The sequence below is a fragment of the Vombatus ursinus genome, unplaced genomic scaffold (assembly GCF_900497805.2).
Source record: "Vombatus ursinus unplaced genomic scaffold, bare-nosed wombat genome assembly UNPS02012602.1, whole genome shotgun sequence".
Classification (NCBI taxonomy): Eukaryota; Metazoa; Chordata; class Mammalia; order Diprotodontia; family Vombatidae; genus Vombatus; species Vombatus ursinus.
In genome coordinates, this window is record NW_020952380.1 from 5,432,200 (window position 1) to 5,501,739 (window position 69,540).

Below are 69,540 nucleotides of genomic sequence, written 5' to 3' on the forward strand. Positions count from 1 at the left end.
AGAAAGAAAGAAAGAAAGAAAGAAAGAAAGAAAGAAAGAAAGAAAGAAAGAAAGAAAGAAAGAAAGAAAGAAAGAAAGAAAGAAAGAAAGAAAGAAAGAAAGAAAGAAAGAAAGATACTGAATGTTAACACAGGTTTATTAGAGTTGGGTGAGAATCTAGATTATGTATGTCAGCTTTTCCATATAAATAATATAACATTTTAATTTAATTTCTCAGAAATACATTGGCCTCCCATGATGACAGATGAGTGTAAGAAACTAGCTGAGCTCCTTGTGATGGGTTGCTAACACATACTAAATAATAAAAATTAAAATGTGCAAAGCTCAGAGGCATCAAAATTACATTTTCCCTTGCGTAGAAAGTAATCCAAATTCTCATACTGCTTCCATGCTGGGTGTTTAAGTTTTAGTTCACTGAGGCTTAGTGATTAGATCAGATACATCTTGTAGCATTTTTTTCAATATCTAGCTAACTGTGGTATTGAATTTAGCAACAATTCCCTTTGGAGCCCTGATGTGACATCTGGAGGAACATCTGCTCAGTTTCCCATTCAAGAAATATTCACGTAATGAAATGCTTGTGTTTAAGATTGGTTATGGATTTTACACACCCTGTTTTTATTTAATGAAAGGGTACATTACTTTTAAAAAGCACTACAGATTTTCATGTTTATTTATATTTTCAATTTGCATAACAAGGTTTCCAGAGCTGCTGATGCCACCCAAATCCTATTGCACCTCATGTGCCTGGGAGCCTCTATGGTTGACAACACCTGCAAAGATAACATCTCAGTTCCAGAGCACAGTAGACAGAGACTCAGAATGCAAACAGGCTATACAAACAGGTGCTACTAAGTAAGCCCCACCAACGCTAAGTGAACATAGTGCCCAACAGTAAGCACCAACTCCCTAACTGCCAATCCCTGTACAACCCAATCACCTCCCACGTTAGATGTACACCTTAGGTGTTCAAGGACAGAGTTTCATAGATTTTTCATTAAAGCCATGTACTTGCTGTACTAACATTACAAGGCAAAAAACAAATCAATTATTCCATATGCTATATGCTTTTCATTTAAGCTGAAGAGTTACCTGCAAACCTGCCAAATTTACAGCTTCTGAAACAACTTACTCTTTCAAAATCTTTCATTCTGATGTCCAGAATCAATTGACCTTCCTCAACTCTGATTCTACCTTTAAAAAATACAAAATGATATTGATAGAAAATATTTAATTAAAGGTATTTTTAATTAATCATCATTATTATAAAGCTAGCATTTACATACTTTAAAGTTTGCAACATGTATAAGGTAGATGTTATTATTGTCCCCACTTTACAGAAGGGTAAACTGAAACTCAAAGAGGTTAATTGATTTCCCTAGGATCACATAGCTAGTAAGTGTCAAAGGCAGAATTTGAATGTAGGTCTTTCTAACTCCAAGTCCAAGGCTCTCTCTATCCAGTAATGCATGTGTTATAAAATCATAGTTATAAAGTTGGGAGGGACATAAAAGGCTGTCTAGTCCACCCACCCCCATTTTACAGATGAGTAAACTGAGGCCTAGGGTAGTTAAACAACTTACCCCAGGTCACAAAGGCAGTATTAGAAGCTGGATTTGAGGGGGCAGCTAGGTGGCGCAGTGGATAGAGCACCGGCCCTGAAGTCAGAAGGACCTGAGTTCAAATCTGGCCTCAGATCAAACACCTGACACTTACTAGCTATGTGTCCCTGGGCAAGTCACTTAACCCTAATTGCAAAAACAAAAAAAAAAAAAGATGCTGGATTTGAATCTAAACCAATCCAGAGTCAGTGCTCTTTGCACACACCTTAAAACAAATAGAATGTATCTTTTTTTTTTTCTTTCAGGAAAATCAATATGCTTAAATTTATACTGATATATAATTTTGATATACTGATATACTTAAAATTATACGGACACTATTCACAGAAATATTGGTGCTAACTTTCCCCCCAAAGGCTCAATGCCATCAATGTTAATCACTGGTACTGTAATGGGAGGAGGAGTACTAACCCCAACAATACAAGACAATGGGTCATGGGATATCATCTGCTTGGCTGTATGCTATCTACATATGAGTTAACAACTGACATTCTGGGAATATATGGGTGATAAAGTGAAGTCACAAGGTGAAGACCCATTGTTTTCCCAGCCTTCTCACCCTATGCTTTGAAAAGATGAGTCTTTTGATCACTAAATAGAAGAAGGAAGAGGAGGAGGAGGAGGAGAAGATGGCAATAGGAATGGGAGAGTTGCCACTCTACAGAGAGACACTATTATGAGAAACGTAGGTAGTTGGGGTAGTAACCACAGTCACATTGTATGACAAGGTTTGGGGGCAGTAACAGTCACATTGCATGACAAATGTCAGCTGAAGACTACAAGGTGTGAAGACAGAGTTATTCAGAATACATTGAAGAAATAGTGCCATCACACTCCTTTCACCTAGAACAAAGCCCTGATGATAACATCCTAGTTACCAGTCTAGTAAGAACTAGAGATCTTCAAAGGAATTAGTCGGGAATTTATGGAGGAAATTGGTCATGAGTTGCATTTGAAGATTTGAGTACGTTCAGATAATTCTTAAAATGGTGTCATGAATTTGTATGGTGCTTTATAATTCACAAAATGTTTTCTCTGATATCATCTCATTTGAGCTTCAAAACAACTCTGTGATATAGGCTAGGCAGATATTTGTATTTTCATTTGACAGATAAAGAGATTGAGGTTTGAATAGGTTTGTGATTTGCCCAAAGTAACAGAGTCAATAATGGCAGAGCTAAGACTAGTGAACATGGCTCTTTCGAATGCAATTTGCTTTCTTCTTTAAAAAAAAAAAAACTTTAAAATAACTTATTAAAATTAAATGTTTAACATTAATGTAATAAATTAAGTTTCCTTAATGACTAGATACATTTAACCTAATTAATTTTGATATATAATCTATGAGCATAACTTTTCATTCATTCCCTTTTACATTCCCAAAAGGATTCTCTGTTTGGTCCATTCATTCTCATTAACTTGTTCCCTTATATGGTCGCAGTTGGATTGTACTCTGTTCTTCTGCTTCTGCTTTTTTTCAGTTTGCATTATTTCATAAAGATCTTTTGAGATTTATTCAAATGTCTCATAACTGTCTGGTTTAGATGCCCTATAGCATTTCACCAAATTAATATGCCACAATTTATTAAGCCACTCCACTAGTCAGTCAATCAAGAAACATTCTTTAAGTGCCAAGCACTGTACTAACTCCTGCAGATACAAATACATAATAAAAATAACCCCCATCACCAAGGGCTTACATACAATTGCTGGACATCCTTTTTTTTTTTACACTTACATAGAATGATGCTCAGAAATTCTTTGAACCCATGGCTCTTCTTGGTGGTGGTGGTGGTTGTTTATAACATGTTTAGGTTCTGTCTAGGTTCTGGCCTCCTCTTAAGCTTTGATGTTATCTTGGAACCCATTGACAGTCTAGTGAAGGCTATGTAACCCACCTCAGAATAATTTTTCAAAAAATTCTATAATTGTAGGAAACGCAAAGTTTTAGTTAGAGGTTAGTTAAAAAAAAAGGCATATTCTTTTTTTTCTTTCCAAGTCCACAGATCCCCAGAAATATATGCATGATCCCATTAGGGGGTTAGTGGGCCTCAAGCTACTAACCTTTGTTTTATACTCTCTCTCTCTCTTTCTTAGAAAACTCGTCAGCTCCCATGGATTTAACTATCATTTCTATTCAGATGATTCCCAGATGTGTATATCTTGATCAGGTTTCTCCCCTAAGCTTCAGTCCCATATCACCAGTTGCCTACTGGGAATGTCCCAGAGATATCTCAAACTCAACATATCCAAAGCCAAATTTATTGTCCCTTCCAATACCCAAATACCCACTCCTCTTCCAAACTTCCCTATCTCTGTCAAAAGTACCATTATCCTTCCATTTCAGCATTGTCCTTGATTCCTCTCTATACCTCACCTAATTTGATATCAAATATCATATCTTACCCCATCTACATCTACAGTATATCTCAGATCAGATACTTTCTTCTACTCACATGACTGTCATCTTAGTCAGATCCTCCTCACTTCTTGCCTAGATTATTCCATCAGCTTCGTAATTGGCCTCATTACCTCCTTGTGTTCTCTCACTCCAATCTACGTAGTTTTGCCAAAATAATTTTCATTAAGTGCAGCTTTAATCATGTGACTTCCCCACTAAATCAATTCCAATGGCTTCCTATTGCTTCTTGGATGAAATATAATCAAGGTTTAGCTTTTAAAACCTGGCCCCAAGCTATCTTTTATGCTTCATACTCCAATCCAGACAAACTAGCTTTACATGACACTACATTTCCCTCTCTATCCCTTTGCACTGGCTGTCCACCATGGCTGGGATGCATTCTCTCTTAACCTCAGCTTACTGAGGCTTCCTTTAAGATGTAGCTCAAACAGCTTTTCTTGGTAATTTCCCCGCTTCCCTCATGGCTAGGGCCCATCCCAATTATATCACACCTCATGTTTGTATTTATTCTGTTTATATTGATTCTGTATATACTTACATATGTATTTGTTGGATCCTTCATTAAAATGTAAACTCTTTGGGATTAAGGACTGTCTCATTCTTTGTGCTTGTATCTGTAGTGTCAATATAATGGAAAGTAATTTATAACTTTCACTCAATGCTGCCAGATTCTTTTCCAAAGAGATTCTACAAGTTTATAATTTCATATGCACTAATCATGTGTAATTATTTCTCCACAATCCATCCAGTATTGACTTTTGTTGCTTTTAATTATTTTCACCAAATGATAGGTATATAGTGGTACTTCAAAATTAATGTAATTGATATCTCTGTTTTTAAACTGATTCTTGATACTTTTTTCTCTTCTAAAAATTATTTGTTCATATACTTTGATATTTTATCAACTGTAAATTGAGAGTCACCTGTGTTAATTTTAAGTGATTTTGATAAGTTAAAGTGATATTTAAGCACATAATTTTAATAAACTTAGATCTTGAGTTTTATGTTACATTTGCTATAAATATTTTTCCAACTTGCTTTTTAATTTTTCTGTTGCAGAGATTTAAAAAATTTTTTTTTAAATTCTGTCTCATCCCTAATAATTCTATTTGTTGAACAGAAAAACAATCCATCCTCTCTCTGTGATGGAGATAAACATATTATTCTATTTTCCATCATTCTTTTCTAATTTTTATATTTATCTGTTATGCAGCTAGAATTTACTAAGATGTATGGTATAAGATGTGAGTCTAAATCTATTTTCAACTTAATTGCTAAACAATTTTCCAGAGTACATTTGTTAACTGAAGAATCCTACTCATAGTATTTGTTTTCCTTAGATTTATAAAATACTAATCTCTTGGGTTTTTTTTTTATTTAGAAAGGTGAGAGATTTATTTGAAATAAGAAACCTGAATATTAAACTTATCTTTTGTTTGTGTGTGATTGGACGTAAGTATTTCTACCCTTCTCATTGTTTTTGTTTCTCCTCAGAACCAGAGTTTTGATCATAAACAATTTTTAATATATTTAAAGTCTTACTGAAGACACTTTCCAACACCTTCTGTTGCCTTCTGATGTTAGGATAGGAATAGGGATTTTATACCAGGTCAGGAAAACAGTCAGAGGAAAAAAATCCAGGACCCAACATGAGGCACAATGAGAAGGCCAGTTTGTCTGGATCAAACCGTCTGACCTCACCTCTCAGTTTATTCTTTAGCCTGAACAGGATTGCTTCATCTTTGTTAGCTCTCTCCTTGAATATGTGTGTCTGTTACTTTTACCTTTTTGGGGGAGGGATGGGTTAGAAGTGATGATTCAATGTTTTTTGTTCAAAATCCTCTTCCTATTGTAATAATAATGTTTTTGTTCCAAGTTAGAAGACAGAGACAGAGGCATCCTTTAAACCTTCTTTCTTTCTGACTGAAAAGCAACTAACACACAAGGCCTGGTTCCTGACCTAGCTTCATATGAAAGCTTAAAATAGAATGCAATAGTTTATCCAAAAAGCAGATCACCTGCCACCCCTAGATCTCAGAAGGTTGATTAAATGAAGTTTCCAGGAATACACCAAACACATGCATCAATGCAAATCCCCAAAATTCAGGTTTTTTTTTTTTTAAATCAATATCAGAGATAACTTAGAAAATTTGTTGTCGTTTAGTCGTGTCCAACTCTTCGTGACCCCAGTTGGAGTTTTCTTTGCAAAGATACTGCAGTTGTTTGCCATTTCCTTTTCCAGCTTATTTTACAGATGAGGAAACTGAGGCAAAGAGGGTTAAATAACTTGCCCAGTAAGTATCTGAGGTTGGATTTGAACTCATGAAGAGGAGTCTTCCTGATTCCAAGCCCAGTGCTCTAATCCACTGTGCCACCCAGCTGCTCTATCTTAGAAAATAGTGCAGAAGGAGGAAAGAGGTACTAAGATCACAGGGGAGTTAAACAGACAAGCAGGAGTGGATTACCAGTTCTGAGATGGATATTTTTGTTTACACAGTGGACAGGAAGGTTCATAAGAGGAAACCAGAGAAGTATCAAAGGAAAATTGAAGTAAATACATACAACCACAATGGAAGCTGTGATTTCACTGGGTTTCACAAGCTACTAGTATTGTTCTCTCAGAGGTCACTACTGACTTCCTAATCAGGGAGCTACACATAAAGGGACCGTAATCAGGATGCAACAAAGGGAGAAAGTGATTCCCAGAGCCAGGGGCTTCAAGGTACCCCCCAGCCTTAGTTATTTGCTGCATATATGCCTCACTTTATAGTGCAAGTGTATGCTCACTCTCTGCAGGGACCTTATGTATTTGTTAGATTTGGTGGAATGCTTTGTACCAAATGTTCTTGCTATACCTTCTCAGTAAATCCCTTTTTTGGAATGCTAATGGAGCTGTTGACTATTAATAGGTAGCACATTGACGGGGCTTAGGAACTAAAAGGCTAGTTTTTAGGAACTAAAAACCATCAGGCTTACCTACTCCTAGAACCTTAAGAGCAGTAATAATAAACCACCCTCTTAGGACCCCCAAATTGGGAGTTCAAGTGACCAGTTAAGGGAAAGATCCCAGAGGCAGTGCTATAATGTTAACATGAATTATTCTGATGAGGCAAAAAAGGAGGCGGAGACATTTAAGGAGATGAATCTTTATACATAGGGAGCTCAATGATCAATTTAGAACTCAAGAAAACAAATGTATAGAAGATAGAAGCAAGGACAGAAAGCAGAATGGATAGAGGTGTGGTAAGTCTTTTGTAATAAGATTGTCAGGAATACTAAACCTCAGACTAAGCTAAAGCTACCAATGAGTACTAAAGACACAAAAAAGGACCTTTTTTGTTTTGGCTATATAGGTGACCAAAGAAACATAAAAGAAAGGGCGAGTCCTATTACAGAGAGAATGCAGAATTAATTAAATCTTATTATTTTTTTCTGCCAAGGATAAAGATCTACCACTTAGAAAGGCTAGAATGAAGAGTTTCGACAAAGAGTTGAAACCCTAGATAGGTAAGTCGTTGAACACAACACTTTTGTTAATGCAACTGACAACTGTATTAAATTTTTAAGTTGACATATCCCACTATTGACTCTTATTTGTAGTCCCCCAAAACACTGAAATATTTTGTCTAGCCATGTATCCTCCATCTTGTGCAGTTTGTATTCTGAACTCATTTCTTGAAAGTAATATGGGATGTGATTGGGAAAAAAAATAATTTTTTAAAAGAAATATAGGCATAGGAAATGGACTTGAGATTTTATTGGTATAGGACACTCCCAAGTGAGGAAATACTCTCAACCAATACAGATCACCACCTTCTCCACAACTTACAAAGAGTTACCTTAGAGTTCTGAGAAGCTGTGTAACTTTTGCAAAGGCACAGAGCCAGTATGGGGGGCCTCAAACTGAGAACTTCCTGGCTTCAAGATCAGCTTTCTTCACTACACAATGCTAATTAAAATAGAATTATCTTAAAATAATGTATAATATAAATTTCCTCCTAGTTCAAGTTGGGCTTTATCCAGGTGGTTATTTCATTAGTGACATTTTGCTATGTGACAATAGCACTTTCTGTGAGGCAGAGTAAATAAAGTTCTGGATTTGGAGATAAGAAGTCCTGGTTTCAAATCCTGCCTCACACAGGAGTTGTGTAATCCTGGGCAAGTCACAACTTCTAAGCCTCAGTTTCCTTATCTGCAAAATGGGGGTGTTAATAGCACCCTATCAGATAGGTATGCAAAGTGCTTTGGCAAGCTTAAAATGCTATAGAAATATTTATCATCATCATCATCATCATCATCACTAGTACTGCTACTATTATCCCCTTTAGCCGATCCAGGCAAAAAGAGTCAGAGAGCCTGACAGTAGTAATTATAACAGCTGATATTTAGATATAACTCTTCAGTCTTATAAAATCCCTTACATTTATTATCTCATCTGATCCAATAACCAATACTGTGGGGTAGTGGTATGAGAGCTGCCCTTGAAGTCAGGAGAGAGCTCGGTTCAAATTCTGTTTCTGATCGGTATTAGCTGAATAGCCACGGGTAGGTACACCATGGGTCGATAAATCACTTAACATCTCTGAGCCTCAATTTACAAATGAGGTTAATAATGAATAACAGTAATAACTATTTCATAGCATTATGAAGATCAAATGATATAATGTATATAAAATGCTTTACAAATCCTACAGCCTTATAATATCAATACTAGCTATTATTCACAACACCAGAACCAGGGCCATCAAATTTATGACTATGTATGAACAGGACAGGCTGTGACCAAAAGACACTTTTTTTTAAAATGGACCTCCCTAAAAACACATTTTTGGAAATAAGTATGAACATCAATCTGAATTTTAAAAAAAAAAGAGAAACCAAAATATAATTACATTCTTAGATTTGCTAATATTAGCTGAGATGATAAGAGACCAGGAATCTTCATTCCCTTTCCCCCTCCCCAAACCAGAGAATCAGATGCTTAGCAGCCTGCCTGGCATACAATATTAATACTACATAACGGGTAATAAATGTTAATTAATTGGTGAAGAAACTTGACATTTTTAAGAAATTAGGTTGAGGAGATGTAAGAATACCAGGTGTTTCTAAAAACTAGGGAAGGTCTTGGAGTTACACAGAACTGCTACTCATAGGATTTGACTGTTTATAATCTCACAAAGAAGAAATTAACAGGCAATCATGGGCTATCTTTCAAATATAAAAATATTTATCTGTTCCAAGCGTTCTGCAAGAACAACATAACCAACTTCCTACTTAAAAGAAATTGTCTTTAATAAAGTAAATTTGGGGTTTGGGTTTCTTTTTTTAACCAAATTGCATGGGACCATGGAGTTGTTCCTGAATCTTGCAAAGAAGGTAAGCCAGTTCTTTGATCACAGTCTTCATTGGTGACTCCTTCCCCAGGACTACCATTTTAGGAAGGACTTCAGCCATGGTTGACCTTCCTTAATCAGCCTAGGCTCACTTCTCTTAATTCCTCCTCCTCCAATCCTACTTAGAAGCTCCCCATGTGCTGCCTTCCCTCATTAGAGTATAAATTCCTAAAGGAGAGGGATTTTCTTGTCTGCTTTTGTTTGTATCCTTATCACTTAACACAGTGCCTGTCACATAATAATAAGCATTTAACCAATGCTTTATCTGGCTTGCTAAAGATAAATTTATTTTAATAATATTTGCCAGTTAATGACACAATAAAAAGATGACCACCTCAATTATACCTCAAACTTACTGTTATTCCTTAATTGCATCAACCTTCTGGCTATTCTTAACACCCAACACTTCATTGCTGCCTACCTCCATGGTGATCCCAGTGACTATAATATACCTCTTCCTTCCTTACTTCCCTCTAGGGATCCCTAATTTTCTTCAAGCTCGTCTCAAATACTGCCTCCAGTGTGAGGTCTTGGGGAGTTAGGTGGCACAGCGGATAAAGTCTGGGCTTAGGAGGACTCTAGTTCAAATCCAGTCTCAGACACTTACTTGTGTGACCCTGGGCAAGTCACTTAATCCTAATTGCCTCAATTCCTCATCTGTAAAATGTGCTAGAGAAGGAAATGGCAAAGCAAGCACTCCAGTACGATATCTTTGCCAAAAAAAAAAACCCAAATGGGGTCATGAAGAGTTGGCCTACTAATTGACAACCCCTGACAATATATCTCCCTACCCAAATTATCTTGTATTTATTTTAAAAGTCCTTCAAAGTGTACATGATCTCTCCCCCTATAGATTATAAACTCCTTGAGGGCAGGGAAGCTTTTCTTTATGTCTTTGTATTCCCCAAGTCTAACACAGCACTGGACAACAGGTAAATGCTTAAGAAAAGCTTTGTGATTAATTACTTATCACGTATTGCAGTGGTCAGTGGCTTGTTCATTCCCTAAGTGACTGCTGAACTCATCATATTACCATTCTGATGAGTTAGCTCTGCTTTTCATTTATTTAATAATCCCTTATCCTTTTTTTTTCCTCTGAAATAAGTTCAAAGACACACTTTAAAAAAAATAAAGATCTAAAACAATCTACTTAACAACAGAAGTAAAGGAATTTAAGTGATTAAGCGAACTGCTAATGAAGTAACTATCCCTCAGACTTAGTAGAGATCTAAAGCTCATCAGGCAAGGTCCAAGAAACAGAGAAAGCTGGGGGGGAAACCATTGCCCTGACAAGCAATAAATTAAATGTGTAATATTTCATTGTGGTTCCTCGAACTGGTTTGCTGTGTATAACACAGCATAGTAGGCTCTGTAAATAACTGTACTTCAAAATTCTCTACATAATAAAGAGTTGTCAAAGGCTTAGCCCTGCTCCTAAAATTCCATCCATTTAATAGGTCTATTATTTTGATGGATTGGCCTTTTGTAATAATTTAACGCAAGTATATAGCTTTCAGGAGTTTATCCTCTCTCCCTTACTGGTTGAGGTTACATTGTAGTTTAATATTTTAAAAATACATAGATTTAAATGTATGCACAGATACCACTTTACTCCAGTTTCCAAAGCACATGCAGGCTGACTACTTTCTTTTAAGCTGAAAATTACCTCATGTGTTATTCCATATTGTTGTTCTGTGTTGGGTACTTTTAAACATACAGGTACCACTCAATTCCTCATTCCAAAACCATTCTTGTCCCCTCCAGGATGCCCTCTGCCCCCTGCTAGTCCCAAAAGAAAGATGCCAAGATTTTCAGAGTTAATTCAGTTGCTCATCAAATTTACTTGGAAGAAGATTATGGCACAGGATCAGAAGAGAGTCAATGAACCAGATTTTAGGCCAACAAAGATGTATTTGATGACTGAGCCCATCTAGCTTCCAGCTCAGAAACAAAATGAAAGGAGATCACACAGGAGTTCAGTAACTTGGGTCTAATACTCCAAGGCAAAGCTTTTAATGATTTTCAAAACCATGCTTTAGGCAACTGAATCCATCATCTTAGAATTAAGTTCTTTTTAATGATAGGTTTAAAAATCACAGCTTGACTCACTTTTTTGATGGATGGGGAAAAAAAGGATTGTACCAGGAAATAATTCATTAAAGTAAATTTTAAACATATATTAGGAAATAAAGGACTGCATAATATAAACAAATGGAAGTTATCTTTTCATATGCATCTCATCAAGATTATTATTAATTTAGTAAATGCACAAAATTACTAAATCGCTTTTACCAAGAGCCCACTAAAAAGAGTTAGGACATAAATCCATGGAGAATTTAGTCATTATTTATTAAAATTTACGTGAATAAATTGAGAACTCTATGGAAAATTTTCTGGAGGCAACAATAAAATGTCAGACATTGGGATTAAGCAACCTATTTTTTTGGTTTCTCTGCTGAAAAAAAGAGAAATTTTCTTGGAGAAAAAAAGAGTAAATATCATCAGGTTAGAGCTATGGATAATACAAAATATTCCTGTAAAAAATAATATAAGGAGCTTGTCACCTAGGAGTAGAGATTCCAATAAAGTTTTTCACTAGAGACCCAAGAAGAGTTTCCATGGCAGTTTAAGACTCCTAAAGAAGAAGATGTGAGGTAGCCAACGTTCGGTAGCGCTATCTACGCTTGCCTGAAGAGTTCTGTAGATTTCAAAATGGCTCATTTTAATTGAGTTCTCAGATCCCAGGGCAAACATAAGAGGGGGAAGAAATTGCTCCTCAGTTCCCCTTTCACACTGAGCCACCAGCATCACTAACTGAGGGCAGTTCTCCAAATTTGATTAGATGTATTTGACAATATTTTAACAGTGCAACTGGGCTACCTTTGGACAAAATTAAAGTAAGCAGAAGTCACAGTGATCCTGCGATGAAGATACAAAATCTAAAAGCTCATGTTCAGATTCCTAATTGAAAGTATCCCTGGCTCCAGGGAGCTGTGTGAGTTACAAAGAAATGGCAGCATATCAAACGTAACCAATGCAATGTGTATGCCTACAGAAAAAAATCAGATCAGAGGCAAGATATAAAAAACACCAGTATAGACTTGAATGAGCATAGAAAAAGGCCTAAAAATACTACCAGTTCTCAGAACAGTTATAGGTAGAAATGCCTAAAGCACTTGTCAATTTTCAGAACTTACAATGGCGGGTGACGGAATGAGGCAGGGAAAATAGATGAAGTAATAGCAAGTGGAAAGGGGGTGCCTCAAGCTTCTCTGTAATATTACATGAAATATTCTCCCCACTCCTCTCCACCTATCCAGACCCTATCCATTTTTGAAGGTTCATTTCAGATTCCCCCTAATCTTAGATAAATGCAAGCTACTTTGATCCAGAAATAAATTTAGCAAATATTCACCTACTCTCATCCTAAATGCCGGGGTGTGGGGGGGGTACCAAGTTGAGATTTGACTCAGTTTCCTATCCTATTTAAAGACTAAAAAAGGGACATGTCATATACATGAATAAATGTTTTACACTAAAAATTCATGGACTACTTTGAGGCAAAGTACAGTGTAAGGATCTGGGGGGGGGGGTGCAAACCAACAATGATTTCCCCTCCTTTGCTGATTAGCCACGGACGCAGAATGGGCAGAGGGCTGGACTTGGAGTCAAGAAGAAACAGGTTCAGTTCTTCTCTCTAATATTTAACAAATTGCTGTGTGTCCATGGGCAAGTCCCTCAAGCTCTATGAATCATGGTTTCCTCATTTGCAAAATGGAGACGATAATGCCAGAAGTACCTACCCTTGGGCGCAGCTAGATGGTACAGTGGACAGAGCACTGGCCCTGGAATCAGGAGGACCTGAGTTCAAATACAACCTCAGGCTCTTGACACTTACTAGCTGTGTGACCCTGGGCAAGTCACTTAACCCCATTACCTACCAAAAATAAATAAATATAAAGTACCTACCCCACCTGGTTGTCGTGAGGCTCAAATGAGCTAATGTATGCAAAGAACCTGGAAAGCTTTAAAGCACCATCTAAATGCCAGCTTTTATTATGGCCTGTACCAAAATTTTAGTATTTTGTTATATTTAATTCAGCACAGTAGAGAAAAAAAAGATTGCAAGACATTGCTTTGTTTGCATACATTTTCTTCCAGGATTGTGTGCTGCTTGTTCTATAGCCACCACCAATATCTAACAAAATGCAGAGTATAAGATAGGTACTCAGGTAAATACTTCTTAAGTTAAATTCATTTTTCACAGCCCAAATAAAAGGAATATTCAGAAAAGACAGAAAAAGAAGCAATGTGCTATATAATTGCCTAAATAATCTAAATGAAATTTAATAGAGATAAAGAAGTTTAAAAAATCAACTTTTCAAATATAAACTGGGGAGAATATGCAAGAATTAGGGTGAAATGATCTGCATGTTCTATAAATCAAGCATGAATGTCAAAAAAGTTAATGAGGTTGCACTGAGATGCATAATATCCAGAACAATAACTAATAGTTAAACATTTGTATATAACTTTATGGTTTTCAAGGTACTTTACAAATATCATCTGATTTTATCCTCATAGAACCCTGAAAAGTAGGTGCTATTATCATCCCCATTTTACAGATGATGAAACTGAAGCTGAGGGAGGTCAAATAACTTGCCCAGGGTCACACTCCTAGGAAGTATCTGAGGTCTCTAGCCGCTGGGACACCTACCAGCCTAGGTAAGTGATAGTTCTGCAGTGCTTTATATACTAACTGTATTTAGGCTATACCTGGATTATTGTGTTCAATTCTGTGCACCACATTTTAGGCAGGCTATTGACATACCAAAGCATACCCAAAGGTGAACATCTATATGGCAAGAGCACTCAGAACTATGCTATTCAAGGGTCAGTAGAAGGAAATGAGTTAGCAATGAGGAAATACAGGAAAGACATTATAGCTATCCTCAAGTCTTTCCGTAACTGCTTTATGGAAAATATGTAGCATCAGACACATTCTGCTTGGCCCCAGAGAGCAAAACTGAAGGAATGTGTAGTATTTGTAGAGGCTGATTGAGGTTCCATGCTCCGAAAATTCTTCCAAATAGCTATCTGAATGTGGAATTAGGGCCCTGGGGAAACAGTGAATTTCCTAAAGGGAGGTTTTTGAGAAAACATTAGATGACTTTTTGGAGATTAGAAGGATTGCTATTCAGGTATAGGATGAACTTGAGTACCTTAGGAGTTTCTTCCAACTCTGAGCTTTTCTGTCTCAATGTACAATTCAGTCTTACAGTCAGTACAAGGATGCTTGCATGTATAAAAATTTAATCATAATTTTTTGTATTTAGCAAGCTATGTGGAAATAATTGTTGATTTTTCCTTAAAATTATGCTGGTGATTCACTTTTATTTTGGGAAACCCCAATCACTGATTTTTTTTTTTCATCTCAGACTAAGAAGTCATAAGAGAAACTGAAATTCAAGCCATGTGTCCAGTTAATGTTTTCACACTTCCTGTGGAAACAGATTATTTTATAATCGTGTTTAACATGAGACTACAAAGGAAAGCATAATCATGCATACACACACACACACACACACACACAAAAACTTGACTTCAATTTAAAAGGACCTAAATTTGACTTCTTTATGAAATACATTCAGAGTTCCACTCCATTGCATCTAGCATTCCAAAGGGACTGAAAAGCAACAAAGCTGCAACTAAGCCTTCAGACCTCAATGTGGAATTTAGCCAAAGTCAGATATGAAATGCAGAATTCCTAGCAATCGAGTAAGAAGGAACTCCTCCCCTTAGCCACAAAGGCATACTGGAAGTAGCTATACCTAAGAAGGGAATTGAGGAAAAGTGCCAACTACCAGTGCATAAGCTGATGGGTATTTTCTCACCTTTATCTTTTAAATATGTATATTAACAGAACTACCAACAAAGACTCTATCCCTGACGTCTCATCTTGGTGTAGAGGTGACCCTGTGTCCTCAAAAGCTAATAGAGTAAGCCTAGCAAGAAAGATTTCAAGTATGGTCCTGCCTAGAGACCGAGTCTGCTCAGTACAGAAAGTTCCATTAGGCTGATCACCATATAGTGAAACCGTTGTCCACACAAATCCCTTGAAATAGACACATATACAAAATGGCTCTCATTTTTGCTTCACTCCATTTCATGTCCGCAATGACTGCCACTGGGAAAGAAGACAGAGGGTGATGAGAATCAAATAATTTTTAGGATGTCTACAAACATTGTGGTTCTTGCAAGTGGAAAAACCTTGCTTGAGGAGAAATCTCAAGCATGCTGACTAGATCATTTATGAAGGATTTGGGGGCAGATGTGGGTAAGAAGGACATAGGACAAGGCAGCATGGACGAGTTGTCATCTGCACCAAGGGAAGAAATACAAACCTAGATCAGATCAGAGCTTCATTGAAATATAGAAGTTTACTCCCTTACCTAGGCCCTCTTCTGAAGAATTTGAGGTTTTTCACAAATCTCATCCCTTACATCCTCAAAAAGGTATGTAAGTAAAGGCTGTTTCATCCCCTGTTTTGCATATGGAAACACTGAAAAGAAGCAAGGTAAAGTAATTTATCTAAGTCATTCAGTTACTCACTATAACAATCAGACTTGAAATTGCATCTCCAATTCATCAGTCCTTCAAATAAAAAAAAAAGAAAGGGGAAAAAAATACCTGGAGAATGTCACCTCCCAGAGATTGACTTTTTTTGTTAGTGAGAATTTTTTATGCAAGTATTTTTTAAAATGAAGTTGAAATGATATTGATGAAAATTAACTGACCTTACTAAATAAACCCTGCATGCATACAATTCACATTTTCTGTTTGTTATTCAACAGAGAAACAAATGAGATTTCACAGATATCCTGTTATTAGCACTTTGATGCATTTTTAGAGAAGACTGATCAAATAAGTGTCCTTTAATTACACATATGCACTCTGTCCCTCAGGGTAACCAAAGGGAGGGAAAATTTCATTTACAAATTGTCCTAGGTTTATTTTTTAAATTAAAAAATTCTCAGTAGATCAGCATATAGCTTGCTATCAGTCTAGTAGGCACCAGTTATATCTTTCAGATGGAAATTTTAAAAGCCTGATCAAAATGAAATATTTTAATAACAATGCAAATCATCCTGTCCTACATAGAACATTTCTTCCCTTCCTGTAATTTTGCAAAATATACTAATTATCAAATTCAGTTTGAAAATAATATCAAGAGAGTCCCACTGAACTAAGAATGTTTATATTTCACCCAAGCTACAATCTGTGTGTGTCAGTTTATTTATTTGTAAAATGAGGGGCTTGTACTACTTTTCTAAAGGTCTCTTTCCACTTTAAATCCCATGATGTAACATATCCCATGGTATTAACATCATATTAAAGGTTAAAATCACAGAATGTTGGAAATAGAAGAGACCTGATATAACATGTAACTCGCCCTCATTCTGCAAAGGAGAAATTAGACACAGAGGTTAAATGACTTACCCAAGATGACAAAGTGACAGCATTAATAAGAATTCCCCTCCATATTATTATTACCATTAGTGTCATTAATATCATACTTGTATATGATACCTTACAGTCACAAATACTTTACATGAATAATCTCATTTAATCTTTGTAAGAATCCTCTGAAGTAGGTAATACAATTACCATCTTTCCCATTATACTAAAGATAAGATTAAGGATAAGTAGTGGTAGATGATTTATGCATGGTCATATGACTTATACATGATAGAGCTAACTCACATTCAAGGTTTTTTTGTTTGTTTGACTATAAATTAAGTACTATTTCCATGATAGCATTTTCCCCTCTGTGAATTATGTTGTGCTATGGCTTAATACAGTGGCTTGTTGTATTATTGTTTTATGGTAACTACAGGAATTAAGATTCTCAAATCTAAAGAGAAGAGAAAGGGAATACATTTACTTGAATTTGGATGTAACATGTGAATATTGTACGTGCTTAGATGGCTTGTCACAAACTGTAGTATAACTGGAGAGAACAAAAGATGACAAGATTGTAGTCTCAAATTCAGTGGCTATGGCAGGTTGGTTTTAAATAAGGTGAAAATATAACGTATATGAAGTACATACTTTAAGTGCATTCTCTCTAAACCAGATATCCATTTCTATCAATCTAGTTTCCAATGATTCAAAGATGGAAGGAGCATGAAGGGGAAAAAGTCTTAAGAGAAAGGTAAAGATTTGTGACAGAACAAACAATTCAGAGAGCACATTGGGACTGAATACCTGAGCAGGAGGACTCATATAGCACTAAGGTAAATAAGGGTAAGAGAGAGAGGAAAAGTAGGAAAGAAAAGGAGTTTTCACCTCTTCGTTCTGTGATTCTGAATTCTATGATTAAAAGATCAGGAGACAAAAATAGAAGTTTGCTAACCATAGGATGAACAAATACCAATGGGTTGGAACTCTCACTCTCAGTAAATCCCTATCAGTAAGTTCTATCTCAAATCCCAAAGAATATGGGGGATAGGAGTGGGTATCTGAGTTAATAAATCTCTAGTGATTAGGACTGAAGAGGCCTGCTTCAATTCACACTCCCTATCATTTTCCTTGCCCAATCCCAAGATTGTAGGGGATAGCTGAAGAATAATAAGATTCCAGCATGCCTTCCATGTACTTGGCCAGGGCTAGTATCTAAGAGTGCTTTCCTGGGTTGTTTCCTAGTGGTAATGGATTGCTATATCTATGTTGATTTTCTCATCCTTCCTGAAGAGTAACTTTCTCAGGTCTTGGCTAGGTAATAATGATAAGAAGGGCGGTAGTACTGTTGGTTTACCCCCAACCTGTCAAGTGAGCAACTAAGTTTACACAATCCATAAAGCTATTACACATAGGCATACCAGAGTATACACTTCATGTCACTGCTTTTTAGAAAAAAAATAAGACATCTGAAGGTTCTCAATAATCATCAAATTTATAGAACAAAACTGACTTTCATTCAGAAGAAATCCATGCAATGTTGCTTATAGGCACAGATGTTGGGGTTTTTAATAGCTCTGTACTAACAGAAATTTTAACCAAATATAGGTTTTAGTAACTGGAATTGTTACAGAATATGTTTTCAAGCTTAATAAAACAAAAAGGAACAATAAAATATCTAACATTTGGCCCAAGTGATAAACCATTTTCCCCTACAAGTATTTAAAGCTGCTTTTCATTTTTTTTTAAAATAATGAATTAAAAGTACTAAAAGCCAAAACTTTCTGGCCCAAATGACAAAGCATTCTCTCTCAAAAAGGAAGAGAAATTAATACATTTTCTCAGGGTGTGAGGCAGAACACATCTATTAAAAAACATTTCCCGTCTTAAATGGTGTTTAAAAATTTACTTCCTTCCTTATGGTTCAGTGGAACAACTTTTGGCCAAACTAGTGAAAAAGTAAAACCCACTTCTCAATGGGAAATTTAACCCATTTATTTCTTCTCAAAGTAAAAATGTTGATTTTCTATTGAAAGAAAAGAAGCTTAATTTTAAATACCTAAAAGATTTAACAGGCAGCACCGAAAGATATATCAGCCTCCAAATCAGCACAATCTTGGTGCAAGTTCTATATCTAACATTGGATGTTTGACCTTGACCAAAAGTCACCAAACCTCAGAGTATCCCACGTGTCTCTTTAAGACTAAATGCACCAGTAGAGAAGTTTCTTCATGTGGAGCTTCCTATACCACTGAAATCACAGGTCCATACAGAAGCAAAGACCAAAAAAAAAAAAAAAAATGAACATGCCCAGACTGGGGTTTTTTTTTTCCTGTTCCACCTCTCTCACCTCCCTATCCCTGCTTCATTCTTGTTCTTTTATAGAACTATTTGCCACTGTCATTAATTATTGACCATTAAATATAAACTTGGTAATGTATTTTCATTTTATTAGCAACAAGAAAAGGAAAGTGAGAGTAAGAGAACCAATACATTTGAGTCAAAAGAACTATCATCTACCTGGTTCACCTAAGACGAGTTGCTACTTCTTTTCCCTTGACCTGTTTTCATACGATGAGAGGAGTTTATGCTATATGATCTTTATCATCCCTTCCAGATCTAAAATCCTCTGCTCTTAGGACTGTGTATTTTTCATTTTAAGAATTTTATGAGGAAGAAGATATTTTAAATTCACGATAGCTATCATAGCATAGTGCTGGAAAATGAAAAATCAAGAATCCCTAGGTGTTGCGCAGTGGTTACTAAATTATAAGCTTATCTTTTATAAAAGAAAACCTTAAAAGGAAAAAGGACACATAAAACAAAATTGGTTTGATCCTCAACACAGAACTTTTCCACCATTTAAAAAATTAGGGTAGAGATGTCTATCATTTTACTACATTAAGTAAATGCCTGGTACTAGCTGGCCTATATTTAATTTCTGAGAGTTTACTTAGGCACATGCATTCTAAAGAAGACTGAAAGTTTAAGTCTGGATCCCTCTATATATTACAGCAAAGATTATTCTAGATTTTATCCTCTTTTTCCTTCATGTGCTAGGGAGCCTTCTCTACTTGCCTGAACACGGTAACATGAACCTTAATTAAATATTGTTTGTAAAACATTACAGGAGCAGAAAGGAATTTCTTGCTGAAGACTTATTTTTCACCCTTTCTAATTACATCCCACTTCAATCCCTCCTCCCCTCCCTCTGTTCTCCTCAATATCTAGTACATGAAGACTTTTGCAGGGAAACTCCACTCATGTACTTGATTCTCCTCCCCATATATAAAAAAAACAAAAAACAAAAAACGTTACTGCTATTCTATTCTCAGCTTGTGTCCTTGGATATGTTCCCTTCTAGAAGGAATTGTTAGGAAACTACCATTCATCTCACTGGTATATAATGACTGACCATAATGCATCCAGATGAAAATGCCACTCATTAATTTGCACACATGCCTTTCAAATCTGGGGTTCAAGTTGTAAGAAAGAAAATAATGATGATGATTCTCTTGTATATACAGCAAGCAAATAGGGCCTGAAAAATATTGCCCTGAAAAAAGGACTGATTTTTTTTTAAATCACATCCTATTCATGCTTCCCATTCATCCTTAAAGAGAGTTCTGCCAGGGAATCCAAGCTAACAAGATGGCAGGTTTGGGGTCCAAGGAGAGAAAGGGAAAGGCAAACCTTTGGAGACAATGGTTCTCTATTTAAGCAGAAGGTAAATACTGTACATTTTCTTGAGCTAAGAAACATGCTTCATTAGACAGCCATTTTGTTTTCATAGACTTTCTCCTCTGAAGATCAAAGACTATATGTAAACAAATTGATATTTCAACATTTAAGTTTGAGTTAAGAGAAACTTTTTTAAAAAATGATACTAAATCTCCTAAACTCAAATTTTTTATGGGAAAAAAGCAGTCTATAATTTAAGCTCTCTCCCCCCCTCCCAGGATACGGGGGTGTCCAGTCCTGTGATTTTTATCAGTATGAGAAACTCTTACCTCCATTGATACAGATGAGAAATTCCTCTGTATTCTATAGCCTACTATAGTTGCCTGAGTACACTGAGAGGTTAAGTGACCTCCATGTGGTCACATATGAGTCTGAGGCAGGATTTGAATCCATGTCTTCCTAACTCCAAGACTGACACCCTAGTCACTCCACCATGTTGCCTTTTAAATTTTCCTTATAAGCTATGACAATACTGATTTAAGATAATTCTTGTAGCTCTGGTACCATATTTCCCTCAAACACTGCCAATAATTGCCAAAATTATATGACTTTCCAAAGCATATGGATGAAAAAATCCTTTTGAAATTGTTACATTTTAAGTTTATCTTCAAGGTCCCATACCTGTTAGAAAGTGGGAATAATAATTTAATTTCTCTAATACCATTCAACGTCACATCACTTTGAGGTCATGCCAAAGGAAGAGTAAACTTCAAGATGGTTCATGTTTCAGAACTTCCCTCTCATTTAGCTTCTTTTTTTTTTAATTTAAAAAGTTTTTTGTCTCCAGTAAACCCACCTTCTCTTCTCCCTACCCCCCCCCCTTTTTTTTTTTAACAGGGCCTTCATGTAGATAGGTCATTGTATCATTCCAAATTTTAATAGAAGCAATAAATAGAAGAGATGAATTAATTGAGATACTTAAACTGGATCCTTATACACTCAGCATATTAAATTCAAAATGAATGAAAACAGCATTATTTTATTGCAATGCACGATCAAGCCTACCTCATGTTGTCTACGATGAGAATGAACACTGACCTTTCGGGAAATAAAGTCTTTACATAGTAACCAGCTCTACAGAGGCAGGCAAAAGCATGCCCGCTTGTGACCTTAGCACTGTCACAGGTGTCATACCTGAAAATGACATTTGACGCAACCCAATTCACAAACTTTTATTAAACACCAAGAGACACTGTAATCAACACTAGGGACATAAAGTTGAAAAATAACATGGTCCCTGCCCCTAAAGAGCTTACAGTTTGTGAAGGAGGAAAATATATGTTTACAAATATGTATAATACAAAATAGAATGTGATAGGAGTAAAAGAGGTCTAGACAAAATGTGGTTAGGAAACTGGAGATATCAAACATGAACTCATTTATAGTTACAATAAATTCTGGTTTTAATCCAATAACAAACCCATCCCTTGCAGGAAAAAAACTGTCCCCCAAAATGCAAAAATTCTCATTAATTTGGGAAAGAGTCATAGAGAGTTGAACACAAGACATGTGACTTCTTTAAAGGATTAGTTTAATATTTTAAAGAACTTAATTGCATTATATTTATATTTAAGGAAAAAACAACAATAGTAAGTATGGTTTCCCCAAGTATCTAATATTCCCTGAAACTAAATTATTTGAATCAATTAGATCACAGTAGCAGCAATGAACTCAATGCTATCCTAGTGGCCTGAAAGTTACTGTGCTTTCCTTTGTGCTCAACCGATTCCCAGAGAACAAAAGGCACTGAGGAGAACTGGGCTCATTGCATAACATTCTTTGCCTCCCTATTTTTTCTGATCTTAAAAGCATAGAAGGTCAGAGTTAGAAAGAATCTCAGAGGTTATCTAATCCAACCCTTTACCTGACAAAGGAGTGTGCTCTACACCCTCTTCTAGTCCCTTCTGACTCATGACAACGCTAATACTCGGTCCCAAATATTTCTCAGCTGAAGGATATTGAAGATGATCATGCAGACTAAGAAGAGAATTTTTTTTTAGATGTTGTTACCTTTATCATTTGCTAGCATATTTAACCCTTTGTTGTTGTCAAGTTGTTCAATTGTGCCCAATTCTTCATGACCTCATGGACATGCCAACAATGTCTATGGATTTTTCTTGGCAAAGATAATGGAGTGACTTGCCGTTTTCTTCTTCAGTGGATTAAGACAAACAGAGGTTAAGTGACTTGCCTACAGTTGCACAGCTAGTAAGTGTCTGAGGCCAGATTTGAACTCAGGTCTTCCTCAGTCCAAGCCCAGCACTCTATCAACTAAGCCACCTAGCTGCCTTAACCCATTATAAAAGCAGGACTAGTAAAAATGGCTACCGCATCATAAGGCTGCAATAGAAGAGCCAAGGACAAGAAAATGGATCCACAAGTATGGGCTTTCAGTGAGAAACCATGGGGAAAGGCCATGGCGTAGCATGGAGTGGGCCAAAGTACTCAAAACTTCTGGTTCTTGGTAAGTAGGATGAGGTCAGGTATTAGCACAGAATAATTGACTCCTGCTTCCCAGTCAGCTGCATAAGGGTGTGCCTTTGAGTCTAAGTAAATCTCATTTGTCTGAAATGACATAGAAACCAAGAGAAAATATCTCCCCTTACCAAAACTTCTTTAGTTTTATCCATGTGTCAGTGCATTGCAATGTCTTACATGTAGACATGCTATCTTTGCTAAACTATTCACTCTAGAAAAGCATAACACAAAATGGGACTGCTTAGAATCATGGAATGCAAGAAATGGAAAGGGTATCAGTGACCTGAAGGAAGAGACTGAACGTCTCTCGGCCTCATTTACCTTATTTGGAAATGCTCTGTATACAGTGGAGCACCATTGAGCTTCATATGAGCTATTGATATCATCTAGCCCAACCTTCTCACTTTATAAAGGAGAAAATTGGGGCCCAGAGAGGGGAAGAAAATTTGCCCCCAAATCCCACTGCTAGCTACTAACAGAGCTTCTTCTACATTTTTCATCATTCCACAATCTAAGTCCCCTGTACTAAAGCCAGGATGAAATTCCTTTCTATCCCACTGCACACACAATAACACATTTCTTTATCAGTTTAAGTTGTACAAAGCACTTTTCCTCAAAACAGTCTTATGAGATAGGTGGTGCCAAGTATTATTGTGCCCATTTTACAGATGAGGAAATTAAAACACAGGATTAAATGATGATAAAGTGACTTGCTCATGGTCACGGACACATCCAATAAGCATCAACACTGGGACAAAAATTCAGGTCTCCAAATTCCAAGCCCAGCAGTCTTGTAACTATCCCACAATGTGCACAGGTCTTGGTAATTTTCCCCTTTGTACCTCTGATCAGGTTATTCTTACTTCCCAGGATATTTTAATATAACATTGCCCTTTATGGAGAGAAAAAAATGTTTTATGCTAAAAGACAAAATAACTAATACAGAAAGATCTAATTACACTCTAATGCTAAGAACCTATTCCTTTTACTGTGATTAATAAGCTATTTTTCTAAAACCTTAACTAACATCAATCAAATCCATTGATTAAACCTATTTCCTTTTAAACAGTCAAGAGTTTGCAGAACTGGGTGGCAAAAAATTCCCAAATAAGTACTTAGATGTTTTATTGCCTTTATGTTTCTTGTTTTTTAGAAATTAGCACCCAGTTATACAAAGTTGATTAGTCCAGAATTTTTCCAAGTATAAAAGTTTGGCCGATGAATTTTTTTTTTCCAGGATCATCATCCATTTCCCCTTTTTGAAAGAAAGGCACTATCTGTGCCCTTTTTCCAGTCTTCAGGCACCTCACCAGTCCTCCACGAGTTCGCAAAAATGATATCTAGCGGTTCTGTGATGACTTCGGCCAATTCATTAAGTACTCTAGGATGCCAGCCATTGCGACCTGTGGATTTGAACATATCTAGGTTATTTAAGTTATCCGTTCCCAAGTTCTCCCCTATTCCAGAAGGGCTTCCCATAGTTTTCTGTTCCTGTTTTTAGGTGACACAAACTTTTTGTAAAACACAGAGGTTTGAAATTAAAAGTATCTGCTTGGTTTCTGCTATTAGTTTTCACAGCTAGTAAAAGGAAATATATTTACTATATTTTTTACTATATAAAAGAGTACTACATAAAGGAAATATTTCCATAAAGGAAAATTTTTCCTTAGGAATTGTTAGAAAAATACAATTTTCAATGTTTCTTTTTATATTTCTTAAAAGTTATCAGTTATTCATAAGGAAATAGAAAGCATGTAACAATATAATTCGATTACTCTGTAGTTAAAATTTTGAAAGTCACATCACTGCAGAGTACTCTAGCAGTTCTTATTAGCACCCTGTCTGTCAACATGATGGGGAAAATTCTGAAAGGCCCATATATTGCTATTTGCGCCAGTAACTTTCAAAGGAAATCAAACTTACAAATGTCAAGATGAATCATATACAAGCTAGCTACTTGTGATCGCAATCCTATGAGCATAACGGCAGTCACTTTTCCAAATAAGTTTTTAAGCATTAATGACAGTTTAAAAATATGTAATAAAAATATGTAATTTAAAATATAATATGTTTAAAAGGTATACTCATATGAGAGCCTGGAACGGGTACATTTTTTTTTCTTTAATGCAGATACCATTGAGATTTCATTTGTTATGTGGTTATCAAAACTGATGTTATCAGGGTTTATCTTACATTCATTTTCTCCAAGCACTGTTAGGTGTTGACAGTTTTAACCCCTTTACTCCCTCCATGATCCCTGTAAAATTGAGGGAAAGGCACAGATGACATTCTGCTGCCTGTCATGGCTGAAATGAGTGCTAAACTCCCTGGACAGTTCAAAAATGGCACAAAGGGAAGAGAGAGGAGAAAGATCAGAGGAGAAAATAAGACTATTTTACACAATCTTGGGACTATTAGTAGGATGGACAAATTTGGGTAAAATTAATACTATTAAAGTAAATAAAGTAAAGGATTAATTGAAAAAATATGTAAAAGGCAAATTGCCATTATTTTCCTGCCCCAGGTTTGGTCTAATAATGATAGTTTCAAATATATTTGCAAAATACCTTCTGTAAACATCAGTCATTTTTAAAAATCCTTTTTAAAAAAACCACCTGCATATTTCTCTAGGGTGTTATAATTTGTTTCTGTACATGCCATTTACAACATAGCTCCAATAGCCACCTGCTGATAGCAATATGTTAACTAATATGTAGTTATTAATTAGTTTGGGTAATAAGCACATCATCAGCTCATTACACATAAATGGCTAGATGTTATTGCTATACATGCCTAATATGTTTCCTTCTCCAAAGTAGCTGGTGTTTTTCAGATTTATTTTATTTGAGAAATGATAAGCAGTGCTGTATAATAGAGGGCCAGCCTTGGAGTTAAAATGACCCGGGTTCAAGTCCCACCTGTGACAGATGCTGGCTGTGTGACTATCAGCAAGTCACATGACCTCACTGAGACTCAGTTTCCTCATCTATAAAATGGAGATGATACTCATCGTACTTACCTCACAGGGGATGAAGAGGGTCAAATGAGATATTTTCAAAACACTTTGAAACACTAAACACCATGTGTTTTCAAGTCAATTATTAAGTCAACAAACATTTGTTACGTGTTTACTATGTGCCAGGCACTATGCTATGTACTGGGCATACAAAGAAAGGGAAAAATAGTGCCTATTCTCAAGGAGTTCACAGTCTAATGCTTTCATTACTTTTAAAACTAAAAATGTTAAACGTGCAACTTCTCAACCCTGGTAAATGGCTCTGACAAGCTACTGGGATAACCTTCCATTCAAATATTTCCTACAATATATTATGAAGAAAAAGGAGGGAAAAAAATCTCTTTCTTTTACTTTACTAACCCTAGGAGTGTGGCCATAGTAGAAGACAGAAGGCAAAAGGAACACAGTCACAATAACCAAAAGAAAGTTTAAAATGTTATTTATTATAAATGTTTTCTGTAAATGTATGAATTGAAGGGCAGGCTACCAAAGAATCCAATTCATTATATGAACCAAGACTATTCATTCTTCTGAAGACAGAACAAATGGAAACTGTCTGTAAGCTACAGCATGGGAGATTTTAGTAAATTAGGAAAAAGGATATTGAAAAAGTGTGAGAATATGTCACCAAGAAGGGATGGCAAGTCTTGAGAATAATTTTTAGAGACAGCAGAGATTTTTTTAAGAAGCCAGATTTTTGTTTTAGTCCCACCAAAAAGCTGGAGAATGGGGGGGGAAAGACAGGATTTAGAGCTAGAGGTCACCCAATCCAACACCTTCATTTTACTGAGGAGGAAATTCAGGACCAGAGAGATCAAGGTTCTTGGCCTAGGCTGTTCAGATAAGAAGTAACAAAGTAGGGCTTTGAACCCAGGGCTTCCTTCTCCAAATTCAGGGCTTTTAACCCCACGCTGAAAACCAATTACCTGCATCTGTAAAGCAGAAAAATAAAATACTTCCCATTATGTAAGTGAACTAAATATACCTTCCAAATTATGCTTGTCTAAAGACTTCCAGTTATACAATTATTTCATAACCTAGGCAACAAAGTAATAGTCATGTGTGGTTTTACACCTTGTGGTTTAACCAAAAAAAAAAAAATCATACTCATTAAAGGTGGCACAGTAGATAAAGCATATGACTTGAAATCAGGAAGAACTGAGTATAAATACAGAGGCTATATGATGCTGGAGAAGTTACTTAATCTCTCCGGGTCTCAGTTTCCTCATCTGTAAAGAAAAAAAATGGCAAGGTTGGACTTGCTGTCCAACCTTCTTTGCTAAAGAAACTTTAGTTCCAAATCGATGACCCTATAAAACAATATTACAAAATTCTTTAGCATCTTGGGGGAAAGAGTGTTGCTGGGATGGATGGTATTAAACGGGAAAGATGAGATGTACACAAGGGTAGGGAGATATATACATATATATATATTGCCATATAATATACATTAACATTATCATAAATATTAATATATATATATTACCAATATCACTACATCTGTGAGAGTTTAAAGATTTGATGGTAGACTCAAAATCTTGGAGCAATAATTGGCCAATTGCGCCTTGCTTCATGATCACAGCAAAATATTTGTGATTAATTCTCCTTTTGTAAATGCTCTGCTTGCATTCTAGTGGCAGATACAGAACGTGAAATCCTAAAGCTGTCTTGATAGATTCTGCACTGCAGACAGAATAGAAATGAACCCTTTTGATTCTGACAGCCTTTAGGGGATAACTCCTGAAAATTGCTAAAAACAGAAAATCATGTGCTGCAGGGAACATCCTAATTTCAGAAAGCTGCCTCTCCCACCAGAAATTTACATACTTCATTTCACATCCCCCCCCAAAAAAATTACCTACAATTCTCCAACAAAGAAAATAAAGCTCTTTCTTCACTCAGCCAAGAAAAATAATAATTTGTTCAGAAGTGTTTATGTTCTTCTTCCTCAGCTACACGATTAGGCTGGCTTAAAAACCATGGAAGTAATTAACTTAAGTCTGGACCTTCCTCAAATCCCATGAAATTCAACTGCTGGAACACTAAATACAGGCTTGGATTTTTATTTTTAAATATTCCTAGAGTTAATATATTTGTGCATGCATACACAAATTTAATTGAGTAAGAAATCAATGCCAGTAGCTTATAAACTGTATTGGGCACAATTCCTATCTCTCCTTGTCCAGGAAAACACTATTTGACTTTCACTGCCCAAAGCCAATCTATTTTCTCCTACTGCTTTGTTTTATTTTGTTTTTGTTTTGGGGAGGGAGGTTGATGAGAGGTCTATGTAAAAACCAAAACTCAACACTAGTGTGGGGAAAAGGGCATGTTTCTCATCCCCCTGACCTCAGTCACATCAGTAGCACAGTGCCCTCCACTGGGATGCTTTGGTGTGGCTGGACAACATACAACTGCCACATGGATGACAGGTTGGGACTGCCTCCTTTTATTCCACCCAGACTGCTTGTTTTCCCATGTTCTAGAAGTCAAACCAACCAAAGTGAAATTCTTCACTTTGACCTTCAACTCTTCACAAGCTGCCCAGCTACCAATCCCATTCTTCTGTTGGGTCAAAGCTTTCCAAGGCTTCATTTTCTTAGTTGGGAAGAAAAATGACTTCGTGTCCAATATGCATACACACACACACACACGGTAAATTATTAGTCTATGCCAAAAAATGCAACCTGGTAGGTGAGAAAAATAAATTGAAAAAATCAACTGATAAATAGCCTTCACTGGTATATTTTTATAGTGCTTTAAGGTATGTGAACACTTTACATTCATGATTAATGCATTCTATTTTTCCATAAAACTGTATGGCAGGTACTATAGGTGTTATCTCCATTTTACAGATAATGAAACTGAGGCTTAGTGAGGGAAAATTATTTGCCTAGGTCACTTGAAATTGTTTCCAATGTGACTACATCTAATGTTCTTTCTACACCACCACACAGCTTCTATGCTTAAAATGAGATACTAGATTTATTTCTTCAAGCTGCTTTCCAGAAACTCCTATTCTTCACTTTGACCTTCAAGAAGTTCTTTCAAAATTAGACTCTCCTCTCAATGCAAGACTAAATTGAAATTTAAGGGCCAAATTTTTTTAGTGTGCATCCTACTATGGAGATGATTTTCTTCTAAAGGATACATGTCAGATGCAAATGAAGATTTAATTACACTTCCAAAGCCTTTGCTTACCTTGAGAGGAAAAAGAAAAGAAAGAAAGAAAACCTGATCACATAATCATCTATCTTGTTTGTTGTTGTTTAGTCATTTTTCATTTGTGTCCAGCTCTTCACAATCCTTTCTGGGGTGTTCTTGGCAAAGATACTGGAGCAATTTAGCATTTCCTTCTGCAGCTCATTTTACAGATGGGAAAGCTGAGGCAAACAGGGTTAAGTGACTGGCCTAGGGTTATATGCTAATGTGACCCCTTCTATCAAAGAGTAGCCTGTCGGACTTAACAATCATGCTCCAAGGACAGCTATGTTCTCATGCTCACTCCATACTCTGATGGACAGAGATGTCCATCTTTCTCTTGAAAGTGTTCTCTTCTGATTGGATGACACAAAAGACACTCAAAGTTGACTTGACCCAGGCTAAATTCTATTTCCTTTGTTCACCCATAGGGTGCATACTGAAAATGTGTAGAGTTTGTAAAGTTATGGTTTGCAAAACACCTTACAAATATGTTCTTTTATCCTTACAACAACCCTGAGAAGTAGGTCTGTTTTTATCCCCTTTTATTCTGAGGAAACAGATTTAAGAGAGATTAAGTGATTTGCCCAGACTCATACAGCAAAGGAAGTATCTGAGGCTGGATTTGAGCAGGTCATCCTGAATCCAAGTACAAACCTCTATCCATCCTGCCATCTAGCTGCCAACACCAAGACTCTGTGACAAAGAGACGCTAAGTGCTCCCTATTTTTGTAAACATTCAGTATAAAAAATATTTACATGGCGATTACTAATAGGAAGATTAATTCACCTTCTTTTAACTGTAAGCTTTTTGAGTACAGGGACCATGCATCTATTCCCCTTTCCGATCCTCTGTATCTTGTTGCTGTTCAGTTGTCCAGGTGGGTCCAACTCTTTGTGACCCCATGGACCGCACTGTCCACGGGGTTTTCTTGGCCAGGATACTGGGATGGTTTGCTATTTCCTACTCCAGTAAATTAAGTCGAACCGAGCTTATGTGAGCTGGTGTCTTACTATAGTAATAATAATGGCTGACATTTGTATAGTGCTTTAAGGCTTGTAAATCCCTTTATAGGCATTAGCTCCTTTGATTCTTACCACAACCCTGTGAGGCAGGCGCTATTAGTAGGCACTCATATATGTGACTGATTCATTTTAATTTTAATAATATTTACATAAATATCATCTCTTCAAATCTCAATTTAAGCTGTAGAATGGGAATGAGACAGACTTTTGCCACATACTTCACAGGGCTTTTATGAGGAAAGTCCTGTACAGTCTGTAGATCACTATAGAGAGCTGAGCCATTATACCCAATAACCCAATGAACACTTAACTGAATTAGTAGGTGCCCATATTTCTATCTGGGAATATTTACAAGGAAGAATTTCCTGGGAACAACAGCTCATATTAAGAATTTTGGGGGGACCTAAATAAAATTTTGTCTAATAATATATTTTGTTTTGTGTCCTTCTGTTTAAAAAAAAAATTCAAGTCTTGTTAAAAATTTCAGCTAGTTCTATTTAAGTATCCCATCTGTCTTCATTCATGGCATGCCCTTAGTAAGTACCAATTTACTGCATCTGTCACTGGAACAATTAAAGGCACTGTAATAAATTGCACTGATTTTCAACACCTTGTTTCTCTACCCATGTGGCTTCTAATCTTCACTCATCACTTATCTTGTAGTATTTCCACCATTGGAAGATATACTGGTGATGCTTTAACTAGGATTATAGAAGGTTCCCACCTGTTCACTAGTCATAAAACTCTCTACAATGAACAAACAAAAATTAAACAATCTTTGTTAATAGGATCTTAAGGGTTTTGCCAACAAAATGCATGCTAGAAATTCCTTAAATTTTATAAATATTTTATCTTTCGTTACCCAGAGCTTTAAAATTATCTTCCCCCACATATAATGAACCAAATTCTCCTAATCTTAAGCTTCTCCTTTGACTGTGACTTGAAAGTTATAAACCTTACTCTAGGGTAACCTTTCCAAATTTTTCTTTCAATTTTTATTTAGTATTTAAAGATTTTTGTAAACTGTAAAATAATTAAATAAATGTGACACTAGCAGTACAGAAAAATTCAATTAAAACATGTTTTTATAACTAATCAAAATTGGAGCATAATACAAATATAGAAATATGGTTGCATATAGAGGTACACAAATACCCTGTGCTATCCATTTCTATAGATATATAAATATAAACATACTGCACAAAGTATACTAGCATTTATGTGAGGCCGTAAAAATAAGCTATTAAAAAAATTCTTGTTTCCATGTTTTTTCCCCCCTCAGGCTGTCTGGAATACCTACGAAGTCCTTCAACCAGCTATGTTCCCATTTGTCTATTGAATTCCTGCCCATCTAATAAAATCCTGCTCAAATGCCAACCCATCCAAGAATTTTTCTTCCCTGATCCTCTCTGCTAGTCATAACCTTGCTCCCCTGCCCACAGACCTCACAAAGCACTTCATCTTATAACTCTTAAATGCACTTATGATATATTACATTATATAATATATTATAGTTGTCTGCCTATTGCAGACACAGAGTTATCTGCTCTGTGAGAGCAGAAACCACGTCCTATGTCCCAGTAGGTGCGCTTAATGAATGTTTGTGGAATGAATTAACATAGGTGTACTTGGTCTCCATCCCCAATGTACCCCACCCCCTACCCCACTGGCTACCACTAAATTTGATGTCAAAGGAGTTATGCCCCTTCTCTAAGTTCCTCCAAGGCAGGAATTATATATCATTTCTGCTGTATACCCCAGATATACCCCTTTTCACACAGTAGGTGCTTTTCAAAACCACATGGTTTTGGAGAATCTGCATCTTTATCCAGGCTTTACTCTAGATGCTACAATAACCCAGAAACCTTTCATCCTGGAAGTCCACTTCAGCCCTGGAATTCACGCACTGGAAGTACCCTCCACTCCTGGAAGCTCTGTCTCTGATTGGATGGCTCCTCCTGGAACCTCCATGTAAGGAGGGCGGCATCCAAGGCTGCTATGTCTTTATTCCTCTCCAGGCTCTATTCTGGACTTTGCTTACTATACTGTTCCATTTCTTGGTATCCACCCCTCTCCACCACCCTTTCTGCTTTGTTTTATGTGTTGTCTTCCCGCATCAGAATGTAAGCTCTCTGGGGAGTTCTCTTATATTTTTATTCGCAGCATAATACCTGGCACATAGTAGGATCTTCATAAATGCTTTCTGACTGACTGTGCACTGGGAGAGGAATCCAAAAATTCTAACTACTTAGTTGTTACCAAGTGCAACTTACTAATGTCAATTTATAAGCAAAGTGCTTTCTAAATTCTATCCTTCTAGGTAAGTATATTTGTTTAGTGCTCTACTATTCCCAAAACACTTTCCTCACAATGATTCTGTGAAGTAGTTGGTATTCTAGAAATGACAAAAGTGACATTCAGAAAAGTCAAACAGATACAGTGTTCAGATGGGGCAATGGTGTGTTGCTCTTGAATCTCACAAAGAATCCAGAGATCCCCCCAGTCATGTTTCTGTTTTTTCTACTTTCCTCATCCAGATCAGACTTAACTGAACAATTCTTTCTTTTCCTTTTTTTTTTTAAGGATTTTGTCTCCGTATCTTGCCAGGCTGGAAATAAGATAACTCACAGCCCAATCTCAATACCGACAGGCATAGAAGCTTTAACCTGCTCTGGTTTTCCAGGTTGAGCTGATTCATCCCTCCTTAGATAGCCTGGTGGCACTCCACTTCTAGGAGTCCACCATACTGATGACAAACTCAGCAGGAGCACCTAATCAACTTTAGTCCTATTCTGGATCTCTCGAATTCAAGTAATCCAGTACCTTTAGCATCCTCCAGTAACTATGCCCTTCATAAGCAGTTCTTAAGATATTTGTTTTAAGTATAAAAAAGATTTACACATGTAGACATTTTATTTGTAAGCAAAGGATTTTATAGGAACAGAACAATTAAATTGCACTTGAAATCATTTTTTGAATAAGTAGATCATGTGAATGAAATAGATATTATAATTTCCTGGTAGGTGTTAGAGGGTGGAGGCTTCTTCAGGCCTGAAGTCTCCAAGGTTTTGAGAGAAATTATTATTAATAACCAATAATTTGGGAAGATCTAGAGTTCTCTTCTTCTAAAGTTCTGATTTTCAAAAGAAAAAATTCAGTTTCTTGAAGGACATCATTAATAATGATATTGAACTAACTCTCAATCTTGGTCAGACCCCACCCAACCTTACAAGGAATTAAATATAAGCCCATTGTGTTCTTTGATTAGATTGCCCAAAGGGCGAGGTGGTCTGGGTATAGAGATAAGACTTTCTGTCCAAGGGTGTCTCTCTCTATCTCTCATTTTAATCTATCCACCTCCCATTATGTTAACCAGAGTTTATTGCCACTCCTCTTCCAAAAGGGTATATAAAGCAGTCATGAATGTCTTTGGTCTAAGAGAGACAGCCAAATGACCATCCTTTTATTAACATGCTGGTTTTGTTAATAAAATGATTAAGTTACCCAGATATGATAGGAAGCAGGTTGTAGGTACACCTGTGTCATATGTGTATGTGGAATGGGCAATTGACCTTTTTTCATAACCCTATCCTCCATCCTTGAAGGCTTGGTCGAACTGTGGCCTGGCCTACTGGCTAAGAAGGTTCTGTCCAACCCATACAAGCTCCAGGAGGTTCAATCCAGCCCAGTCCTAGACATCTGAAATTACCAGATATAAATTTTCCCAAATTAATTGCAGCTCTGAAACAATGACCTAGAATACCAGGTGTCCCACAGTCTGAACCCGTACCACCTGCTTGATTTGTCATGGCAGGATTAGCCTCTTACAGGAATTAACAGGTCTGAATTTCTAGGCTAATAGCTGTTATTTTTGCTGCATTTCTACCACCTGGCCCACACAAAAGCAAATGTTTGCTTTGTTTTGGGCCTCCTGATACAATCACTATGCAGTACATTCTAACCCAAAGGCAGACAGATATTTAAGCACAGTCTCCAGAACGAGGCTTCAATAATGCTGCTATGACGTGTGTGAAGTCTGTTCATCAAAGATGTCATTATTTTGAATAAAAGATGAATAATGTGTGCTTTAAGCACTTCATCTCTTCATTAACTCTCTTTTAAAAATTATCTATCATTGTGAAGTATTCCACAAAACATAATTACAAGAAGAATACAAATGTGACAGTTTTTAAAAGCCAAAATCTGATTACCAAGGAAGGCTAAACATGCTGACGCCAAACTGGCTCACCCTTCTCTTCTCCCTCCCCCACAAATTTTTCCTAGGTGAGAGAAACCAAAAGTTGAGAGAGCTTCAGCAGGAATCATTTCTTCAAGCAGGATTACAGAATAGTTACTATAAGACAATAATATCAGTTATATTGCAAGTGGCAGCCAAGGAAGACTGAGCAATATTTGAAAGCAACTGGGCGGGGAGAGTAGAAGGAGGGGTTGGGAAAGAAAATTTGTAATTAGCTGGAAATGAGCATGCAAAAATACTGCTACCAAAATGCCATTAATAGGGCACCTTGTCTTGTTCTCTATAGGTAAGTCTTGTTTTGTCAACTTCATTCCCTACTGCCTGCTTTCTGTACCTCCCACCATCTGCAAAGATACACAACTGAGACCAGGACATGTATGACCTCATGCAGATTCCAGAGGGAACTACAGCCATAAAGTTAACAAAGATGACAGCAATTTCCTGGAATGAATTCTGACCTGTGGAAACCCCCTCAAGCACAAATACAGATGCAAAAATGGGCTCGCTCCCTCTCTCTCTCTTCTCTTCTCCCTTCCCCCTTCTCTCTCCTCTCTCTCTCTCCTCCCCCTCTCCCATTCCTCCCCTCTCTCTCCTCTCTCTCTCCTCCTCTCTCTCTCTCTCCTCTCTCTCTCTTCTTCTCTCTCCTCTCTCACTCCTCCTCTCTCTCTCTCCTCTTCTCTCTCCTCTCTCTCACTCCTCCTCTCTCTCTCTCTCCTCTTCTCTCTCTCTCTTCTTCTCTCTCCTCTCTCTCTCACTCCTCCTCCTCCTCTCTCTCTTTCCTCTCTCTCCTCCTCCTCCAAGCGATATTCAAAACGCCCAAGATAAGAAGATGCTTTTGTACCTCTTAACTGCATTTTCTCCATTTCACATACTCAACAAAGACCCAAAGCACTAAGCCTGCCCACATACCAGAATCACATAACATCCCAGTTGGGAGGAACCTCTAAGGCCATTTACAACAAACATGAGGCAGCTTGGTGATGCTGTGCATAGAATCCTGCTCTTGCAGTCAACAAAACATGAGTTCAAATCCTGCCTCAGACTTACTAGCTGTGTGACCTTGGGCAAATTATTTCATCTCCCTCAGACTCAGTTTTCTCATCTGTAAAATGAGGATAACAACATCTACCTCCCAGGGTTTTGGTGTGGATCAAATGAGATTCCATATATAAAGTGCTTTGCAAACCTTAAGTAGCTACATAAATGCTAGTTATAATTATTAACAAGTGGGTCTACCAGGTCTAGCTTCAAAGACCTCCAGTGAGGCAGGTCTTCTATATCCCCAGGTAGCCCGTTCCACTTCTGGAGAAAGTTTTTCCTTACCTTCAACCAAAAGAGAGACCTCTTTGTTACTTTCCAAGCCCTATTCCTATTTCAGACCTTTGAGACCAAACCAAAGAAGAAATGTAGTGCATCATTACAATTGTGACTAACATTCAAAAAGCAGCATGTTAATTGGCAGTAATCATCCGTAGGAAGAGGTGGCAAAAATACAGATTGTTTCCTCCACTTGTTCTCACTTCACTTTCAACCTTACTTACACTGCATTAAAATGGCACTTTAAAGGTTGGGGGAGGAGGAGGCAGAGTGTTTTTAATCCCACAACATCAGGTGTAAAACTATGTTATTTTAAAGACTAAATTACAAGATAAATAAAGACATTATGCTGATTTCTGACTATAGTCATCTAAGATTAGATATATCTTGACTTTAACAGTTAGGTTTGAAAATACCTTAGTTTAAAGTCACACCTGCTATAATGGCACAGTTATTTCATGAACAACTAAAATATATCACTAAGTACAGAGGGAATTACTGATTTCAGAATGGAATGGAGAATCAGGAGTCAGAAGACCTAGATTTGACTCCTAACTCTCCATTCTACTTAATCTTTTACTCATCTATCAAACTGATATTTCTAAAATGAAAGTCTAACTATATAATACATATATATTATATATTATATATAATATATATTATATAATATATATTATATATAATATATAATAAAATAACTATATACCTCCCCCCCATTCAATAAACTCTAGTAGCTCGCTATTATCAAATGTAAAATCCTCCAGTTAGCTTTTGCAGTTCTTTATAATGTGACACCTTTTTGCCTTCTTAGTCTTCCAATACCTTACTTCTCTCCATGTATACCGAGATCCAGTGATATCAACTTGGAACACATCACCTTAAGTCCAGACTATGAGCATTTTCATTGATTCTCCCCCATGACTGGAACTCTTTCCATCCTCAGCTCTGTCTTCCTTCAAATTTTACCTAAAATCCCAGCATCTACAAGAAGTCTTTCCCAGATCCCCTTAATCTTAGTGCTATATCCCGTATTTACCTTGTTTGTAGTTATTTGCATTTTGTCTCCCTGACTAGATGGGGGTTCCTCATGAGCTCCATGAGAGCAGGAACTGCTTTGTTTTGTTTTGTTGCATTTCTTTGTGCTCTCCTAATGAATTACATGGTGCCTAGCACATAATATGTGCTTAATAAATACTTGATGACTTGACAACATAGACTTGTATTTTTCACTAGCTAGTCAAGGGTGGTCTAGAACACTAGATTTGGAGCCAGTCAGTCAACAAGCATTTATTAAGCAATGACCTTGTCTAGGTACTGTACTAATGTGATTGTACAGTGCCAAAATGTTGAGGAAAGCAACGTTCACAGTCAGTGGCAAAGTAGTTATTCTCCAAAATCACTATAAATTCACTGTATGGTCTCTCAGGTAGTTGGGCTGCTTTTTGCAATAGGATGGCTATATTGATCTACTTTCATAGATCTAGAACTGGAAGAAATCTTTGAGATCATCTAGACTAGTCCTTTAATTATGCATATAAAGAAACCAAGATCCAGAAGTTAACTGCCCAAGGTCACAAAGGTAGTAGAAAGCAGTAAATTCTGGATTCAAACTCAGGTCCTAGAAATCAAATTCAACTTTCTTTCCATTTCACCAAGCTGCCTTGTGGATTTCTAAATGGCCAAAATCACACGTGACCACTAGACCACATTTTCCATATCCTGTATAATTTACACTTTCATTTGAAAGGAAAGCAAGGGGTGGGGGCAAGCAAAATTTAGAAAGACACCTTTGGTATATCCAAGTTCTATCCATTTCAAGGTTCAACTCCAGGGCCACTTCCTACCATAGTCTATCCTGATAACAACATAGATAGAGAGATAGATACCCTCATATACATGTGTACATAGATAACACATACATATATTTGTATGTATAAATTTGTAATTGTGGATCTCTATCTGTATTGTTGCTTGTGCTCTTTAGAATATATGCTGTTTGAGGACAGGGATTGTTTTCATTTCATCTTTGTATCCCCAGTGCCTGGCATAGAGGAGATGCTTAATAAATGCTCTTGTCAAATGAACAAATAGTGAGGAGAAAAATCAAAGGAATGATCTAAGGATGTTTTACAATGACTCTGGATCTTCTGAAAGGCAATGTACATCTGCTGCTCAGTATTCAGCAATTTAAATACTCATACTCCTCCTATATAAAAGATTTCTTCAAAATGTGAGAATAAATCAATTTAAGAAATACTATAATCGCAATACCATTGTGTTACCTTAAAAGGGATCTACATCTGATAGCAATATGTTCAGTTCAACTATAACCTAAAATAACTGATTATGTTTTACAGGAGACTATGAGACAATTTAAAATAGCTGGGTTAACTTCCCACTGATGAGATTTTATTTATTTTATTTATGTATTAGGATTTTGGCAATTATTACTATGGAAAGACATGAGATATTCTAAGACAGTCCAAGTTAACATCCTGCTGACTAGACATGATCCAATTTATTTTGTGTATAGAAAACACGGCAAATCTGAAAATAGTTTCAAGCAAACAATCATTTGTTTTTCTATAGTCCATAATAGGTGAACTTTCAAGGATACATTTCTATTAAAGTTGTAGGCATTTAGGACATATAAAAAAGCATGGTATGAGGAGGCTAAAAGGAAATAGGAAAAATTCAATGGAAAGTGCACTGAATTAGGAGTCAGGAAACCTGAGTGAGACACTCGCTATCTTTGTGACTTCAGTCAAGTGACAACCTGGCTTAACTTCATCTTCCAAATGAATGGGGCTGAACTGAAAGATGTCTAAGGATTTCTTCTGGCTCTGAGCAGCAAAACCTCATTTCTATGCTTTCTCCATATTATAAAAAAAAGGAACCTCTGGCCTTTGACTTAAATTCCACAGGACTCACAGAGGAAATATCAATAAAAATATTTTCTATTTCTCTTGTGCTTTAGAGTTTTCAAGACAGAAAATTTTCCCAAAATGTTTTCATATATTAACTCACTTGATTCTCACAAGAACCCTATATAGTGACTTGCCTGAAATCACAAAGCTAGCTTACTCCATAGTCCAGGCTAAAACCCAGATACCCCGACTTCTAGTACTATACTTTTTCTATCATATCATGTATACTTAATAAAAATCACAAAATCCAAAATCACATAACATCTAAAATTTTCAGTACCAATGTCCTATACAGACATAGGATAGGGGATGCCATCCCATTAAAGTTTGTTAAATAAATATCTCTCCTTCCTTTTCCTTAACTCACCATAAGATGGAAGTACATTTTATATGATCTGTTGAATTAATAAAAAATATTTTAAGGTCCTTGTTCTTAATTTTAAAAGCAAATGAGTACAACATCTTATATTACCTCTCAAATTTTAAGTGTTTTTTTTTTTTACTTATGGGGAACATTACCCATAGATCATCACAGAGGCATTATTAATGAGACCAAATCTCAAATTGTATAGTAAACATCCAGAAAAAGAAAAGAAAAAAAGAAAGCACCACCACTAAAAAACTGAGAGATCTGTTATTCCAATATTTACACTAGAAGGGCTCTGCCTCATTTTAAAACATAATGCAGTCCAATAGATCCTAGAATTCAACCTATATATGTACAGCATTAAAGCATTCCATTTTGCTAAGTTTTAATTTTTTTCTTCATAATGCCTATGTTTGTTGATCTAATATACTACAGACTATTTAAAAGAGCAATGGATTTGGAATCAAAACTCAAGTTCTAATTTTACTTTTGACATTTACTAACTATGATACCTTGGGCAAGTCACAATTGTCTCTGGTTCTCATCTTTAAAATGGGAACAGTAATGTTTGCATGACAATTTCACAGGATTATTATGTTGATGAAATGAAATAATTTATTAAGGAGTATTTTAAACTCCAAGAGGCTATAAATATAAAAGCTACTATATCAAATACCTTCTTCTTACCACCCTCTTTACCACAAAAAAGAGGCCCATATGCGAGATCCTTTGAAACTGCTGTAAATTCTGTCCACCCAGAATACAAATACTCTAATAATTTGTTTAGGGTGGGGAAGTCCCCACAGCAAAAGACAAGGTATTTGCATAGATCTTCTCAAAATTTAGAAAAGCAAACAGAAACCAGGAGTCAATAATAAACATGCTGAACTGGTTAATCCAATAAACTTTCTTTGACTTGAAATTTATTTCAGAAGGACCAAAGGGAAGACAAAGGGCTAATATATATTTGTTAACGTACAAGATTATAATTAACCTAATGTCTGTTTCAAATTTACTATATCTATTAAAGAATAAATAATTTTACAGCCTTCTAATATGTAGCTCTTAAGCTTTAAATCACTGACCATAACTAATAAGCAGTTTAGTAGCAAGAGTATCCTAAATACAGTCACAGACTGCAATTTCATTGAATGTAAATCATCATCATTTTTAATGCAAAGGCAACAGCAAATCTCTGTAATTACTGGGTGCATTTTGAATCACTTTTATTATTACTGCAGTAGCCCCATTAAAAATCCAAAACACTGAACTGCATGGGATATAAAACTGGAATTATGATACACTACAAGCTCTAATTGAAACCCATAAATTTTCTACTAGTATCCAAAATTACTTTGTTGCCAAGACTTTGAACTATTGAGAATTAACTTTGAAAGCATTTACTTTATCCTGCACAATAAGTCAGAGCATTTTGCCTTGGTAATGTGAGAAGTAAATTCATGAGTAATATTCTATGAGTTGTTTATTTCTCACTTAGAAAATAGCCCCTAAAAATTCAATACAATAATTTTAGAATGAAAAGATACCAAAAAAACAAAGACATATGGGGCAAGTATTAACTAGAACATGGTTTAAACCACACCTTCTAATAACTAAAGTTAGAAAAAGCTGTATATAACCTGGTTGGTCTACAGCAGCAACATGAGTCTTGTGTTAAAATAATAAAGAGACTCTTACTATATTGCCCTGAAGCAACATTACTGTTGGCATGTACTTAGGTAAGTGAATTAACCAGTTCAGTACCTTCGCTAAACATGGGGATAATCCACTAAGCCTGTTGGCAAGGATAACACCAGTTAATATAACTTACTACTGTACCTTTAGTGGCTAGTGAATAAATTACTTACAAGAACCGTGAGCCTCCTTTAATGAAGACTTTTGAATGTGTAATTTAGATGAGGCTGTCCTTTTACATATCTCCTCCAAGCATACTTCAACAGAATTCAGAACTGCTGGATGTATGAAAAGCCAATATCAGTATTTCTCTCAATCTGTCAACAGTATACACTGTAGAATCAGGGGATCAAAGAAGCCCATATGGTTAGATAATGTTCTTCATTGCTAAAGCATTTGCTACTTATATAGGGTAGGCTACATACCTGAGATTCTCACACCATTAGTGCTAATTTTCTGTCAATACACTAGAATGACAACTGTTAAATTAAAGTTTGCAGATGGACTAAAATTGTGTGATTTCTGAGATTTCTGTCTCCTGTTCTACTACTCTACCAGTCAACTGAGGCCAGAAATTAGCAGGAGTCAGGTTCGCTTATAAGGAATACTCCCAAATCTGAAATGGGGAAAGATGGAATATGAGGGAGAGAGGGGGAGAGGGGGGTAGAGGGAGAAAGAGAGAGAGAAAGAGAGAGATGGAGAGGGAGAGGGAGAGAGAGAGAATATCCCAATTTAAACTCTTTCACAAATGTCTTACAAGTCTCTAGGGTTCGTAATTTACATTTTGATTAACATTGCTTTATATAAGCCTTTTTCCAAAATAGTTCTATTAGTAATATGGTGCTGTAGAATGATCTGTGGCTCTACAGACAGGGAATTTGAGTTCAAATTCCACCTCTAACATTTACTGCCCATGCAACCTTAAATCACAAGCTCCCTGGGTATTAGTTTCATCATCTATAAAATGAGGGGTTATACTACATGGCCTATGAGGTCACTTCCATCTATAGAACTATGATCACTTTGGGTATTTAGATATTAATAGCTCAGAGAAGAAATCTCAACTGTATCACATTAAAAAAAATTTTCCCCATTTTCTCAAAGGTCATATTAGAAGGTTTATCAAGTTTTATATATTAATTATACTTTTTCCAAATCTGTACAAACTGAGTTTCATTTGTCATTCAAATCACAGAAACCTTCCAAACCTCCCAAAAGTACTTTAATTACTATGTCCATAAATGTCACTAAAACTCAGTTTAGGCAATTGTCTTAGCCATGTCACAGGAATTGGTATTTCCTCAAGCTCTGAAGTAACTTTAAAAAAAAAAAAAAAAGGCTGAAAGGCATCAATACCACACTGGCTACATTACTTTGAGATGCAGAGGAAGTTAGCAGAAAGTACAAAAGGCCCCAGAAAACCTCAGCAGATGAGCTTATTCAGAATTTTTCAAGAGTACTATCTCCTTGATGAAGAATCTTCTGAGAAGCATCCTGTGAAGTTATCTGTTATGAAGTGATAAAGCAAAAAACTATTTGGTGTATTTACATAGTATAAAGGAATCATTTATTTGCAGATATGGCGGTCATAAATAAACATTTCATACCACTAGAGCAGTATATGAATTTCTATTCTTAAACATAAATATACTGGAGGTATTTTAGATTGGCACTTTCCCACAGTTGCACAGCCAGTTCATATCAGAGACAGGATTTTAATTCTCTATACCAAGGTCAAGGAAAAAGGACCATTCATTAAAGAATTGGGAAGGTCCCATAAGTTTGACCTCTCACTTGAGCCTAGATAAAAAAATAACAATCATACCAAGGAGCTATTAGGATTAATTAATTGAATTAATCACAGAATCAGACTTTCATATAAGGGGACCTCAGAGATCATCTAGTCCCACCTATATCTGAGCAAGTATCCCTTCTACAATATACACAACAACTGGTCATTCATCTTCTGCTTGTCATCCTCCAGTGAGGGGGAAACTATTAGGTCCTGAGGCAACCCATTTCACTTTTGGATGGGTCCAATTGTTTGGAAATTTTTACTTACATGGAGCCCAATCCTACCTCTTTACAAATTTTACCCATTGTCTGTAGTTCTACAGCCTGGGGCCAAGTAGAAATGTCTGATCATAGACTTCCATGTTTTAGCCACAGCGAAAGTAAAAAGGAGGAGGGGGTGAAGGGGTAGCTTATATTGTTCCAGGGAAGGAGATATGATACAGTGCCCTTCTCTAGTTTCACCAAACAGTTATTTAGCACACAGTAAATCACATTTGTGTGTCTCCCACTGTTGACAATTCTCTGCTCACTTGATGGCTTTTTAAACATCATATGTAAAAGGAAGCAGGTCCAATTCCTAGGGACATGCCAGGTTATTTTAAATGCCTTGCTTATTTTCAAGAGCCCAATGGGAGAGGCAAGAATGCTGCTGCTCATTGAGAGAAGCTCCAGGAAATCAATCCCAAGGAGCCTTACAAAAGAGTGAACTTGGAAAATTAGAACAAGTTAGCAGACATAGAGGCATGTGCATAGAAAAGACAGAGGCAGTAAACAGGGGCTACAAAAGCAAAGGGAATGCTAGGGGGACTTCAAGACAGCTATTGGATGCTCCCCCTAAGTCTGTTCCTCCCCATCCTAAAGACCTTTAGGTTCTCCTCAATGATGTCTGCAGGGAATGGTTTCAAGTCCTCTTACCATTCTGGTTTGATTTTTACTGGATTCTCTCCAGTTTATCAATAGCTTTCCTAAAGTATGCCACCAAAAATCAATATTCCTGGTGTGGTTCTATCATGGCAGAATACAAAGGCATTATTACCTTCCTTATTTTGGATAATCTGCCGTATATTACCTAAATGGGTCTATGATCCCTTCAGTTTGTTGTGTTGTACAACAATGCAGATCTCATACCATCCATGCCCATTCATCTTGCCTCTTTTGTCTACATCCAACTATAAGTTTGAAATAAATGATCCACCCAATATACTAGAAGCCTTCCTCACTTTCTTCTGATATCTCAAGGATACTACTGGAACACTTTGGCTGTCGATGTGTCACTCCTCATTCTTGCTATGGAACCATTCCATATTCTCTTCCTACCATACATTTCCTTGAAGGTACATTTTACTCCTCTTCTTTTTCAAACTTCCTCATTGGTTATATGTTACAGTCTGCTCATACCTATCATGTACCTCTCCATCACCTTTCTGTGTGATATTTATTTTCAGTTCTTTGACACTGCTGTATGTCATGTCTTACTACCATATGGGAAATACCAATTGTTGATATTAAAAGATAAGTCTATATTTCCTTAAGAAACTAGGGTTGTCCAACATACTTTGTCATTTCCCAAAAGCTATCCAATCTGCTTCCTGCCTACTGTTCAGCTCTGGATCCAACTTAGGCAGTTGCATTGTCTGCCCCAGACAATTAACCTTCATTAACCTTCCTACCTGGTACCTTCATACAATGAAGTATATAAAAATTATATGATGTATACCATAGACATTAATTGCAATTTTAAGTCAATCATCAAAATTACTTTTAATTTAATCTTAAAATTAATTGCCACTAAAAATCAGTGACTCAACTTCCACCCCACCTGGCATCAACTTCAGTTACCACTTGCCTTCCCATAGTCAAAAAAGCATGCTGTCATAGCCTGTAATGGGAATCTATAACCCATAAAGGGATTCCTTCAACTCAATACCTATAATACTAGTTAGATAAGGTCTATGAAGGGCATGGTCAATTACTACTTAGAACCATGGTTTTCTATTTTGAAAAAAAAATGGTGGGTCCCCCACAGAGAACTTCCTTATCTTTATGCAGGTTTTGAAGAGGCCATTAGTAGCAGAGAGCTAAGTAAGACCTTGAAGGGTATATGGGAAAAACGAGGCTAAAAGCAAGTTTTCTACATTCTAGTCCATAGACAGGAAATGAGAGACAGTACCTAAGAAAAGAGCGTTAGTAAATAAAAGCATTACTTATGGTCTTCTAGTACTACTACTAATATCTGGCTAAATAATACTACAAAAGGCTTTCATAACGTTAGGTCATGTCCGAGGACCTCTTTCTTATATTCACTTCAAAAGGAATCATCTCTCTCTTCTCCTTTCCCCCAAAGAACATTTAACATATTTTAGTTTGTACATCCAAAACCAGCAGCATTGAGGCATACTAAAGGCATGTCATACTTCTTAAGAGAAATTTTGATATAGTGCATCTGTTCTAAAGTTTTTCCTGCCACATTGTTTTAATAAATAAACATCCTTAAAGGACACTGGAAGAAGACACGATTCACCACATCTTGTCGAGGCAAGTATGTCAATATATAGTATCTAGTAGCACAGGCACACAAACCAACCCAAATTACTGTGCTAAAAAATAGTAACATTTAATGTAAAAGATACACAGAAATAATAAAACTTAAGAGTTGATGGCATCACTCTAAACTATTTCACTTCATGATCTATGAATACTTACATCAGTCCTAAAAGACCAAATTATTTTTTGTTTGATCTGATTGCAAAGAGAAATCTAGAAATAAAAGGTGGGTTTTTCATATGACAAGAAGGAAGGATAGCCAACAGATAGCCCATGTGCTCCCAATGGGATCCACACAATGTCAAGAGAATGAGAGGAAAATCTTTGCTCAGTCATTGAATACTTATTAAGTCCCTACTCTGTGCCAAGCACCAGATGAATCCCTGTAGATAATTTATGATAAGACATGAATCTATATTCACACAGAGTGAGAGAGAATGGGTGAATTGCTGTGTCATGGGAGTCACAATGAATGAAATAAAAAATCCTTCAAAGCATCAATTTTCAGGTTCAGGTCCACTCTCTAACCTGCACCTCCCGTTTCCTCAACTCTGACAGAATTCTCACTTGCTTCAAGATGCAGCTGAAAGACCATTTTCTCCACAATATGATGCTTTTCCTGATCCCCAAACTGCTAGTGCTCTAAGAGCCTCAAATTTATTCTGCATATATTTATGTACATGTCGTCTTTCCCAATAAAATGCAAACTCTTTGTGTTTTTTTGTTGTTGGGTTTTTTGTGTTTTTGCCTTTGTATCCTATTACCTACTCCAGTGCCTAACACACGACAGATGCTTAATAAATGGTTCTTGGTTGACTAATCACAGAAGCCTTGTGAAAAGCTGGAAAAAAAAAAGTCCCCACTACCCAACCGAGGTGAATCGGAAAGAGGAGCTACAAATGCAGATTAGAACTGATCCCATTATTTCTTCACGTGCCCGTTGGCCTTGAATACATTTAACATTACTCGGCAAAATTAATTTCTCCACCGAGGTTGTATATTTCATATTTGTCAGATTCCTTCTTTACCTGAACCTGATTAAAGTAAAAGATACTACATCAAATAGAAGTCAAAAGAAATCTTGAGTGGCTCCTTACGCAAATAAATGCTTTTTCACTTCATAAATATTGTCTATGGCTGCACCATTTTATGGCCCTGAAAATCCTGTTACTACTTTAATGTACTAGTACTTCTATCAATGAACGGTTTTCCCAGAGGGAATATTTGATAATGAAGATCTTTACTATTCTTTGTGGATACATAGTTATCCCTAAAGTAGGTATGCCTGCCAGATACGATGATGGCATATACATTTCTGCGAAAACAATTGCATATGGAGTACGTGATAGAAAAAGTGAAATATTGCTTTCTCCAATACCCAACGTACTTTTTTCTAGCCTGATTCCTTCTCCTAGTTTCAACTTCTTTATGAAGTTCATTGTCTGTGATGTCTAAGGGAAAGTTTAAAGGCAAATAAGAATTATTCCAATAATATCTATACTAAAATTTTCTCATTTTACTTCCACTACATATGTACTTTGGTATTTTTCTAGAAAACCAGAGATGGATCCATATTATGCAAATCACAGTTAAAAATGACCCCAGTAAACTTATTTCAGATTTATACAATAGTTGCTCATTAGCTCTTTCATATTAAATTGGCCTTCTTTTATTACAAAATGCCATTATTTTATCCTAAAGATTTGAGAAATAATACTTTTCGTGTATACACATGAACATATACATACGTGTGCCAATTTAAGCAAATTTTTCTCAGGTGATTGTGCAGGAGTTTCCCTATCGCTAAGACATACTTTCCAAAAACTGTTTTTGCAATTCTCACTTTTTCTCTCTTTCAAACTCCTTGAAATCTAAATGAATAAGTCATGAAGAGAAGCCCAGATAATTTCTTTCTATTAGAAACAGTAGTGGAATTCCTCTAAACTACTATTTGGCACTTAGTTCATGTATGTACAAAATTAGTCATATACCTCATGCTTTTTGTGAGGAGTCAGCCACTGTAGATTGTTTGTATACTATTATTTTATGCTATTGTCCCTGCCAAGCTAACATTCAATGATTAAATTAAAAGTGGAATTTCTCCCCAAAAGTTAGGAAATAACTGTAAAACATACATAAATTTGCTGGGTAGTTATAATCTTTTAATATGACACATTTCTCTTTGCTACACAGGTGGAGGGGGAATGGGGGAGAGCAAGAGAGAACCAAGGGGAGGGGTCAGGCAGAGAAAGACAGAAAGACAGCCATTCTTCTTTTAAGTAACTAAAGTCATCTTTAATTCTCTGACTCTTCTTTCTAATTCACTACCCTGTTCCCCCATGCAATTAGTTGACAACTGTTGCTGAATGTTCTACTACCAGTTTCAAACCTTCCTCTTTCCTTTTGCTATATTCATACCAACCTAGGTGAAGTCAGCCCAAGGGATGTTTTAATTCAACCTGTCAGTATTAATTACTTCCTGCCTTGTCTCCCTGCCTCTAGCTTCTCCCTTCTTTAATTGGTCCTTCAGTCACCTCTCAAATAAATGGGACTAACTACAGGCCATCTCTGTTCAAAATTCTTGTATGTTACCTCTAGGACAAAATACAGATTCTTCAGATGGGCTTTTAAGGCCATTTGGTTCCAGCAAACTTTGTTGTTTCTCAGTCATTTCAGTCCTATCCAACTGTTTTGACCCCATTTGGGGTTTTCTTGGCAAAGATACTGGAATGGAATGGTTTACCATGTCCTTCTCCAGCTCATTTTACAGATGAGGAATTTGAGGCAAACAGGATTAAGTGACTTGCCCAGGGTCACATAGCTAGTGTCTGAGGTCAGATATGAACTCAGGAAGATGAGTCTTCTTGCATCCAGTCCCAGGTGCCCTATCCACTTTGCCACCTAGCTACTCCAGTTCAGTTCCTTTATTGTTCCACTACTCAGGACTACTACCTCCAGATTGCATCCGATACAGCCCCATCTCTATGCCTTTGTGTATCCCTGTCTAAAATTCTCAGTCCTCATCTCTTTGTTGAGATGCTCTTCCTCCAAGGCCCAGCTCAGATGCCATATCCTCCATAATGTCTTTGCTGATTTCTCACACACTCCACTTCCTACCAAATGAAGTCATCTGTCCCTCCTCAGATCATAAATATGATTTTGTTCAGACATCTTTTACCTCTTTCACATTCTCTTGTAGTCTATTCATTTGTGAGGAAAGCCTTTGCCAAGCCTATGTAGATGTGAGTGAAAATGCTGTGCCATATTGCCCTATTATATTCTAAACTCTGATAGAAAGAATAAAAAAAAATGCTCTACAGCTCTTGCTATCTCCAGGGCTCAGAGCACCTTGCATATTGTAGGCATTTAATAAATGTCAATACAAAATATAAACAGTTCAAATTGGATAACCAAGAGTTATAAAAGTTCTAAATGTTCTCCTCCTCACCAAGCATGATGGATAAAGTTCTTCCATGGTACTTTTGTGTACGTTGAGGGATATATATGCCTATCCTATATTATGCTTATAGTCTGGGGGAAATGATTTCTAAAAATCATTTTATATGCCTTTGGTTCTGAATACTTATGATTTGAATGATAGATTGTTTCAGCTTCAAAGAAATGAATTTTTATTCCTTTTTTCAGTCTTCATGTTGAGGATTCCTTTTATATTCCACATGGTGAGCATTATACAACTTCTTCAGAGTGAGCTATATAGGGAATTAAAAGGATGAAGATACAGGAGACATAGAATGATCTGAGAATAGGTTGATCCAGAGGCAACAAGATCAACTACAGAAACAAAAGATATTTTTAAAAAGAGATTCAGAGAGACAGAGTGAGAGAAGGAATATACTCTATTGAATCAAATAACTCTCTTCAAAGAAGACAGGAGAGGGTAAAATAATTTAATATCAATCCTTGAGTCAATAAGTGGTTAAACACAGTGCCAAGACAGTAGAAGATGGTAAAAACCAGTTTATATCTACCAGATTTAACCACTAATACAAACTAAGCACTTCAATACTTTATCTCATCTACCCTTTTCCCTCTGCCCCTCTCCATAAAAAAATTAAGTAGAGAGGAAGGAGATTTAATCCTACTTCGTAACATCCCTGTAAGATAAATAGCACAAGTGTTTTTATACCCATTTCTGGGCTAAGTAGATTTGCTCATGCTCTCTGACTCCAAATAGAGTATTTTCTTCGACTCCAGCATACTGACTTTATACAAATCATTGAAAGTTCTTTGTTGTTATTTTGAGAGGACAGTAGGAGAGCACAGTAAGAATAGCAGTTACTGAGGGGTGGAGGAAATTACATTACCCGAACACCTTATATACATTGGAATAAATCTGACATTTGTCTTCAGCTCTTTCCAAAGGCTTATACTAGGCTTGCTGGCTTGAAGTGAAAACAAATCCTTCTAAAATATTACCTGGCAACCACTTAACATAACTACCTTGAACCATCAGAGCATTGATGTCTTTTACTCTCTCCCCTCTCCCTGGAAAGGATTGTGGCGAGAATGAAAAAGCTTTTTAAATAAAGGAACACTATGAATACAAGGTGTTAGTCATACTTACTATAATATGGTAAGAAAAAATGAAAAGTAGTTATCCCCCTACCTCCCCTTTCTGAATTCCAATCCTACCTCAAACCTTCTCTCTCTCTCTTGCCATCTAGATTCTAAATACCTTAATGTTACTAGTGTCTTACTCTTTGACATCCAAAGTCCCCCAACTTCACCCAAACTCAACATCTAAAATTCCCATCCAAAATTCAAAAGTCAAATGAAAATCTTTCTTGACTGATTACTTAGAGACTGATCTGAAAAAATTCACCACATGTGTATGTGTGTAGACATGCTTGTGTGTACATGTGGGCATGTATGTGAATGACCATACAGCTTCCTAAGGATCATTTGAATTTTAAAATAGTTTCTGAGCCCATTCATCTCTTGTTGGTAGACTATGAGGGTTGGAGGTGAGTGGGAAGAGATACTTGAAAGCTGTTGGATGTGAGGCTTCAGGCATCTCTCATGCACTCTAAGCCACTCTCTTCCTCTTATCTAGTTTCCCATAAAATTAAATAGTTGGAATTGGAGTCAGCATTTCTAGGTACAACCATATACTCACGCCAATGAACACCATGCTCAAGAGAACTTGACAGACTGACACATACACCTACACACACACACACACACACAAGCACCTTGTAAGTCACTCTACATTGTTTATTTTGTTTTACTGAGCTCAATACAAACAAAAAAAAAACCTGTGAATAGAGACAATATAACCAGTGGGTGTGGGGGGGGTGTCTATATATGCGTGTCTATTTATCTATACATATAGATGTAGATATATAAAATCCCCCTTCACAAACTCAAAAGTCCAAACTACTCTTCTTACTGAAAAGCTGAAAAACACTCCTGTCTCAATGCTTTGCCTTGGTTGTTCCTCATGCCTGGAATGCACTCACTCCTCACCTCTACCTCTTAGAATCCCTGTTTCCTTAAAAAAAATCAACTCAAGTCCCACCTTCTACATGAAATCTTTTCTGATCCTGGAAGATGCTTGTGCTTCCTCCACTCAATGTCCTTGTATTTATTTCATATATAACTATGTAAGGTGCTCCAAAAATCTTAGTGCAGTGTCAAGCTATTCAAGCCTGAAACTGCACTAAGATTTTTGGCTCACCCTGTATAAGCACATGCTGTCTCCCCCAACTGAATGTAAACTCCTTGAGAACAGGGGCAATTTCACTTTTGTCTTTGCATACCCAGCACCTAGAACACTGAATGGCATTTAACAGGTACGTGCTTAATAAATTCTTGTTAACTGATAATTAAGGGAGGGCAAAGGGAAAGATAAGGAAAGTAATCCCATAGGAGGCAACATCTGAGCTGTTCCTTGAAGGAAGCAAAGGACTCTATGATGGTAAGACCAGCAGGGAGCATACTCCAGACTTGGAGAAATCATTTCTGCAAGAGAATGGAGGTGGGAGATGAAATACTGGGTATGGGAGGACAGCTAGAATGCCAGTTTAACTCAAATGGAGAACCATGTGGAGGAGAATACTGGCAAAGTACATGGAACCCTGATTGTAGAGGGCTTTAAATACCAGACTAGGGTACTTATATTTTATCTTAAAAAAGCAAGAGTGATGGGAAAAGGACCCGCATGTACAAAAATATTTATAGCAGCTCTTTCTGTGGTGGCAAAGAATTGGAAATTGACAGGATGCCCATAAATTTGGGAATGGCTAAACAAGTTGTCATAAATGAATATAATAGAATACTACTGTGTTATAAGAAATGATGAGCAAGCAGATTTCAGAAAAACCTGGAAAGACTTACATGGACTGATGCTGAGTGAAGTGAGCAGAACCAGGAGAACACTGTACACAGTAACAGCCACGTTGTGCTATGACTCACTTTGATAAACTAAGCTCTTCTCAGCAATGCAAGGATGTAAGACAACTCCAAAAGTCTCATGATGGAAAATGCTATCCACATCCAGAGAAAGAACTGTGGAGTCAAATGCAGATCAAAGCATACTATTTGCTCTTTTTTTTTCCTTCTGTTTTGTTTCTTTCTTGTGGTTCTTCCTATTAGTTCTAATTCTTTACAACATGACTAATGTGAAAATATGTTTAATAGGAATGTATATGAAAAGCCTATATCAGATTGCATGCCATCTTGGGAAGGGAAGAGGAGAGTGAGGGGGAGAAAATTTAAAATTCAAAAGCTTATGGAAGTGAATGTTGAAAACTAAAAATTAATTTAAAAAAAGCGAGAGCGAGTCACTGAAGATTTTTGCATAAGGAGTGACATGGTCAAGTCTGTAATTCATGAATATTGACTTGCTAGTTGTGTGGAAGACAGATGAGTGAGATGAGAGAACCAGGCAAGGAGATCAATTAGAAGGCTATTGCAAAAACTGTCCAAGGAAAAAGTAAAGATCATTTGCATTTTGTAAGATTCAAGATACAAGTGGAAAGATGTTATGGAGTTTGTGGCCAATTAGAAGTTCCCTTCACCACAATAACAAGTTTTACTTTTCTCTCAGTTCTACCCAGCTAGTTTCCTCTCTAAAGAACTCAACTTTCCTGCCTTAATATTTCCTAATTTAATCCATTTTGAAGACTGATCTAATATTCTTATGAAGTGCCAAATCACAGAGATCACGGATGCTAATGTCTGTAAATGAGAAGCTGAATTGTAATGATCAGAATTCCAAATTGCACATAATGACTAATTCACATTCAGATCCAAGTCAGATAGAGGCCTACAGATTCTGCAGAAACAATATGATCTAAATTGTGGCTTAAATGAAAACAGCAGAATTCATTAAAAAAGATATACAGTAGAAAATCTAAATAACCCTCTCTCTAACCCACAGCTAAAGCATTCAGAGCAGTGGTCATGATTCTACTAATGAATACTCATCAATCTTGCTTATTCATTTTGATTATATTCACCTCTTATTTGTATGAGCTTACAATACAGGTCTTCAAACATTGAGGTCTGCTGTCCTATTTTTTCCCCTCTTCATCTGAAGTACCAATGGAATAGTTAGTGATTAAGAAAGCTTCCAAAACAATCTGCAGGCCCATTTGGCTGCAGGTAAAATAAACCAGAGAAGGAGAAATGAGGCTCATCATTGATGGGTTCTTCTGGTTACACATCACCAAATTTATGTTCTATGACAGTCATAGTAAAGTTGTGTCAAATAATGTTTCGTATAGAAAGTAAATACAAACCCAGGACAGTCAGAAGGTCCTGAATAAGATTCACTATGATGTATGTTTTATTCTGCTCCTACAGGTAGAAGACCACAACTCAATAGCATGCTTTGACACCATCCTTTGATAAAGTCAACTACTTGTCTTGTCATTCTAAACCTGCTGCTTTATTCCCCGCATAGGTTCCTTTCTCAACACTCCCCTCAGGAACCATCCTCCTTTTCTCTCAGGCCTACATCTTGTCTTTTATGGGTAGCTTAGGAAACTTCCACGCTGAAGGACTTTCTGGTTCCTGCCTGAGCCCATCACAACATGCTGAGGAGCTCAGATTCACTGTCAGGCTCCATCACCTCGTCAGCAGTAAATGACTATTCAACTGACTGATTCCAACCTCCTTTCAACTGTTCTCTTAGGAAATGAGTCATTTACACTAATGTGTTCCCATACCCTGACCAGTCACTATTCCTAATTGAAAAATGTCTATCTATTCTGTTATACAGTATAATTATCAAATATAGTCTCCTCCCATGAATACAGGTAATATACTCAGGGTAGTGCATCCTAAATGTAAAGCAGACTTTTTGATCTCCCAGTAACCAGTTTATGCCCTAAAGTAGGTTACTCAAATATTTAACCTTATTTCAAAGTGCCTTGGAAAATCCAAATAAATAATACGTTAAACCATCTAATCTGCTCTTTAATCCACTTGCATTTTTCCTTAACTTCTCCATATGATACCATTTCCAAAAGAGAACCACAACCTATTAAGAATCTCAATTTGTTCCTTTCATTAATTTACATTTACATTCCTACTTGCCTTTCATAAAAGGAGCCAATCTTTTATCATTCTATGTTATTTTCTGTGCATTTACTCTTTTCTAACTCTTCATCATTTGCATTTTAAAAAAAACTATTTCTTCAGACATCATCTCAGGATATCATCTTCCTTTTGATAGAGTAGTATTTTCCATCCTAAAAGTGTGAAGCAACCAAAGCTACAGTGTGTTTTGAGCTAAGAAGCATGGTATTATGTGAAATAATGACATTTTCTCATTTAAATTTTTTTTTTTGTTAACACCCTTCATCTCCCACCAGTACTTTGGCCCTGTCCCTTCTAGTAGAGTAGTAGTACCTTTACAAACTGATAATTCCCAAGTTATTTCCCAAAGGCTTCATAAAAGGTTTGTCATCATTTATGACCTATTTTTGCATTTGCCTATGTCTATTATCTCTCTTTTATTCAAGCTGAACAATTTTTCATGAGCTCTTTAGCTCTTATTTCTCCAAATGTGGCTCATCTGGAGCTGTCTGCAATCTAAAGTTTTACTTAATGAATCAACCCCTCATTGACTACATCCATCAAACACATGACATCATACTGACCTCAAGCATTTGCTTAGTCAACCTTTTGTGCTCAGTTGATTTAGTTGCTTTATAAGTTCTGTATTTGGAAAACTCAAGGCATTGCCTTAAAGCATTTCCAAGACCCTAATATATGTTTTATTCACTTCCCCCCCCCAAAGGATCTAAAGATGACATTGCTTTCCAATTTTTACAGCAGTCCTTGGATTTCCCCCTATCCATTTTATAATTATCAACTTTTTTTAAAAAATTCTATTCTCTAGACAACGCCTTCAAAGAATTCTTCTCTATAACATAACTTGACTCATCTATACAAACTAAATGGAAAAACATGAGAGTTCTGGAGGCAACATCACAACCAAAAAAAAAAAAAAAAAGGAGAGGGACTAGGAAAGGAGATGACAAAGGTATAAAATAACGACATATCTGCCATTCTTCAGAGATACTTAAGACTGAAATGCTAAGGAGACAGGACATTAACAATTCTCCTACACTCCAGTAGGAGAAACAATATCCAACAAGTGAGAACCAGTGGCTATGAAAGGGGCTTCTTGGGGAAGATAGTGAGACCCTTGCCCACCTCAGTTTGGTACATCAGAAATGAGTTGACCACCTCCTTCTCAGGAAAGAGAAAAAAATCAAAACATTCAGCGTCATTCTTCCCTCTCTGGTAGGTGAGACTGACCACCAGGGACTGACAAAACTAAACTGGCACCACCACCTTCATCAACACAAGCACGCTAACGGGGATGGGATGGCTGGGAGAGCGTGGAGAGGTTAGTTCTTACCTTGTTGGAGTACGGGGGCTTGCTTAAATTGATTCCATCCCGGACGAGTTTATCTCTGATCATGATTTTCAGTTTGAGTTTGGGATAAGTCACCAGTTCCTTGCTGCGGGACCCGGCTTTCTGGTTCTTGGAGACCCCCCTGGGTCCTTGGGTCTGGCCAGGCTGAGACTCCCTCCAAGCCTGGCCCTCATACTGCTCCACTAGGTGACTGGTGTAGATTTCTGGGGAAGGGGAACCAGGCTGCTGCTGGGGCTGCAGCTGCTGCGGCTCCAGGGTGAAGTAGAGGCCGGCAGCATTGGCATCTTGCTCCCGTAGCCTTCTTACCGCGTCGTGGATCCGGCGCCGGTGCTGGGGGGCCAGGACCCCGATGGCGTCCAAGTCAGGATCCCCGATCTGTTTGCATACCTCCAGGTCATCGTAGCCATTATCCATGAAGGACTCCGCGTACTGGGGGAGTTGAAGGGCTTTCAGCCATTCGTAAACTATGTTGGTGCACATAGTACTCACTACTTTTACAACACACACCAAAAGGAGAGTGGGGAAAGAATAACCTACAAACCCAACGATAACAATACTTGTAACTTTTAATCCTTCTCTTTCCACGGAGGAAAGGGGTGGGGGTGGGGGTGGGGGTGGAGAGAGATGAGGTAAAAATTAACAATCTACGAAGCTGAAGACGGAATAGCACGGAGTTGGAATCGGGAAAATAGCAGACACCTTAAAAAAAAAACTGGAAGAAAAATGTAAAAGCAAAAAAAAAAAAAAAAATTAAATCCCTCGCGAACAGCAGCCACAGCTCACAGTTCACAGACAGTGATCTATTGGTATTGCTGCTTATTCCCTCGGAGCAGGCGAGCTTCTGTCACTCGGTTGAGGGTGGGTGGCCGAGAAGGTGTTTACTCACAGGCCCTCTTTGGAGCAAGCCCGGTTCGGGGGCTCTATTTGGACGATACGAGGTTAGGTTAGTCCTCGCTTTCCTTCAGTTTCTCTTCTGCTCGATTCAGTTCCGTTCGTCTCCTTTCCTCTATGGCTTCATGCATCTCTATTTACTATTTGCTCCGTGTTTGCTTTTTAACACGTAGTACCATGTTGAGGAGGAAGAGGAGGATCCTTCAGCCAGACAGTTGCACAGTCGCCCTGATGTGTCTCATCTACGTAGGTGTTATTCACCTCCCCCTCAGCACCCTCCCCGGTCCCTTGTCCCGTGGTTTCTCAACTGCTGACTGGAGGGCGGGGTGAACCTCAGCGGCTGCCTTTAGACTTGTCCCCCTAAACAGGGCTTCTCTTGCATACGGAAGCTCCCCGGTCCGCTCCTTTCAGTTCCTTCCCCTAAACAGGACTTCTCTCACATACAGAAGCACCCACGTCTTCCTTCTGTTCTTCCCACTTTGCCTTTATCAACAAGGATGGTAGTGTGGATTCCCAGGCCGGGGTCCACAGACAGGGCGAGGCTGGATATCCTAGTTTCCCTTCTCCCCTACTTGTCCTCGCTAACTTGCACCTTTCTCCTGTCCTGGGCAGCGCCACCCGCCAAGGTGCCAAGCTCGGCCCTCACCCTTCAACTTAGCGAGCCGCGCATCTGTTTCGTAGTGTCCGTGCTGCGCTCGGGTGGAGGAGCTGCCTCCCGAGTTGGGGTGGCGTTAGCTTAACCCTGGGCAGCAGAGGAGGCCACGGAATAAAGCGGCGGGTAATCGAGGTCCACAGCACACCCAAAACCCGCGGTGGGTCCGAGGCAGAGCTCAGCCTGCAGCGCGTCAGCTCACGGCTTCTACGCGCGGGGAGATAACTAGTTGGCACGGGCGGCTTCTAACTCTCTTCTGCCTCTTTCCTCCTCCACCTCAGCTATTTCCAAAAGTTAGGGGAGAAGGAGAACTTTCTCCTTAATCGTCTTGCTCAGCTTCTCAACCCCCGACCTTTCTCCCTTCACCTTCTTCCACTCAACTACAGGCTTTCTCCGTCTTTACTGCGCTCTAGCTCTCCCGGAGAAGGAGAAGGGCGCCCTCGCTCGAAGGCCGGAGCTCCCAACCAGACTCGCCCGGGGAAGAAGCTCTGTGGCCAGAATAGACCTGAACACCGAAAAGTCCTCTGGACTTTCAACTCTGAAACCAGACGACTTGAAAGTCAAGCACTGGTTTAACTGCCTGGAGAGAAAGGGGAAGGCGGCAGGTTTTTGTTTGTCTGTTTGTTTTGTTTTCTTTAAAAGACCTACCTCCTACCCTTTATTTTTATATCGGCTCCAAGAGCCTGAGTCCTAGGTTTGAGCCCTAGTCTGTCCCCTTAAATTCTAAGCATCCATTCACCACTCCAGCTGTGGAGAGAGAATACAGCACGTGCAGGTGATGCTGCCTCAACCTTCTACTAAACGCGGGCTGTAATGATAATGATGATAACCTTTCTCAGGTGATTCTACCGTTCACCTGAACGACTTCCCGAACCTGGCCCTTTTCTCCCTACGTCTCCCCTCCCGCCCGCGTAGTTGCTACTTTCTATCTTGGGGACCTCCAGGCTCTTCTTTTCACCTAAGGATCGGAATCTTTAGGGCGTTCATTCCCTGCCCCAACACCCACCCCACCTGAAAAGCCAGTTTAGTGGGCTTTCTCTCCCCCCGCCGCCGGATTTACAAAGGCTGGCTGCGGGAGCGCCCAGCTAGCCCTAGCCCTAAGCCACGGGACTTTTGGACCCTACTGTCGGGGTCACCCGGCTAGGTTCCTTTGAAGTTTAGCAGCCTCGCGACAGGCCTACTACCTTCAAAGCTTGCTTTCTTTACAAGCTGGAGGAAGCTCGGGCGCGCCTCTCCCTACCTAAAACCAGACTTGCAGTGCCCCCTCGCGACCACTGGCTGCAAAGCTCGGGATTTAGAACTGGGACCCGCCTCTGGGGTCCTCTAGTCCCAAACTCCTCTTTTTAATTTTTTTTTTTTAGACAAATGAAGAGATTGAGGCTTAGACAAGGGAAGTGGCTTGAGAAAGATTATACAGATATTTTTCTCTGCCCAAGAATGACCAGACTCAGTTTTATCTTTTTTTTTAATAAAGAAAAATATATATTTTGCTCAACCCTGGATGTTGCCTCTTCTAGACAGAGTTTCTGCCATTGTCAACATTTTCAACTAACAATTCTTTATTGTGCCCCTATTTGTTAGCCCATGAGAAAATAAATATTAAAAATGTAAGTAGTCCTACCATGGAAGATTTTGATTCTGCTGGAATGTCATGGCCTTGATAGCTAAGCTTCTGTGTGTATGGATGGGTTGAGGGGAAGCCTAATAAAGTTTCATAATTATTCCTGGAATCTCGGTCACCCCTGATGCACGATGGCTATGCCAGAAGAGTAGATGTTCTGGCTGGTCCTGGCCAGAGCAGAAGTTGGAAAGGCATAAAGTGACATAATGCATCGTGTTGTCTAAGAACTGGCCTGATCGAGATGAGAGAGGATTGTTACCATGTTGGCCACGGGGTGATGGGTTTTTCAGCTTTTTCATCATCTGCTAATTAACAGAGGGCTTGTATCTGTGTCTGTGGAGGGAGTACCTCCACCAAGGAAATGATAGGCCCTTTAGAGGACCTATTTAGGTAATAATATTACAGAATTTGAATAGTATAGAAAACAGAAAAAAATAGAAAACAAAGAAATACAACTTACCTGACAAGTTACTCCTCAATCTCTGCTTGAAGATCTCCAAGGATGGAAAACCCACCACCTCTTGAGGAAGTCCATTCCTTTTTTGGAAGGCTCTAGCTGTTAGGAAGTTTGTCATGGCATGAAGCCTAAATATGCCTTTTGTAGCTCCATCCATTGTTCTGCCTTCTGGAAATCAAAAGAACAAGCCTAATTTTCATCCTCATGACAACCCTTCAAATAATAGAAGACTGCTCTGGTGTCTTTTCTTTTTTTCCTTCTTCCAGTGTTCTCCAAGCTAAACATTCCACATTCCTTTAATCAATCCTCATGACATGAATTCAAGACCTGTCCTCTTCCGGACATTTTCTAGTTTGTCAGTGCTCTTCTTAAGCCATGGCATTCAGAACTGAACACAAAATGGGTTCTGATATGGACAGACTACAATGGGACTCTCACCTCTCATTCCCTAAAAGTTAGGCCTCTTAATATAGGCCTAAGTCTCATTAATTTGATTTCCACATCATTGACTTATTCACTCTGAGTTTGCAATCCACCAAAATCCCTAGATCTTTTTTCCAGAACTGGTGTCTAACCATACCTCCCTCATTTTGAACATCTAAAGTTGATATTTTGGTATATTTTTGTTTTATTGAAAAATGTGAGGGTTTTTTTTTAACCTAGAAAACTCCCAAGAATGTTGAGGACAGATAAGAAACAAGCTCTATTGAAGAATAAAAGTAACTTTTTTTCAGAGTAATGGTGTCAGAATGCCTTATTCATTGAGCAACAGCTCTCTTCTTACTAGAGAAGTGTGACTTCCTATATAAGACAGATCTACAAAGCATCAAGAAATTGTTATGGTCATGAGGATTTGTTGTGCAAGTGATTTACGACTATGCTGTGAATTGTACACATTTTCTCACTTGCTTAGCTTGCAGAAAAATAAATAAAATGGGGTGGCAGAAGTAATAACATGTCCAGTGCTATGCAATTATGTATTTCAGCCTATTTCACTGTGCTCTTTTAATTTCTATCAGATAAAAAAATTCATCAAATTATTTTCCATCTCAAAGGACATTTCTATATAAAATTTCATTTAAATCATTATACAACTACATCACAAATTCTAGAAGTCATTGAGTCCAAACCCCTTTTTTACAGATGGGGAAAATGAGGTCCAGTATCATTGATATGACTTGTACAAGGTCAAGCAGGGAGTAGTTGGTAGAGCTGAGATTGAACCCAGGTCCTCTGTCTCGAGATTCAGCAGACATTCCACTATATTCTCTCCTCTGAGCTAGAATTCAACCCCCTCAAAATCAAAAGCCATTTACTCTTTAAATTATGTTGACATAATAGCTTATATGCTCCATTTACCTAAAGATGTGGTTAAACAAATGAAATATTACACATAAAATCTTTAATGAAAATTAAGTTTGATGTTAACTCTGCCTAAATTACAAAGAAAAATGGAGCTTCCATTTAACTTAACCTTCCATTATATATAGTGATTGTCTAGGCATAGAAAAGGTGCTATTATCTTCTAACATCAAGGTTAAAAATAATATACGATAGTATCAATGAATTTACAGGTCTAGATTTTTAAAAAGTAACATATTTTTAAAACCCTCTTTTCTAGGAGTTACACATATTTCTTTTTGTCTCATTAAACCTTAAAATAGTCAGCAAGTATTTTTATGTCCATTTTATAATTAGGGAAACTAGACTGGGAGAACAAATGACTTGCCCAAGGTCATACAGTAAATCAGTGATACAGACAGGAAACAGACATATGATTTCCATGCTCCATTCAACAGACAGCACTACTTTTCCCTAATTTATGTGCAGAGACACAATCTAGTTGGGAAATAAAGTCATTCTGATATATAATCCTTTGGAAGAGAAATTGTTTATAAATTAATCATTTGTTAATCAGTAATAAATAAAACTGGCCTCTCAAAGGAAAACTGTTCATTCAGGATTTGACTAATAAATGTTCTATGTTGTTATTTCCTCTACCCTCCACCCCTACCTAGCACATTGCTCCCCTAATCCTTTTACTGATTCCAAAAGGCTTTCTGCCTCCTTCCTTTTTTGTAAAGAGAAACTCCTACTGGATGATCTTAGAACCCCATGGATTTATTCACAAGTGTACAAGTTCAGCAAATTAATGTGTATTCATTAATTGGATAAAGTACAACTATACAAGTAAAGTCTAAACTCTAATTGACAACAAATTTAAAGATCAGTTTTCACACTTAAAATCATTGGATGTACAATTAGAAGGAACTTTAGATCATTCACTCCAACACTTCATTTTATAGTTGAAAACCAGAGAGGTTAAATGAGCTCTTATGGTTACACAGCTGAGATTAGAACTTGAGTCTTCTGATTTCAAGTATTCTTCCTATTATAGCATGGTGCCTCATTTAGGTTCAATTAAAGCTGCATTCTCACACATTACCAGTTTGGTAATTTCTCATTTCTCATGCTATTTGCCCTACCTGATACATTTGACCCTATCAGCCATCCTTTCTTCCTGGATACTTTCTGGTTTGCATTTTTTTAAACACTGCTCATTCTTGGCTCTCCTTTTAACTGCCTAACAACTCCTGGCTAGATTAACAATTATATCCTACCCCCTAAGTGATGGTATTAACAATGGCTCTATCCTAAGTCCTCTTCTTTCTACAGTATCTTTTTTGGTGCCCTCATTACCTCATGTAAATTTAAATATCTCTATGTAAATGACTCCAAGATCTATAGTGAGCGCCAGTCTTTCTCTGAGCTTCAGTCCCACATCACCAATTGCTTATTCAACATTTCAAACTGCATGCAGGTCCCAGAGACATGTCAAACTCGGCATGTCAGAGAAGAAGAAGAAGAAGAAGAAGAAGAAGAAGAAGAGGAGGAGGAGGAGGAGGAGGAGGAGGAAGAAGAAGAAGTAGAACAACAACAACAACAACAGCAACAACAACCACAACCACAACAACAAGAACTTATCTTTTCCCCAATACTTAATTCTCTCCCATATTTCCCCATTTATGGTGAAGGACCTTCCATTCTTCCAGCTTCTCATATTCATAACTTCTACATCATCCTTGACTCCCTACTTTCCTTTTCTCCACAAATCCAAACAGTTGCTAAAGCTTGCCATTTCTACCACCATATCGCTCATATCTGACTCCTCTCCACTCACACAGTCATCAATTTAGTTCAGACCCTCATTACCTCTCACCTAGATTTTTATAACAGTCCCATAATTGATCTCCCTCCCTCAAGTGCCTCACCATTCCAATCTATCCTTCATTAGTTTGCCAAAGTGATTTTCCTTAAGCATAGATCTGACCACATCATTCCTCCCTTTAATAAACTCCAATGGCTCCCATTGACACTAGGATAAAACATAAATGTCTTTGTTTAACTTCTAAAACCCTTCACAGCCTGACCTCAGTGTATCTTACCAAGCTCATTATACATTTTTTCCCTTCATGCTCTCTAGTATAGTCAAAGTGGCCTTCTCTCTGTTCCTCACATATAGCTAGTATTCTATCTCTCCTATCCATGATTTTGCACAATGAGATAATTTTTAACGTGTTTTGAAAAATATTTGCTGTGATCTTAAGTATTTTTATTGTACCTCCGAATTATTGTATTTTTCCAAAGAAATAAACATCTCCAAAATCATAAGAAACATAAGCAGGAACATAGAAATTTGAGATACAAGTTATTTTACAGGCAAAGTTTTGTGACTGCTCTAGTGTATTTATAATTAGGTCTATATTCTTGTTGTCACTCAATGAAAGTAATTAATAATTATCACATTCATGTTTGATGCCCTACGTTGTAAATTATAGTGTTTCTATTTTGCTGCAGTGTTCAGAATCTCCAGCAAGCAAGTGAGTTTGATATAAAGTAGATAGCAATTTGCCTTGATTTTTTTTCTCCATGCCATATGCTACGTACAATTTTATTTAAAAACAAATTTTCGTAAGTTAAAATTTCCTCTACAGTACCTTGGAATATCCACTGTATATATTCCCTAGCATTGTAGAAATCAAAATTTGTAATATAATCCTCAAAATGCAAATGATATCAATGTAGTATCTCTATAGATGTCACTTCTTTTCAAGCTAAAAACTACAAGAATTTTTGGTGGCAAAGTACCAATCGACTCTAGTGCCTTAACAACCAATCTTGTCAGGTCTGGTTTTGAATGAGACACTAAGTTGACATCTTAATTGGGGCAGAGGGATGTTGGTATCCATTAATAGGCCTGAGCTATATACATTATACATGTATGTGAAAACATTCATGAAAGGAGGAGAGAGCAAGAGCAGCAGGATTGTATTAGAATATTTCATATGCCTATTCTTTTCCTTTTTAAAGAAGGAAGATTAGTGCAACAGAGGTTATGTTCAAAAGTCCATGACCTAGATCAAATAATAAAATATAAAGATCTCTTACTTAGATTAAAAGGAAACCTCTTGAAAAATCTTATCCAATCACCTCTACTATCTCCAACAGTAGTTCAAGTATCAAAAATTACTCTTAAATATAAAAACAGAAAACTTTGAAAACTGTGAGAGTCTCTAAAAGAAGGGGGGATTCTTGACCTGGGGTTCACAGGGGCCCCATAGGGCCCACGGACAGATCTCAACAGGTCTGTAAACTATCCCCACTCCAATTTACAGATAAAATGCTGAGATTCAAGGAAGTTAAACATCTGGACCAAAGACATACAGGAGACAGAGCTAGAATTTGAAACTAGGTCCTCTTACATCAAAAACTAGCACTCTTTCCATTCTACCTCATCTCCTCAGTTCCTAATTCCTCTTCCCTTCTCCCCCCTGCAAAAAAAGAAAAAGAAAAAAAAACCTCTTTGTATCTATTTTGCATTTTCTTATATGGGTACATGTGATCTGCAATGACTAGACTGTACGCTCCTCAAGGGCAGGGACTTGTTTCATTTTGTGTATTCCCTTCATTTCACAGAGTACCTTGGACACCTTAATAAATGTTTGTTGATTGAATGATTGATACCATGCTCCCTCTTCAAAAGGAATCCTATAAGCAGGAATTAGCCAATGGACAGACTATGTGCTCCGTTGTTATCTGTGATATATCATAAAGTCTAGAAGAGTGCTCTAAACACATGGACTGGACCCTATAGTCAAGATTTATGGGAAGACCCAGATAAGAGTCTCATAGGATGAGAAAATGTAGAAGGATTTGGATCTGAACCATGGCTGGAATATTTATATCAGTGAGATCTTGGATCCATTAGAGTGTCCAAGTTAGGAATCAGCAAAGGATTTTTGAATGGGAGTACGACATAATCAGAAACTTTTATATAGAAGATCAATTTGGGCAGCTACAAGAAAAGTAGACTGAGAAGGAAAGAGATTGGATTCAAGGGGACCAAGGAAGGGGCTATTAGAATAATCCAAAATAACAGCGCTAGTAGTTCAGTTAGGAACCAAAACAAGAGATGCTATGGAGGTAGAATCAATAGTTAGTCTTACTAACTAAACAATGAATTTCTTTCCTATGACCAGTTGATTATGGCAAGTTAAAATGGTGGATTCTATTAGATCAAATTGTCTGTATTTCTTCTTTGTCTGATTGCGGTTTCCTTGTCTCCCATTTTCTGCTGACTGACAGGTTTCCAGTTATCTCTTTGGAAGCCACTTCTGGCAAAGTCACTTGATATCTGTTTAAAAGCTCTGTCAACTGTCATATCTCCTCGCCTCCTTCTGTGAGCCTTCTTTTCATTTGGCTTAGATATGGTTTTGAAGTACAGGCTGCCTTGATGTCTTATCTCACTGGATATTAGCAGATAAGGGGAAATGGCCAGAAACCTAAATTCTTATCCCTTTTCCAAATGTGGAAAGCACAAGGTCTGTAAATGTGGTTACTGACCTTTGAGCTCATTTATTTCCAAATGCAGAAAGTGCCCTTAGACATTCTTTGTCCTTGGGTTACCACAAGCGCTCTGACAATGGCTTCCAGTTTGATTGATTTGCTTGACCTTTTTCCTGGAAGCTAATTGTAGAACATTCAGTCAATCAGTCAGTAAGCAACTATTGAGCAGGGAGAAAGTTCTAGACATGGGGAGGGAGTAACCAGTGAAAATGCCCAGTCAGCTGATGGAGGGTCTTATGTGAGGATCAGCAAGAAGGCCAGTGACATTGACTCTCAGTATGCATGGAGGGGAGTAAGATGCAAAAAAATTGGAAAGGTGGAGGAGGGCCAGGTTGTGAAGGGCTTCGAATGCCAAACAAAGGATTATATATTTTATTCTGGAGATGATAGGGAGCCAATGGAGTTTATTGAATAAGGATGATGATCAGACCTACACTTTAGGAACACAGGAGCCTTGAATGATTTTATTGCATTGATCAGCTTAAAGAGAACACATGGTCAGGAGGGATCATAAAATTATTCTTTTGTTATAAATGGTCACAGATTCTATATTCTTTTGATGAAGGGACAGGGAAAAAGTTGTGAATCTATGCTAGTAGTCTTGATGTTGTCAGCTTTGTGACATGGTGACATGCCTTAGTGTCAATTCTAGCCCTGGGTAATTGCCTTCTGGCCTATTTAATATGGTAGATGCATGTGGAAGGGATAACTGTAAATTTAATCACCCTTCTACAAAATAGCCCTGCAAGTACTTGAACATATATATTGTTTCTCTCCCAAGTCTTTTCTTTTTCCAACAAAAGTTCATTACACCAGTCTTCATTAGGCTGTTTCCAAAGCCCTTCATCATTCTGTTTACCTTAGGATATATTCTTTTAAAGAATCTCTTTCATAAAATGTGGGGCTCAGAACTAAACCTTATTAGGCTTAAGATTATAATTGAACTGCTTTTTGACTGTAATATAACACCATTTTTTCATATTTAGTTTTCTGTCAACTAAATACCCTAAATCTTTTATTTTTTAAGAGGAGCTGCTACCTAATAACATATCCCCTACTTGTACTTGTAAAGTTGATTTTTTTAAAAATCAACTATAAGATTTTATATTTATTCCAATTTAACAGTCATTTCGGCAAGGCTTTAACTGGCTGCCTTTTAAGGGAGCCTAAATAACTTAAAACACTGGAAATTGTATTTCCTTCCAGTTTGGGAAAAGACAAAACTATCACATGATTGGAACTGGAGGACACAGTTTTTTGTTTTATTGCTATATGCAACCAACATTATAGCTCATTACTAAGTATTTCTTTCTCTAATATTTTAAATTTTGCTTACTGATTATTTGCATTTTTCATTGTTTACTAGAAAAATTAAAATTATCAAATATATAAGAATATGTATATATATATATATATACATACATTCTGTGTTTTCAAGTTTTCTAGTTTTTTAGGTAAAGCTTGTTTTTTGTTTTTTTTGTTTTGTTTTTGTTTTGTTTTGTTTTGTTTTGTTTTTTAGAAAAAGCCAAGTCCAATTGATTGGTATCTTTGTCCTAGACCAGTGGCTCTGAAACTTTCTGGTCTCAGGATCCCTCTGCACTCCTTGACAGCAACACAAAAAGCTTCGCTTTATGTAGGCAATATCTCCTTATATTTGTCATATTAGAAATCAATACATCTTAGTATTGTTATGAAAAGAATAGTTTTGACCTCACAGTGCCCCTGAAAAATCTTGGGGACCCCCATAGGTTCTTGGAGCATATTTTAAAAAGCACTGTCTTAGACTAAAACCCTCATGAACTAATCTTATTATTTCTAAGCAAAATGTAGCAGGGTCCTTTGGGATTTTCTTCATTAAGTGAGAGAAGGGAAGGGGAAATATAGACTTCAGATGAAGGTCATGAGGTAATCTATCCCCAGTAGGTGGAAAAAAGTGTGATCAGGGACATCAATTTTGCCCACTCCCTGCCAAAGAAGACTAAAGTGTTGTTCATTCAAATTGTCTTCCATAGCGACATCTGTTGGGAATCAACTATTAAATTTCCGTCTTTTTAGATTTAGATCAACATTCTGGACTGTCAGATCTTATTCCTGTTATTTAACTATTAGCTACCCCCATTTAAAGGAGGTAATATTTGTAAAGCACTTAGCACAGTGCCTGGCACACAGTAGGCACTTAATAAATACTTATTCTCTTCCCCTCCCCAATTCTTATCTGCTGATCTTTGTTGTCATTCACAAATTTGATAAGCAAGCCTTCTAGGTTTTTATGAAAGTTATTAATAGATGTTATCAGGCCATGAGAAATCCCTAGAATGCTCTACTAGAGAAAGCAGTTCCAAGCCCACCTAAATGTTTTATCATCTAACCCATATCTCACCACTTCTTCACAGGAACTAAGCATTGCAGAACATGTGTAGCACTGTCATACCTGCTTCCAACAGACTTAGTTTTGGGGGTGATAGCAGTAAACAACTCAGCCTTCTTCTTATCCTCTGTCATCATCATTCCACTCACTGAACAATGGTCCTACCATTTTTTTGATCCTCTTTTGTACAATATAGCTAATACAAACCAATCCAAAAATACCCTTTATATTGTTGTTAACTTTACCCACAAGTCAGCATATTCAGAGCTTTAGTACTCTTGACACTATTCATACAGGACCACAGATGCCTTGTTATTCATTTATTACTTTCCCTAGTATCCATGTACTGTACATATCTTTTAAAATTCTAAGTTGGTTTATAAATTCTCTATGCATCCACACTGGCCTTTTGAGAATCCTCCCCTATACCCTATCTTTCTTACTGTAATTCTTTTTTTATGTCTTTAGAATTTCATTCTTAAGAACTTCCCATCCTTCCTGGATTTATTTCCCTTGTGGAATTGAAGGCCATCCGATTTGATTTGTTTCTATGAAATCTTTGAAATCTACAATCCAAAAGCTTAAACTACATTCTAGACTCTACCCAATTTTTCTCACCATCTCTATCACACATTCTAAAACATCATAGTCTCCCACAATATTTCTACAACTTTGACCACAACTCGTTGATCAGACTCAGGCCCAGAATTAGCACTTGCCCTCTGAAGTTTTCATTTCCTGAATGAACTTATCCTGAAGCAAGCCATTAACAGTTGTGCTTACTTATGATCTGCTTCTCACTTTTCACTTATTGCATCTATTTCTATCTTTGTTGATAATAATTTAATTGCTCTACCTACTAGGCTTCTCCCTTCTACATTATGAACTTGTATAATTATATGTTTGTGGGACACATAAATGTGTGTATACATGTATGTGCACTTGGATACACATACACACAATTATTTCATTTATATACCTTACATATTATACATAATATATATTTTGAAATATAACATTAATCTCACTCCTCTTTTTATTCATCTTGTTGCTTTTGCATTAAGGTATACCATTCCAGAGATATGTTCTAGTCATGAGCCTCAGCCCATCAAGTCTCAATGATTTCCATTATATCACATTTGCATTATAATCTGTAGTTCACCTTACTTCTGAAACACGTGTTCCATACATTTGCATATAGACATTTGAGGACAGTTTTTATTGCTTATTCCTTTCTTGGATTTTGTCTCCCATGAATTTCTACTAACTGCTAACTACCGTTAATATCTCTGCTGTGATTCTTCCCAAATTGTAGCTACTCTCATTTACATCAAGTCCAGTGGATGTAGGCACTTTTAGCCCTCTATATCATCTCCTTTCTTTTCAGTTTTAAACCCTTTTGATTACATTTGCAATTGTCTAGGCAAATACATCTTTACCAACACATTATTCCTGTATTTTAAACTGTGGTGAAGAAATACAAAGCCCATGGCTCCGATTAACAGCAGTAATGAAAACACCATCTGTGTTTCTATAATTGTGAGTCTTTCCTCAAGTCCAATAATCTTTATTTTGAATACACAGTCTAGCTCTCTGTGGTACAATGGTATATAGTAGGAAGATTACTGACCTTGAGTGAATCCTTCCTCCACCACAGAGAAATGGACTATATACTCAACATGAAATTTAAAAGATAATGAACTCTTACATAGCAAGTCAAGGGATGGAGGTCAAATAACCTAGACGGTGCAGTTATTATAGACCATACACAATTATTAATTTTGAAAGAATTATACTATAAATACAAAACATTAATGTTGTGCTAAATACGATGTCATCTCTCTTCAGTCATTCAGAAGTCATTTCAGAATTTGGCAACACTTCCACAAGATGTTAGTGAATATCAATTGTTTTGATGGGAAGGTGAGAAAGTCCTGTTTAACAGAGACTACAGATAATAAGATTACTGATAATCAAGTTTTATTATAATAAATTTTGATTTAATATACCATCATTACACTGACAGTGTTAGAAAGGCTTTCTATTTTTTGTCACTTTAAGTTTTATTGATATGTTTACATTACATACAGTACGTTTTGTTGTTCAGTCTTGTCCCCATTTGGAGGTTTTCTTGGCAAGTATATTGGAGCAGTTTGTTATTAATTTCTCCAGCTCCTCCTCACCTCCTGCTGCCCCCTCCCCCAGTATAGACAGGCCCTCCTCACCTCCTGCTGCCCCCACCCCAGTACTGGCAGGCCCTCCTCACCTCCTGCTGCCCCCACCCCAATACAGACAGGCCCTCCTCACCTCCTGTTGCCTCTATCCCAGTACAGGCAGGCCCTCCTCACTTCCTGCTGCCTCCTCCACCAGTACAGACAGCCCCTCCTTTATATGTAATGGTCTGCATGGGTGGACCTCCACTTCTGCAAAGGAGTTGTAGGAGGTGTTTTCTCCCAACCCTCCTTTAAG

The 69,540-nt window shown here is 37.2% G+C and overlaps 1 protein-coding gene across 1 annotated transcript; it reads right to left on the reverse strand.

Moving 5' to 3' along the window:
• Positions 1-22,864: 22,864 nt before the first annotated feature.
• On the reverse strand, positions 22,865-56,427 carry SAMD5 (sterile alpha motif domain containing 5). The gene is made up of 2 exons (XM_027857974.1): positions 55,158-56,427; positions 22,865-24,520 (listed from the first exon to the last, which is right to left on the reverse strand). The coding sequence occupies exons 1-2, from the start codon at positions 55,653-55,655 to the stop codon at positions 24,458-24,460; spliced, it is 561 nt and encodes a 186-aa protein (XP_027713775.1). The 5' UTR covers positions 55,656-56,427; the 3' UTR covers positions 22,865-24,457.
• Positions 56,428-69,540: the final 13,113 nt, after the last annotated feature.

Excerpts from the sequence above, each read along its gene's own strand:
- SAMD5 (XM_027857974.1), bottom strand. The coding sequence starts at position 55,655 with ATGTGCACCAACATAGTTTACGAATGGCTGAAAGCCCTTCAACTCCCC. Across the intron at positions 24,521-55,157 it reads AGCCCCCGTACTCCAACAAG|GTCGCAATGGCTGGCATCCT; the intron begins GTAAGAACTAAC and ends TCAAATCCACAG.